At 37.7% G+C, this 72,089-nt stretch overlaps 3 protein-coding genes across 4 annotated transcripts; 2 read left to right on the plus strand and 1 right to left on the minus strand.

Annotated features, from left to right (window-relative positions):
- Positions 1-4,962: 4,962 nt before the first annotated feature.
- Positions 4,963-5,934, plus strand: LOC147497949 (uncharacterized). Its single transcript, XM_086563064.1, has one exon. The coding sequence runs from the start codon at positions 4,963-4,965 to the stop codon at positions 5,932-5,934; it is 972 nt and encodes a 323-aa protein (XP_086419190.1).
- A 6,575-nt stretch (positions 5,935-12,509) lies between these two features.
- Positions 12,510-41,414, plus strand: LOC147497950 (ARM repeat superfamily protein). Of its 2 annotated transcripts, none has more exons than XM_086560195.1 (19): positions 12,510-12,656; positions 12,739-12,811; positions 12,913-13,035; positions 13,125-13,294; positions 14,031-14,180; positions 16,201-16,347; positions 18,383-18,443; positions 19,279-19,601; positions 20,541-20,672; positions 25,725-25,832; positions 26,339-26,425; positions 26,541-26,669; positions 27,089-27,221; positions 27,305-27,430; positions 31,980-32,114; positions 36,889-37,040; positions 37,580-37,720; positions 38,745-39,068; positions 40,910-41,414. In XM_086560195.1, exons 1-19 carry the CDS (start codon positions 12,585-12,587, stop codon positions 41,036-41,038), a joined length of 2,715 nt encoding a protein of 904 aa, XP_086416321.1. In that variant the 5' UTR covers positions 12,510-12,584; the 3' UTR covers positions 41,039-41,414. The 2 variants fall into 2 exon arrangements, with proteins under 2 accessions (XP_086416321.1, XP_086416322.1); XM_086560196.1 differs by having other exon boundaries at positions 26,339-26,416.
- Positions 41,415-62,803: 21,389 nt separating this feature from the next.
- On the minus strand, positions 62,804-63,403 carry LOC147497951 (uncharacterized). Its single transcript, XM_086563065.1, has one exon. The coding sequence runs from the start codon at positions 63,401-63,403 to the stop codon at positions 62,804-62,806; it is 600 nt and encodes a 199-aa protein (XP_086419191.1).
- Between the last annotated feature and the right edge of the window lie 8,686 nt (positions 63,404-72,089).

The following is a 72,089-nucleotide window of genomic DNA, read 5'->3' on the forward strand; positions in this document are numbered from 1 at the left end:
TCGCATGCTCACTGCTGATGGAAACGACCCATGAAAATCAGCACCGCCATGCATTTTTTCCCCACCTGGTTTCTCCGAGTCAGCGAGAGAAATCTCCCTCATACCACCCGAGCTCCCCACCTAGACAGGTTGAATCTTCAGGGGCCAAGGGGTGTTTGGTGATATCTCCTACTCCCGCAGGCTTGATGAGTGAGATGTTGGGGAGTACGCTTGCTGCACCCTCTACTGCTGGTTCTGCAGACAACGTAGCTAGGGAACGGATTGCTATGGCGACTGAAGGTCAAGCTAGGGTTTCTCCACTTTCAAGGGCAGGACATTCTAGTGCCCCAAGTGTGAGTCATCAAGAGCCTACAGTGTCAAAGCGAGATATATGAGAAGAGCTGATGGTGAGAGAACGTACCTGATTGAGACGAAACACAGCGTTCTAGAGCGGCAGTACTATGGAAGAGGACGAGCTTTCTGCGACTTCAAAACTTTTCTTGCCCACGTCTGTTGGATGAGCGTAATGGTTTTTTCTTGAATTGGGATATGCGGCACAGCACTTATATAAGATTTTGTTGAGCTGTTCTTCAGTACTGGTGGGATTCTTTGCTAATCCAACTTCATCCCTAATCTCAATTCTTATCTCCTCCACATTATTATCTCATCCGAACACTTTGAGTCCAATTAGTATTTAACTTTCTTTGATTACTATTATTACTATACTACCCCTACATTTAATTTCAAACGGTCTATTCCTAGTATCGCTATTCCTTGCACGCATCGTCGTAATCAACTTTCATATTGTTACGTGATGCGTTCGGTACAGTTTTCGGCCATCAGTTTATTTTGCAATTTTATTTCTGTGCATATTTTATTTTATTTTTTTTCAGTGCATTTTTCGGCCATCTTTTATTTAATTACGTTCCGTATATGTTAGTTTGACATTTTTTCGTTCCAGATAATTCACGATTTTTTTTTTCGACAATCAGTTTTCTTATCATTTCCTTTCGCACGACACTTCGTTATACATTCCGCTCATTTGTCTTCTCTTCTTTGCCATGTGAACTTTGTTCGCATGACAAAGAGGGGGCGGTGTTTCGACCCCCACCTACGTGGCAAACGTCCATTACTAGGGGTCTCTATTTTATTCATTTAATCGACAGGGCTAAAGCCCAATTTGCAATACCATGGATCAATATACAGGCCCATTAACTCATGTGTGGCTTGCCACTAATGTACATTGATTTATGTCCAGATTCATTTCTTATCAAAGAGATAATTATCAGTTGAAAGTTATAGTCTATCACAATTACTCAAGCTACAAGATTACTTGAGCTACAAGGACTCTCTACTCTACCTATATAAATACCAAACTATTTTTCATTCAGAACTACGTTCTTGAGACTTGATCTCACTGATAATTTGGGTACGTAGGCAACCGCAAGGTACAGTCTCATCATTCCCCCGATCACCATCATTTCTCTAATTACTTTTCTACGTTATTCGTCTTTTTATCAACACTTGGTGTTTTGATCATATTTGGTCGAAACAGTAGTCCCGCATCTAGCATCAACGCAGTAGATTATGACACCAGCTTGCACATCAACGAACTATCTCAGTGACTAGACAAATCGACAGAGAAGAAGGACAATGCCTACATTGTCTAGAAAATGCTCAATTCTTACAGAGCATCTCCTTTTGTAGCTGAAATCTAGGAAAAAATTTACTGATTTCATCCAACCCGCGACTTCATCCAATCAAAATTCCCCTTATACAATAAAAGTTCTTGTACAGGACAGCATATAGCTCGTTACATGCAGATTCTCACACGTTATAGTCATAAAGACTACGATTATCTTCTCAATCGATTGTTCCCAGCAAGTCTAGAAGACGGAGCGTTAGACTAGTTCGATCTACACACTAGAACCAGATTTAATCACTAGCTTTAGAAAGTTAACTGAGAAATTTTATGCAGAGTTCATTCATAATCGCAAGAAAAAGAGCGACTTTGATTCCTTATTTCAACTCAAACAATCAAAATCATGCCCTTTTCTTCATTATCCTCTCTTCAGGTAATACCATTTTGCTCATGTGGGAGATGTTATTACGTTTTTACCCTTATGTATATCTTCGAAAATTTGACTTCTCTCTCGATCTATTCTACTCATTACATTCTCTCTGCACTTAGAGACGGTGTCTACTCTAGGTTACTAACACCAATAATCTTTACTAGTAATCTGCCACGTGCTACACATGTTTTATTTTATGCATGAGATTTGATTATTTGATTTTGGGTGGGGACCAGGAGAGATAATTTTAGGAAAAATAAATAGTTTCATTTTTTTGGTTAGATGGGGCCCACAAATTAGGAACTTAAAAAAATATAGAAAGGACAAAATGTGTGGACACCATGACGACTTATTGGCTCACTCCTATGCGCCTCATTATTAAGTAGTAAAGATTTCACATGTATGAATGTAGCACAATATAAACAAACCAATATTGATACAAAATAGAACTCTAAAATAAACTAGGGTTGACAACATATATCGCTCATTTACTATATGCTGATGATTTACTATTTTTCACTTAAGTGTCCTTAAGTGAAGCAGGTGTTCTTAAAGATATTCTGCATGAGTACTGTTTGGCCTCTGGTCAAAATATCAATTTTGATAAATCTAGTATCTATTTTAGTAGGAAAATACATGTTAGACATAGATTTTTTTTTTTTGAGAAAATACTGGAATATGAGAGAATTTTCAAATAGAGATAAGTATATAGGGGTACCAATTTTACTCACTAACAGCAAGACAACTGATTTTGATTACTTGGTAGATATTGTACATAATAAAATAAAAGGGTTGGAGAGTCAGGCTCTTATCTTGAGCTGGCAGAACAATTTTGATCCAAGTTGTAGCTCAAGCTGCACCCCTTTATGTCATGACCTCCTATTCCGTCCATATATCTGTATGTGACAATATAGATAAAGTGTGTAGGGAGTTTTGGTGGCATGGACATGATGAATCAAAGAGTATCCACACTATTGAGTGGGATAAACTCTACAAGCCTAAACCCCTTGGATGACTGATAAGAGTCCAAAACTGTAGTTTTAACCCTTTAATAGTATACATTTAGGCCAATTATGTTTATAATAAATAAGAGTTAATAATTTTTACGTATTTTTGTGTATTTCAAGTCTTGGAATAAATTATATAAATAAATACGTCACTTTTGCAAGAGAAATGAGTCAAATTGATTGTTAGAGAAGTTCTATGATTAAAGCCCAAGTTTCAAGGAGAAAAAACATTTTTAAAGCCTAGTCAAAGCTGAAAAGTCAAAGTCTTTGTCTAAAAAAAAGGAGGTTTAAGCTATTTAGTTATTAAGAAAATGGGGACCGAGTTAAGGGCGACCAGTAGAGACTTAACTTAAGTTGCTTCTTGATCCTATGTCCCTTTTAGTTCCTCTATTAGCAAAAAATAGTAGGTAAAGATAGTTTTATCTTTCTCTTCCTCTTTTCTTTCCTATTTTCGGTTTAATCCTTCACTGGAGAACAGTGTGAGTTCGACTAGGAAAGGAAGCCTCTTGTTCCTTTGTTCTTGTTTTGTCCGTTAAGCTGGTTTTCCTTATTGCTACTCCTGGTTCTGCCATAAATAGTCCATCGGTTATGGGAGTACAGGGATCCTAGTGGTCTTTGTTTGTAGCTGAATCAAGTTCACGAAACACTGCTTTGAGAAGGTTTGAGACTCATCAGGTGGATGGGATAGCGGAAATCCCAGCAAACATTTTAGAGAAAGGTGTCTCTATGTGGAGTGATTATGTGGTTGGTTTTTTTGTTGAAAAACGACTACCTTTCCCTATGGTTAAAGCTTCTCTGGCTCAGCAGTGGAAGGTTAAAGGCAGCTACTCTATATCCACTGATTGAGAGCTATTCTATTTTAAGTTTAACCTGGACGAAGATAGAAAACAAGTATTGGAAGCAAATCTAATATTTATAGCAGGCAAACTCTTTGTTATTCGTCAATGGTCTCAGGAAGTAGAAGCTCAGAAGAGCAAGATAACAAGCATCCCAATTTGGGTAAAACTTATGGATTTTCCTAAGGAACTGTGGACAGATGAAGGGTTGGGATATATAGCTAGCTTAATTGGTGAACCCTTGCGAACTGATGAGGCAACCATTGAAAAAACTAGATTGACGTTTCCAAAGATATGTGTAGTAGTTCCTATAGACTACGAATGTAACAGTTCGATTCCAATTAAAATGGGGAATGAAATAGTTGATATAAAACTTGAATATCCCTGGGTGCCTATGTCATGCACAGGTGTAAAATGTTTGGGCATAAGTTTTCAAGTTGCCCAGCTCGGCCAAAACAAGTTTGGCGAGTTAAGACTGTAAACTGTGCAGTGAATCCACATGAGGTAGCTCAAGAGCAAGATGATGCAACTGATGGTGGTTCTAACTATGCAGAATGTGAGGACGAAGGGGCAGTGGAAGTGCAAGGAAATGGTTTGGTCATTTAACTATGTTCCACCTTCTGATGAAGGAACAGGCAGTCCTACGCAAGTGGCCCAGAAAAGAATTATGTATGATGCTCCTAGAAGGGAGAGTATGACTCCAGTCCAGGGGGGATTAGAAATTGCGATTCATACTCTAGTTGTTTCTTATCAACTCCACCAGATAAACTTGGAAGTAAGCCACAAGGAACAGTTTCTGAAGGAGCAAAATGCGTTTCAGGTTTTGGCGGACAGTGAAGAAGAGATTGCGGATGATATTTCTGAAGGAAATCCTGTAGAATTCTTCACAGATCATGAGCCGGTTAAGGAAATGGTGGTGAAAGCTAAAACAAGGGCACAAAAAAGAGCATAAATCAATGAGATAAACAATGAGGTTGGAAGTACAGTTCAGAGTAAGCAAGCTTAGGTCTCTGAGAGGAAGAAGAAAGGTAGACCAAAGGGGTCAGGTAGTAAGAAACATTAAGCATAATGATTAAGATTGGTACATGGAACATCAGGGGGCTAAATGAAATAAAAAAAGTGAAGGAAGTTAATAAATTCATTTTGAAGAATAATCTTTGCTTGCTGAGTCTTCTGGAAATGAAAGTTAAGGAGGATAAGAGGAAAAGCATTAGTGATATATGTGCTCCGAATTGGAATTTTGAGAGTAATTATAGTAGTAATCCTGAGGCTAGAATATGGATCCTTTGGAACCCAAATTTTGTGGATGTGAGTAAGATTCAAGAAACAGCTCAGTTTGTACACTACAGGGTGACTATTCTTCTTAACTCAGCTAGTTTTCTATCAACGCTTATCTATGCAAGTAATAATAGCCAGGAGAGATTAGGGCTGTGGCAGGATTTGCGGCAACTTCACAGTAGTTTTACAGGACCATGGTGTGTGCATGGAGACTTCAATAATGTCCTTTATTCTCATAAGAGGATAGGGGAGTTGGTCCATCCTAGAGAAACAGTTCCTTTTAGTGATTGCCTAGTCGATATAGGGTTGTTTGATTTGAAAGCTTCAGGGTGTTATTTTACGTGGACAAATTACGGAGTAGGAGCTAATAGGAAATGGTCAAAGATTGATAGGGTTCTTATCAATATCCTCTGGGCGTCTTTGTTTGTTCAGGCTACTGCTGATTTCCTTCTGCAAGGAATTTCGGACCATTCTCCCATGATAGTTTGCTTGGTCGATGCTGAGAAAGGGAGAGTTCCATTCCGGTTTTGTAATTCATGGGCCCTTCACAACAGTTTCAAAGAGGTGGTTCAGCAAGTGTGGGCTACAGAAGTGACGAGCAGTTGTCTATATATTCTGGTCCAAAAATTGAAGTTTCTTAAGACTAAACTGAGAGGTTGGGCAAGGGTGCATATGTCTGATATCCATATAAAAACTGAAGCAGCTAGGGAGGATCTTCACAGATTACAGAATGAGCTACAAAGTTCCCCTACTGATGTCTAGTTATGCGAAAAGGAAAGAGAAGCAAGAACTCTCCTGTGTAAACTGATCGAGATGGAGTATATGGAACTAAAGGCCAAAGCAAAAAATGATTGGCTTGACTATGGCGACAAAGGAAATGCATTCTTTCATCAAGCAATAAAAGAAAGGAGGAACCGTAACTTTGTGTGGTTTGTCTCAGATATGTATGGGGTAAAACATGAAGGTGTCACAGAAGTGTCTAACGCTTTCATCAGTTTCTTTCAGGAGCTTCTGGGAGTTGAGTCTCAGACGATGAGCATTGGGTTGTTGTTAGAGGAGATATCAGTTAGGGGTGTTGTGGATTCTGAACTAGCAGTAAAACTGGCAGAAGAGGTTACAAATGGGGAAATTACACAAGCATTGTTTGCTATGGATGATTTTAAATCCCCAGGGCCTGATGGCTATATAGCGTTCTTCTTCAAAAATTCATGGGATATTGTCGGTAAAAATTTCCTAAGAGCTGTTAAGGGAGTTTTCTGTCAAAACAAAATTCATAAAGGTACTAATGCAACATTTCTATGCCTAGTTCCTAAAAAACCTGTTGTGCCCCAGGTTGATGAATTTCGTCCGATTGCCTGGTGTAATATTAGTTACAAATGTATATCCAAGATTCTAAGTAACAGGATGAATCCTTACATGGACCAGTTGATCGCTCTTAACCAATCAGCATTCATTCCTAGAAGATGTATACAGGACAATCTTCTACTGGCTCATGAATGGCTCAGAGGATATAACAGAAAGCATGGGCCACAGAGATGTACTATCAAAGTTGATATCCAAAAAGCTTATGACACTGTCAGCTGGGACTCTCTACTGTCGGTACTCAAGAGATTCAAGTTCCCCGACAAGTTTACTGGTTGGCTAGCTATGTGTTTCTCATCTCCTTGTTATTCAGTCCTTGTCAATGGTAGTCTGTATGGCTTTTTTGAAGAGAAACGAGGGTTAAGGCAAGGTGACCCTTTGTCTTCGTATCTGTTCGTGCTGGTTATGGAACTGTTAGGTGGTCTGCTGAAGCAAGGTCTCTTAATGAAAAGCATCCAGCCTTATTCCAAATGTAAAAGACTTGAAATAACTCACTTGAGTTTCGCTGATGATGTGCTACTTTTCTGTAAATGGGAGGTTGGCTCTATTTTGGCTGTTAAGTAGGTCATTGATTATTTCTTTTCTCTCACGGAGCTGAAGATAAATACTCTGAAGACGTCTGTACTCACTGGCAGTATGACTAATGGTGATGGGCTTGCTCTTGTAGGCTTATTGGGGGTTCAACTAGTCACCCTTCCCATCAAATATCTGGGGTTGCCACTCACTACAGCTAGAATCAGTACCAAGGACTGCTTGCCACTGATTGAAAAAATCACTATGAGAATGTCCAACTGGAAGAACAAATCCTTATCTTATGCGGGCAGATTACAGCTCATACAGTCTATCCTATCATCTTTTCATATATATTGCGCAAAGACTTTTATCCTTCCAGTAGGTGTTTTGGACAAAGTTGCTAAATTCTGTAACAGATTTATGTGGTCTGGTGATTTTGTGCAAGTGAAGATGCATAAAGCTAGTCATGCAACTTTGAGGTTGCATAAAGAGGAAGGTGGACTGAGTATTATTGACCCTAGGGTTTGGAACAAAGCAGCATACTGTGGGTTGGTGTTCAAGGTTGCAGCTAAGGATGAAACTCTGTGGACGAAGTGGACTTGGGAGTACCACATTCGACAGAAACATTTCTGGACTATGAAGATTCCTTTGGATTGTTCGTGGGTTTGGAGGAGTATCCTGAAACATAGGAAGATTGCTCGGAAGTATATTAGATGCTTAATTGCTAACGGGGAAGGTACAAGTTTATGGCACAATCCTTGGATATCCTCTATGATGCTTATTCACAATGCACAAGATAGAAATTTCATTCATGAACCAGATGATGCTAAAGTGAGTGAACTGATCATGAACGGTACATGGAACGATAAGGTTCTCAACTTGCCAGATGGTGAGTTAAAATCAGAAATCTTGCAGACTTCCATCAACGTCAATATGGCTCAGGACTTGGTAGTGTGGACTGCTACAAGCTCAGGTAGGTTCTCCACAAAGTCAGCATATATGTCTATCAAGAAGATGAGAGAAAAGGTTGGGTGGTATAAATTGGTGTGGGGCAAATACAATGTTTTGAAACATTCTTTCATTACCTGGCAACTGTTTGCGGGATGCCTGGCAACCCAAGATTGGCTGATTCATAGGAAGATTCTCTCTTATTCAGAGTGTTGTTTGTGTAATGAGCAACTTCCAGAAAATTCGAATCGTCTTTTCTTCAATTGTGCTTTCACAAAAACGATTTGGGCAGTGGTAAAAGACAAATTGGGGCTGGGAGTGGTTCGCGAATCCTCTGTTGAGTGGCAGTTTCTATTGCGCATAACTAGATCGAACTTGATCTCGAGTGAGATAATCAAAGTAATGATTTGTGCTACTGTGTATGGGATTTGGAACGAGAGGAATAGCAGGAGGTTCAAGAACAAAGCTCACACTGCTGGTTCGATTAGCAGGTACATCATTGAAAAGATGAAAACGTACTTGCAGCGAGTTATCAAGACCACTGAGGACTCCTTTTCAGCGACAAGGAATTTGATTGCGAGACTTGGAATTGATATTAGCATAAAGCAGCGAGCGTATGAGCTAGTTAAGTGGACCAAACCACCATTTGGGTTCGTCAAAATTAATGTTGATGGATTAGTGACTGAAGATTGTGCAGGATATGGCGGTATATTGAGGAACCATGAGGGGTCTCCTATACTCTTATACAGGGGTAATGTTAACTTACGATCGGTGATTATCCAAGAGTTAAAAGGTATAGAGGCGGGTTTTCTGGTAGCTCTAAGTGTGAACTGTAATATGATTTTGGTTGAATCTGATTCTCTAAGAGCAGTCCAAGTGATCAACGCATTGAGGTAAGTCCTTGGTAATCGCCGACGATCTGATGGAAGCCATCTGGAGGCTCATGAACCAATTTGGTTCGGCTAGTGTGTCCCACGTGTATAGGGAAAAGAATAGAGCGGCAGATTTGTTGGCTAAGTCTAGTACTACTCGGGATAGAATTATAATTCAAGAAGTTACTTTTGTTAGTGTGCCTCCACTTACGTATGAGCTTAATGTAATAGTGGAGGAAGATGCTATTGGCAAGTTGTATCAAAGAGTTTGATCAATATAGGTTGGGGGCAGCGGCAGGGAAAATTGAGAAACACGAGGAGGCTTGTAGAGCTAACCAGCATTGTTTCATTCCTTTAAGTTTTGACACTTTTGGTTTCTTGGCCCAACAGTCTATTGAGCTCCTTAAGAGATTGCAGAAAGTTATGGACTGCAACGTAATGACAGCTGGTTCCAACGAGTTTGTATTTAGGAGAATAAGATTTGTCATTCAGAAAGGACTTGCTGCGCAGCTTGTTGCACGTTTGTCCTAATTATTTATAAAACTCGTTATCTTTATCAATAAAATTTCCACTTAAAAAAAAAAAAAAAAAAAAAAAAAAAAAAAAAACACAGGCAGAAAAAGAATATAAAAGTTAATAGAACTTCAATAGGCCGTATCTTTGGACTCAGACCTCTGAATTGGGCCTATTATATGTCAAACCGAATAGCTCGGAAATAGATTTCTTATGGTCCAAGCCTCAACCCAATCAAAGTAGTAAAAGTGGACAAAATAGGTGTTACAGTAAATTCCAATAGAGATACCCTTTTTAGACTTAAGTAATTAGGTTTTAGGCTTGATTTAGTGGCCTAAAACACAACTCCAAAACCCATGTACGAAATTATAAACCTAACTCTCTCATATATAAAAAGGATTAAGGTAAAACTCTATTATCTCTCTCTCCCATTAGTTAAAATAATTTAGGGCTCTCCACTCCTAGCTTCCCTTTTTTTAGTTTAGTATAGTTTAAGTAATTAGGGTTTATAATTATAGCCTCCATAAAACCTCTATTAAAATACCTTCAAGTTATTATTATTCAATTCAATTGATTCTCTTTCTATTATGTATTCTTTTAGTTCCTTTATTCATGATAGTCCCATGAATCAAAGTTAAACCTCCATTAGAGGGGATTGATTGAAGCTTTGATGAGGACTTGATTTGTTAGTATAGAATTATTGGTTAGAACTTCAAGTTTAGGTTTTCTTGACTTAGTAATAAAAAGAGTTTAATCTAAACTAGGGAATAGTGAGTTTTGCCATGAGAATAGAAAACAAACTTTCTCTTATGCTAATTAGTTATAACTAGAGATACCATAATTGATTAGGGACCATTAAAGACCTAACCTTTATGTTTGAACCTTGTGTTTAAACGTAAAGATTAGGGTTTTGCAACAACTCTATGCTAGCATGTTAAGTATTAATTAAAGTGGATTTCAATCTTTTTCTATTCTTCTCCATATTTTATTCAAGTCATATTTAATTACTTTAATTAAACTAGTATAAGTTAAATTCATATATTTAGTTTCTTAGTATAAATTCACATCCATAAATATTGCTCTCACCATTGTTTTATTGTGTTTGATTAGTTGAATTCGTTTAAGTCTAGAGAATTAAGAGTAGAACGATTCCGCACTCTATATATTGTATTAATATATATGTGAGAGTAGGAAATAAATAATTGATAACGTAAGAATAAGTTAGAGAATATAGTATTGTTTTTACGTTTATCAATGGCTAGGTTTCATGAAATTTTCTAATAAGAACAAAGATTTATTAGCCAAATAGAGCTGGAGAGCTTTAAAGGGTAAGAATTCCATATGGTTAAAAACTTTTCATGTTGCTTATGAAAAAAACGGGTACGGGGACAAAATAGAAGTTACCATCTAATGCCTCTTATATTTTTGGAGAGGGGCCAATAAAAGTTTTGATATGGTGCATAAAGGGTATGGACCATTGGGGATGGTGCTCATACCTCTGTTTTTAATGATTTTTGGCTTATACTGATAAAAGATTTGCACCCACCAATAGGGATCCAGAAAATACTGGAAAGTGAAAAATCTCATGAATCAGGAAGGTTTAACATGGAATGATTAGCTTATTAATGAAGTTTTCGACCCTATATAGTAGTAGGGCTTATCAAGGGAACACACATCAAACCACAAGATGGAGTGGAGAATGAGTTAACCTGGTGGCATGCTACTAAAGAAAAATTATTTGTCAAATATGCTTTTCATATGCTCAAAGCAAAGGATTGGAGAGGGCTGTGACTCTACTTTTCAAACAAAAACTATACAAAAAGTTTGAAGAGCTAGGGTGGTAGTTAGGGAACAAGTTTTTATGTGGGAATTATACATGGACATACTGTCAACTGGAGAAATGATACAAAAGAGGATTAGGAGCAATGATACTATGCGTGGCTTTTGCTTTAGGAATAAGGAAACGATTAGGGGAACACATCTTTTTTGAATGTGAGTGGGCAAAAACTTTATGGTTTGCATCACCACTGGGTTTAAGAACAGAGATCAATAGAAGATGTGCCATTAGAAAATGGGTGGATGAGATCATGGAATGGTGTGAAAACAAGGTCCATGACATAACAAATTTGGGTTTGTATGCATGCACCCTACTACAAACTATACGGGATAATAGGAATTTGGAGAAGTTTGACAAATGAGTAGCTGACAAGGGGTATGTACTAATAGCAACAAGGATTCAATATGAAAGAAGACTCAAAGCTTTTGACAGGGAGAATCTAAACCCTATTTTTTTTTTATTAACTCTAACACCACACTAAATAATATAAACACTAACCATAACACACATACTTCTACATCAACTAGTAATAATAATAATATATCTACTTTGCATCATCATAGAAGTAACCTCGCTCACATGCCTGATTATGTAAATGTTAGGTTTGATATTGCTTTTAATAAGAGATCTCTATCAGAAGCTGCTGTTATGGCTTGGAATGAAAAATGAGTTTTTCTTGCTGTTGTAGTGAGGAGATTCACAACAAAGTCAGTAGAGGATAGTGAACTTTTTGTAGCCGAGGTAGCAGTGTAGTTGGCAAAACACTTAGGAGAAGAAAATTTCTTTTTGAGGGTAAACAATTTGAGCTCCCATGAGTCCAATATTGCTTGGTATTTACAAAGCATTACTAAAGCAATTATCAGAACTATTAGTAAATTTAATTTTTCATGTTTCAGATGGTTCCGAAGATGTTTTAATGGTGAGGCTCGTGATCTAGCTAAATGGGCTTATAACTCTATCAAAATGTTGCTCATACTTTCAGTGTATCTCTTCAATTCTATAATCCGTGAGCCCGGCAGCGAACTCTTGGTTTGACTTTCCAAAATGGAACAAAAAAACCACTTCGTTGTTGTTGTCCTTATACCCAACTCTCTCTCTCTTTCTTCTCCACCCTCTGCGTTTTGTAGGAAAAAAAAAAAAAAAAAAAAAAAAAAAAAAAAAAAAGAAAGGGTTGACAACATCGATGCTAATGCGATCCTGGAGGTAGTTTAAATTGCAAGGCCAGCTACCAAATCCGCAAACCCATTGGGTTAGCCCAGCCCATTGGGCCCAAAGTAGGCCCAAAAAGTAAAAAGACAGCACTGAAAAAACTTGATATATTTTTCTTTATTTTCAGACGCACTCTCATTTTTCTCCGCAACACAACAATGGTTCGTCCAAAGGCAACTTCAAAAAAATCTCAGAAGAAAAAAGGTGGTGGTGGTGGTGTCGACTTCAAAGTAAGTATAACCACAGCACAAACAACACTCTTCTCTTTCAGTTACAATAAAGTCTACATTTTTATACATTATTACTTTGCAGAAATATAAGAGAAAGCTTGGTAGAAAACTTCCACCACCCAAGAATGCAACCAATACTGAAATTAAATCAAAGGGTAATTTTATTTTTACCATTTTAATTCATATTTAAGCAATGCTCATGTTGTTTATTTGTCCAAATATTTACACTTTGTGTATGGTTATGTTAAATATTTAGCTATTATACTTCCGGAACAAAGTATGGCATCAGAAAGAGAAGGTTTAGCTGTGAGTAAAAAGGGTTTAACTTTAAAAGAGTTACTTCAACAAACATCTCATCACAATGCCAAAGTTCGCCGAGGTATTTATAAGCTTGTTTTTAACGTTTTTTTTTGGTACCCTTTTGAAATATATACTAATGTAATGTTGTTTGTTTCGTTGGAAAAAAAGACGCGTTGATTGGTATTAAAGATTTGGCATCTAAATTTCCGGAGGAGTTAAAGTTGCATAAGCTTGCAATAATAGAGAAGTTGCGTGAACGGATCAGTGATGAAGATAGAGTTGTCCGTGAGACACTATATCAACTTCTGAAATCAACTATCTTTCCAGCGTATAAAGATGTAATTAACTTGTCTTTGACTCTTTTAATCATATTCAGTAGAAATACCATAATCGTGAATACTCCTACTTTTATTTTCCCTTGGAATATGTTTTACTACTGTTATCAAGTTGGTTGGTCTCTCATTTTGTCTGTATACATCTTTTGACCGTAAGTTTTGCCCAGTTTTGTCATGTTATAGGTCAATGAAGGTGATTATAGTTTCTGTACTGTACAGTATTTGAATACCATCTTACTCAGCAGAAAATAAAAGGGAGTGCAATTCCGTAAAATGGCACAATTATATAGATAATATACAAGGCTCCAGTATGGAAGTCTATCAAAATGTGTACCTCTAGGTACATCATACCGAGCACGCTTTTTAACCACTATCAAGGAAGTAATAGGTCGAGTTCTTAACACATTGTATACCTTTTAGACATTCCTAGATATTTGTATTTGGATGGAGTTGAACTGTGATTCAATTGACTCATGTCGGTATCTGGATTTGTATCGCTCTCATTTGTGCCTGCTAAGGTAGGAAGAGACGTGAGGGCCAATGATGAGTCAATAAGGGGTGCCTAACATCCTCTACAGAATACAGATGCATATTCACCCTCGCTGTTGCTGTGCACTATTCTTTGTTATCAACGGAATTTCACTTTATTATTTCTTTGAAAGTAGGAGAAATATGTTCTGTATATGCTACTGATTATTTATCACTCTACTTGTTTACAGTTTTTTTTATCTTCCTCCAGGAAACCCCAGGGCCTATCATTTCCTTGATAATGGCCTATATATTCAATGCAATGACACACTTGGCATTTGACATCCGGATGGTGGCATTCAAGTTTTTTGAGCTCGTTGTTCAACACTACCCATCTTCATTTCTATTGTATGCAGAAAAGGTATGCTGTTCTTAATATTAGGATTAGTTGGACAACAACTATAAAAATAAAAAAATAGTACTGATGTTGATGACAACGATGATTTCTTTTACGTGTAATTGTATCACTAATTACTGCAATAGTGTTGCAACTGTACCCTGGGATTCTCTCTTTCTTCAGAGAATCTGATTTGCATGAAGGTAATCAGATGACCCAAGTACATTCTGAAACTTCTGGTTCAGAGACAGCTTTAAAGTCACCTCAATTGCCAAGTTCTTGATATTAGATCCCCCAGTAGTCCTTCATGGTCTCTGGCGATATCTCTATAACCAATCCTGTAAAGTCCCTTAGCTCCATCTGTGTTTAACTTGATTGTTCCTGTTGGGTGAGGCTTACATCTGCTGTACGCTGGTTCCTTTGTCGTGTTCTATTAGTCTGAACACAGTGATTACACAGCTCTAAGTGCTTTCAAGATGCTGTGTCACCAGGAAACTGACACTCGTATTTGTGTCTACGTCATTTAGTTTGTAAATTTAAATGACTAATAATCACAAAAAGTTCATAATTCTGCTTGCTGAATAACGTATAAAAGTGAACTCCCTTGCTAAGGGGTCTTGGAAAATTCAAAATATAAATGTATTAAAAATCATACTAGTTTTGGATCTGTATCAGACGTATGGGTGCTCAATGTCTCATTTTTTCTTCCTTGGGCAAGCAAGGGTAGCAACTTGTTACTTGTTGCCACCCAAACATTAAGTAGACTACTGTAAGTACTGTGCTTGCACTACGCTCCATGCTTCTAGTTTTACTTTCAAAATAGACCAGATTTTTATTAAATAAGTAAACAATGTTATTTTACATAACGGTAGCAGTGACCTGTGGCTATCCTACGCAAGGTGCCTTAGGTATCGCTGAGTGCCCCTGTCTTGGCTGCAATCACTCATCAGTCGTCACACTTAAGTGCCTTTGACACCCCTCAATGTGCCCACAATGGTGATTCCTTTGGCTCGCGGCTCGCCTGCCTGCGAAGCGGCGAAGCATCGGTTATGTTAAGTATATTGTTCTTTTTGGAATTTGGTGTTCATAAGCGGGATTGAATGGTTTAGTTGAGAGCCTTCCAAGTTAAAAGCAGTATTAATTTCATACTTTAAGTACCAAAGATCCTCTCTTACGCCAACTGTGCACCTCTTCAAATTTTGAATTTAGTATTTTGTATCTTCTGACTATGCACTTTCAGTTGCTAGTTATTTACATACCATGCCATTCCATGTTAACCCAATACCGATCGCTAACGTGGAGTTGGAGATGATCTCCACCATTCTTTAACTTCACACATTTTCCATCCAAAGCGAACCTAATTTATCATACAGATAAAGTAGAAATATCCAGTTTTTAATTAGAAAAAAGAAAAGAAAAAAATCTAGCAAGGCTTTTTAACGAAGTAAGTTTGATAGGCACATTATAAGCGAGTGATACCATCTGATACCATTTTGGCAATCATAAATTACATTGTACGAAATGCCAGAATGAAATAGATTGTTTTTGTTTTGGGTAAAATTTGACTTGATGTTAGTGGAACTGAAATTGATGGTTTCAGCCATTTGTTTTGTAATTCTCTTGTACTTGTGAAGTAATTTTCTCTTTAAAGATAAACAACTCTAGGCTATTTTATTTTCTAGCCATTTAGATGTATTAAACCCAAAAGTGGCTCAAATAACGAAACTACTAGAAATTTGATAGCCGATTAACATACTTCCCCTTGAATGACGTTTAAAGCTGATGGGATCTAAGGTCAGCATTGTCAAAAGTAGTTGAACTTTAGAACACCATGGGTGTGGGCAGTTATGTTTAAAAAACAGAGGGTGGTTAATTGACTACCCTTGCACTGTTTTCAGTCTGTCATGGATGAACATTTTATTCGTGTTATTTTCATAATTACTAGTAGGTTCTCTCAGTATGAGGTTCTGCATAGGGTTACTCATGAAGTTTATCTTGTCATTAATTTAATTAATTATTTATGGGTCGTGCATGCATTTGACAGGTTCTCCAGAATTATGAGGATCTTCTGAAAAAGAACCGATTCACATCTGAAGACAAAAGCAAACTGAAGAATGCTCTTCTTGGGTTGGTCCGGTGCTTGTCTCTTTTTCCATCTACCATGGGAAAATCTAACCGATCGTTGGAGAAAGTACTTTATTCAACTTTCTTATATGGTTATCCTTATCAAACTTTATGTTGGCATTTTTACCATCTACAACCTGTTTTTGACATGTTTTATATGCAATTCCCTTCTATGATTTTGTTTTTGTTTTTAAAAGATGCTTAGGAGATGAAATTGGTTGCTTTGTGTTTTAAATGGAAACATGGAGTTTGTTCTTCTGTTTTCAAGGTTTTCTTCTGTTTTATTTTTGATCAGTAAAGCTATATACTATATTAAATAATCAACTACATGGATAGCGACAAGACTAAACAACATGCCCCATATACACCAATCAACTGACTTTATACATAATAGTCTCCCATCTTGCTACAAAGTACTCAATAGTAATGTTTCTCAAGTCCACAAATACTACACTCCAAAAATAAAGAAACCTCTTTATGGCTAGCATGACCTTCTGGATCTCCATAGCTGTGTCCTCAAAATGATGTCTGTTAATTTCCATCCAGATAGCCCACAATATTTCAAAAGGTACCATGTTCCAGATCCTGTGGCCTCTGGGGGAGAATGCCCCTGTTTTTGAGGATTTTGAATTCATTATACTGTGTACTCATTTAGAAGAAGGTAATTCATGGAGAAGATGTGATTATTCATGTTTTCATTCCTTTGCTTAAAAATACCTCTCAAGCTACTTTTGTACTTGCCGTTCTGCATATGTAATGGCTTGAACACATAAGTATATGCGTGTATGTGATTTTAGATTGTTGGCACTTCATGGACTGATTATCGAGTCTCGCGATTAAAATGCAATCATTATAATGCACCTCAGCGGGTGTGTCCAGGTTCAGTGAAGATGCTTCTAGCCTCTTGGAATTTTAAAAGTTCCCTCACGGAAGGGGAGAAGAATCTTAAGTATGGTACCTTTTGCCATTTTGTGGGGACTGTGGCTGGAGAGAAAAAAGACACTGAAGGAGTTGGGGTTTGGAGGAGGTATCTTCAAAAAAGGCCTTTAAGAGATTCTGTTTGAGCTTTTTGTGTGTAGGAAATCATTCATGTTCTGATTGGGGTTTCTGTTCTGATTGGGACTTGGGAGGTGTTTTACCGATGACCTTTCGTTGTTTTTCTTTTTTTTTTTAGATTTTCTTATTTGTGTCGGTTATTGTAGGATCTGGAGGCAATACACCCCTACAGAGATATCCCTTCTGTTTTTCTGTTTTCCTTTTTGTTTCTTGTATTTGTAGGATATCTCATCCTTCATCCTTGGTGTATTGTGTATTTGTTTATTTGTATGTGTTCTTTTAATCTTTTCATTATTAATAAATGCAAAGTTTGAAGGATGAGATATTATTAAAGAAGGATCGCAACCCTTTCTTTCAAAATTGCCACTCCTTATGGTTGTAAACATTGCTTTAATTTCAAAATTATACTTTTTATAATTTTAGAGTTCCTATTAACTTGTGAAAACAAATTATCACTAAAGAAAATACAGTGGTATTATATTGCCTGTGTTGCATGGGTACGGGACGGAGTGTCTGGTTTGGACACGGGTACGACGATTTGGACACGGCGAGATCTGAGAATTAGGGTCTGTTTTGCTTGTGTCCAGGTGTCCGTGTCCGTGTCCGTACCAGTGTCAGCAGGACACGGGTACGCGATACAGAGGAAATTAGGGCATACCCATGCAACAGAGTATATTGCTCTTTCTTGATTCACCTCCGGTTATTCGGATACCATTAACACTCCCATTCAATCCCATGTAGAACTTGTTTAGGATCAGATCCACATCCAGTTCAAGTCAGGTTTATCCAAGTTACCGCAGTTCATCAATTAGATAGTCGGTTTTAACACACAATATGCATGACTATGTATACACTAAAGTACCATGTTACTGTTCAGCCTAATTAATATGACATAGAATTCATTTTGCATATCAAATGATATTAAAAGCTGCTTTTAAAGAAAATGTCGAGAACACTTTTTACCTTGGACAGCTTTCTTACATGTCAATATGTTATATGGTTATTTACTTATTTAGTTGTTAATACTGTTTATTTTCCTTTATCAGAATACAGATGCACAAGGCACCCTGCATGCTTTTGAACCTGAAGTCCCTCAAGATTATGCTGGTAAAACCAAGATAATTTTGCATTACCCTGTTTCTTCCTTTGTCAGAGCACAGATACAAAAAGGAACAAATGAATGAATTTAAAATTGAGGATCCTTAAGAGCACACTGGTAACTAAAATTAGTTATGCACCCTTGTCTGTAGGTTATTATGTATGATTGTTTCCCGTAGTAGGCGAGGGCAAGCAAATAATGGAATCTAGTCAAATTTAAGTCCTTGTTCCTTAATTTTTTCGATTTTGGGTTGTCCCAGTATCCACGTGTCACGATTATGTAAAACATGTTTTATTTGTTATTTTGTGCCATCTTCATCAGAAGTGTTTTTCAAATCTAGGGTGTAAGAATACTACTGTCTGTACAGTATTATTTAGATTCATTCCCTCCAAAGTCCCGCTTTAAAATACCTCATTTTTTATTATTTTATTATATTTTTTATTATTTGCCTTTTAATTGCCTTCAATTGTATGCTCCTTGAAGGTGCTCTTGATTGTCTCCATTGACTTTATTTCTTTCCTGCGATTTTGGTCTTCTTAGTTCTGCCACTCGTTTCAGGCTCTTAACTTCCTAACCTTGGTTACAGTCAACTTTTGAACCATGTCTTTACTCAAGCAATATGATAATGCAAAACGTCTTTACAGTATCTCTACCATACTCTTTTAGTATATGGTTTTGAAAAAAACTTAGCGTTTTATTGGTCTGGGGGGAGAGGTGGAATAATTTAGCTAGAATATGGGACAACATCATTAGCTTGTGATAATTTTGCCTTTCTACATATTAATTTCAGGTTGAGATATTGATGAAATTATGTTTTATTGAGTCCATTGTTTCTTTGTGCAGACATCTCATCTGTTGTTATTAGAATGGAAGGCCTGATGCCTATTTTAGTCAACTACTTCCAAGAACTCACTCCATCTGTTCTGGTGATGCCAGTAGTTGATTCACAGTCATTTGAGTGTATGTTATGTGTCCTTCAGAGCATAGATCTTGCACTCAAGTATTTCATCTATGGGACCAGTATGCTGCAAACAGATTTTGAAGTTTCAGTATCTTGTACATACGGCGGATATGATGTGACTGTATGGGGAGCGACTTTACCTGTACTATTTAAGAAGTTGTTGAAAGTGTTTCCCCTAATCCCAAATCATCACCCTACAGAAAAGGTAGATCTTTTCGCACGCCACTGTATCCACATCCATCTTCATGCTTTGCTTCTGCATGCCATCTTACCATTCTGAACTGTGCCAAGCTATTACTGAATAGTTGATTCCCGATGTATGCTTGAGCTGAAATTTTATACTCTAAGTGGACAGAAATTACTCATTTAGAATGTATCTATGTTTGTTTTTAGTGATAAGTTTGTCTGATTGTGTTTCCTCTCTACTGCCCCATGTCCAGATAAGAAGTATATGATAACACTGATAGTTCCCGAGAAACCTGATTCATGTAGAATGTTTAATTGTGAGGGACATTTACCGCATTTTGGAATTTTAAAGACTAAATTGTTGATTCGCTTCATTCCAAGTCATTTTGGGAAATTGAAGATTGAGCAGGTTTTTAGGAAGTTATGGTTTCTTATTATTGCTTTACAGATCATGTTGTTAACAAAAACATGGACTATAATTTAAACAGACGGATCATCTGGCACATGTAGGATATGGTAGGAGACTTCAACCTAGATGAGATGGGATCTCAAGCTGTTATTCCTTTTTAATGTTAATTTCCATAGTCAGTGATATGCTTATTGAAGTAGGGTTGGTGCATAATGTGATCTAGGATTTTCTTCATGGTAGAATAATGAAGAATAAACTGTCTACAATATTGCGATTAGTGAAATCTTTCTTTTCATGCAACATGTGCACTTCTCGTTTGGGAAAAATATGCTGTATAAGCTATATAGTTTTTTTCCCCCCTGATGCACAGTAGTCCACACACTGTATTAGCTCCACTTACTGGTGTAGATGTTGCTTTATTTAGCTTTATTATTTTTCTCATGGCAGAATGATGAGAGATACTACATATTGAATGTCCACACACTGTATTAGCTCCACTTACTGGTGTAGATGTTGCTCTATTTAGCTTTATTATTTTTCTCATGCCAGAATGATGAGAGATACTACATATTGAATGTCGCAATTGCTGAAATCTTCCTGCACCTTAATGAATGGATTGACACTTCTTCAATTTTGATGGAAAAGATCCTAGACTTTGTAGAAAATGCGTTCTCTGGTAAGGTATGCTTGTATCTTTATTTTAAGAGCTCAAGTACTATCCCTGATGAGTTTTTAAGAATTCCAGTACTCTATTTCCAGGACTATATGTATTTGGTTGTTGAAGGTTGTTATTTTAATTTCTTTATCGAATTACTATTTTTTAAGATTATGGTTCTAGCCTTGTAGGTCATCATGACCCTGCCACTTCTTACTTCATGACTACTCTCTAACTTCTGTTCTTAACTTAAATCAACTCTGACCTATGTAGAGTAGTTGTTGTATTCTGTAAAGTCTTACGTGTTTAGAAAGTTGTGTTATGCATTGTGGGATATTTAAGCATGCTGCTAAGGAGAGGAGGTTAAAAAACATGTCCAGGAAGTTATTTGGTTTTTTTTTTCTTTTTTTTGTGGGGGGGGGGGGAGGGGAGGGGGAGATTAGTGGGTATGAGGGGGTAGGGGCTGGTCTTGGAATTGTAAGTGGAACAATCCTAGGACGAGAGGTAGCCATCAATAGGGAGGATTCGTTAATGAAGGTGAAACAAGCTAGGTTTGGATGAGGAAATGAGGCTATTAAATTTCGGGAAGCATTGGTTTACTGTAAACAGTAGCAAAGGCAAAATATTGTATTTGGTGGTTGGTGGATGATAGAGAAGAAAGGGAGGAGTATGAAAGGGTGTGTGTGTGGGGGTGGGGGGGAGTAAGGTGTTGTACAGACTATGAAAACGAAGAAGGCATGAAAGCTGGCTTTGATGACTTTGAGTATTCTGGAGAAGAGGTGGGTGGGCCAGATGATGATTGATGAAATCCCACAACAAGTACAGGAGACATAGATGGTGTGAGAAGGGGTTTTATTTGGATGGGTGGCAGATCGAATGATCTGGGCATGGTGCCACTTTTGGGCTGTTGCGTTTGGTTCGTTTTTGCCTTTTCTGCTTTTATTTATCAGATGGTGCTTGTGTTTAGCTTTCTGTACTAGGGGATATATTAGGCAGGGTAGGGTGGGTTTCTTGGTCCTGGAAATTTAGCTTCGCCTAGTTTATGGGTGTTGATGTAATTCAATAAGTCTATTAATTATATGAATTCAATGTCATTTATCGATCTAAACAAAAATAATTCCTGGGCAGTGGCCGGTCAAATACAATCTAGGCTGTTTCTGTTTGTTTGTTCTGATGCCTTTCTGCACTCGTACAAACTCTGATAGGGAAAAGGTAATAAATATCAAAGTTTGATTTACGTCTAAATTCCATTCTCTTAAAAGGGGGGAATCTCTGAAAGATTCAGTCTCTTGCTAATGACTTAATGGTGTGTAATACTTTTTGGTTGTATCACTATATTACTTTTTACCTATCAGAAAAGAGAGAGTGATCCCTGAAAAAGTTTTCTTGTTGTGCTCTTTTGTTTTGCTTTCGTTGTATGTGTCTATGGCTTTGACCTAGTCTGTAGTTTGTTTCTAATAAGGTATTATTTTTATACCGAGCAAAAAAAAGAAGGTATTATTTTCATAGATAATGTATTATGGAAAACCTTCTGTTCAAGAATGTGTCAAACATTGGAACAAATGCACAAAATGGGAGAAAATATGGTGAGCGAAAATAGGGAAATGCGTTGGAAACTTTGTGTAAGAGCATTCCGAATGCAAGGTAACTAAAGTCACCTCAGTATCTGTGTGGACACCGAGACAAATTCCTGCGTCACCATTACTTAGATTTTGGATAAGGGAAGCATTCTAGGGACATGTAACTAAAACATGTAAACAAACTCATGATCGTTAGGGCATTTCTAACCTGTAGATTAGGCTAAATATTTGTAGATAGGATCTTCCAACTACTTTAAACATTTTCCAAAAAATTATCCAAATCGGAAACTTCTACCGCCGTCAAATGTAGTCAAGAAATTAAGAAATGTGGACTGTATTCAAGGTTAGATTTATGAATATTCTAATTTCCGGTGACATTGTTTAAAATAGTTAGGAGATCGTATGCACAAAAAGTTAGTCTAATCTAAAACTTAGAAATGCCCTAACAATCAAACGAAAGAATAAAGAAATGCCCTAACGATCACAAGTTTGTTTACGTGTTAGTTATAGATGTTCTAGAACCCTTCCCTTTGGATACTATCACACTAATCTACATCACTTCAAGTGATTTTCAACAATTTAATGATTTTTCGGCAAATTTTAGTTATGGTGACAATAAACCTGAAGCATATGAGAACAAATGAAGCACATACTGTGTGAGTGATGATTTTTTAAAGTACTTTGAATGGTAGTACCTGAGTGATGATCTGAGCATGCTTCTATGTTGTCCTTTTTTGTGGCCGGTTTTGTCTCATTTTATTCTAGAGTCTGGGGTTTGTTGGGGTTGTCTGTGTTTGGTGATGAAGTTATTAATCTCATGGAACTTGAGAGTCCATTCTCAGAAGGGACACTGTCTTCGGAGCATCCTACTTTTTGTGGTTATATGCGGTATATGATTGAATAGGAATAAGAGACACTTTGAAGGCGTATTAATGCATATGGAGAAAGTTGTTTTGGCCATCCAATCCCTTTTTTTGTAGAAAGAGCACATTGACACCCAAGACACCTTTTGAGCATTTGTGTGTAGGATATCTCATCCTAGTTTCTGCTTGTTTGGATATATACAACTATACCTTGCCAATATAAGCACTATCTTTTTTTTTTTTTTGCTCGGTAAAGATGAAATCTCATTCAATATGAAAAGAAAGTAGGCCGAGAAAGCCTACTATTACAAAGAAACAACATAAAACTAAAAACATAGCCACAGGAGGCCAACCCGAGAACTACAAATTATTCTACTTCTAAATACAAAAGTCTATCCCATCTCACCACAAAATACTCAAAAGGGATACTCTTAAACTCTTTAAAAATCTTAGACCACTGAAATAATAGAGCCTTAATAGATATGATAATCTCCTGCTTATCTTGCGAAACGCGCTTGAAGTGTCGACGATTTCGCTCAATCCAAATACCCCACAGAATAGCAAATGGTAATAAGCTCCAAAGACGATTGCTTGATGAGGTAAAAGGACCATGACCCCAACCCTTCAACAAATCCACCACTTGCCCAGGACTCACCCAATAAATACAGGACTCTAAATGGAAAGAAGACCAAATGTTCCAAGAAAAAGGACACCCCAACAAAACATGATTTACAGATTCACAGATTCACCATCTTTCCTACACAATTGACAATAGTTAACAATAATTTTTTTACGCTTTCGAAGATTATCAATGGTAAGAATACGCTCTAAGGAGACTGTCCAAGCAAAGAAAGAAATCTTGGTGGGGACTTTAGCTCCCCATATGACTAGACTGGGAAAAGAGGGAATAGGAGCACAACGATTATGAGAATTTGACCAAGTAGGAATGCTGAAATAAAAAGACTTCACTGAGAAAGTACCTTTCTTGCTCGGGTACCACACTCTCTTATCACAATTTTGCGTCACAGAAGGTAGCGCATCAAGCCTAGCCATAAGGGAAGCTAACGCATCGATCTCCCAGTCATTCAGAGCTCTGTGAAGACCTAGATTCCACGATATGCCAACCTCAGTTCTGACCATGCACTCTGTAACCGGTTTACCTTTGAAGCTAGACAAACCAAACAACAAGGGATAACTGTTAGCAAGTGAACCTCCCTCTAACCAACTATCTTCCCAAAACAGAATCTTGTCACCAAGTCCTAACTTATACCGGACACCTTTCAGAAATATAGGAAAAACATTAAAGATTCCTCTCCAAACCCCACAACCATAGGAGATACGAACAGAACCACCATCCCATCCGAAATGAGTTTCCCCAAAGCGGGACGCAATCACTCTTCTCCACAAGCTCTGACGTTCCTCTCCAAATCGCCACAACCACTTTCCCAGCAAAGCTTGATTAAAACTATTCATGTCTCGAAGACCTAAACCCCCGTTCTTCTTAGCCAAACAACACAACTCCCACCTTACCAAGTGATAGTGATGTTGCTTGTCCAAATCATCCCAAAGAAAGTTCCTCATAATACCTTCAATCTTATTCGCCACACTTTTGGGAATGACGAAAAGAGACATAAAATAGACAGGGAGACTAGCCAGGGTGCTTTTAATGAGGACTAACTGCCCCCCTTTTGATAAATATCTACACTTCCAACTTGCCAATTTCTTCTGAACTCTTTCAATGACCGGGTCCCAAATGAATTTAGACCGTGAATTTGCTCCAAGAGGCAACCCCAAGTACGTACAAGGGAAAGAATCAGCTTGACATCCCAAGACCGTGGCTAAATCACCAAGACCAGAAACATTGCCTACACCATAAATCTTACTCTTAGACAAGTTCACTGCAGCCCCGACCCAGCCTCAAAAACAACAAAGGATGCCTCTCAACCATCTAATATGATCCACCTGAGGTCCCAAGAAAACTAAAGTATCATCAACAAACTGGAGGTGAGAGATGCGAACCCTGTCATGCCCAACACGAAAGCCATCAATAACCCCCAAGGAATTTGCTCTAGAAATCATCCTACCTAAGACTTCCACAACCAAGATAAAAAGAAGAGGGGAAATCGGATCTCCCTGCCTGATCCCTTTAAAACTCTTAAAAAAGCCAGCCTGGGGAACTATCTTTCCTGAAGCTACGCGAATTAACTCTTTATTCATGCCAAGAAGTTGAAGTTTCTTACTGACTATCCACTAGCATGAATGCAAATATTAGGAATTTTAGATGGCTGATAATTCTATGGTTATGAAATGTCTTGAGGTTGTAATTGCTGTTCTGCTTCTTTGTACTGCAAAGCAAAATGAAAATCTTTGAAGGAGATTTACTCCCAAGAGAGCAATGCATCAGAGCTCTATGACTTGTAAAGCTTTGTTTAATCCCAAGGAAGGAGAGACGGATGTCTTTGTTAGTATCATAATAGTATGAAAGGTTTTTGGGAAGAACCATAACCTTATCGCCTGCTTACTGCTTAATATGAAAAAACATACACATATTTGAAATATATAAAATTTGAAAACGGGGAAATACCATGTTATGACTGTACGCTCATTGTTTGCACTATTTTAATACCTTTTGCAGATTTGCAGTAATAAAGCGGTTCGTGAAAAGCATTTAGTCCCGTTGCTTCCATTTATTACGAAACTTGTCTCACAAAATGTGAGCAGTTGGAAGTATCGCCTTCTGCAGGTTTGATTCTACACTTCCAAATAATTTTTTTTCGACTGTTAAGGTTGTGCTTGTTGTAGATGTGGACTTTGACATGCTTCTGTTCAAGACTGTTACTTCCTTTAAGTGCATGTTGGTGCTATTTTTCTAATTGATAAGAAAAAGTGCCCTAGTCTGGTTTCCTGCCCAGTGTTCTTATGCAAATTATTTGTGTATGTAAATGTTTTGAGTAATTATTACAAGCATAGTACAATAGGCTTATAGAGATGGGGTGACCAAGCATCTCCATGGACTAAGATTCCCAACCATCTATTAGGCCACTTAACATTTGCCATCCCAAAGTGTGTGTGTGTTTTTTTTGGGGGGGGGGAGCGGGGTTTGATGGGTTTAACTGGGCTGTGATCCTCGATCTTCAGCCTTGGCTGTTGATCTTCGTATTGATGTAATTCTTCTTTTATGTCATTGTGATATCTTTTACTGTTAAAAAGAGAGAAGAAGTTAAGAGTTAACATCAACTTTGAATGCAGGCATTTACGGAGGCATTTAAAGGTTGCAATCCAGAGTCCTCCATAAAATTGGCATTTTTATGTGCAATAGAAGAAATGGTACTTCCTGTAAGCTCATGCTTCACTACTTTCTCGGTTTCTCCTGAAAATTCTTTGTAATGGGATTATTGATACACATACTGCTTCAGTTGAAGTCTTAACCCTCCCTCCCCTTTCTCTCAAGTCAAACAGGTATGGTACGCAGTTTATAGATGCAAGTGATTCAGAGATAGTGTCCTTCCAGATTGCATGGATGCGAGAGCTTCCCACTTTACTCGTCCAGTTAGGTGATAGACATCCTTCTTCATCTAAGGTATGCATTTTTCGTCAATTGTCTGATATTCGAAACACCAATTAGGTGCTCTGTGAAACCCGAGATCATTTTTTCTATAGTGAAGAGATAAAGTCCGCCGGCTAGTAGGCATACTAAAGCCTAGCTTAGCAAATAAATGCGGATCCATTCTGACTCCGAATCTGACTGTTTTTGACTAGCATATTCTTCTGCAATGTCTGAAAATGCCTTTTAAGCTTCAAGGCAAGCCTCAAAGGCATATTAGGTGTAAGCCTCCATTTGAAAACAAATAGAAAAGGTGTTTGGAAAACCCTAAACAAGTTAAATCAAGAAATTAATAAACATCATGTCATATAAAGAAATTAGTAGTCAAATTACTTACGCAATCACAAAAGTTATTTAGACGCAAAGTTTTACTTAATGAATGGCACTCTGAGCAGATTGTTTTGCGTCTTCTACTTCGCTTGGGACAACATGCTCCAGTTGGTTCTTCCCTTGCCCAGGAGTATGATAACATGCAGTACCCATTAATAGAGTTTTACTGTACATTTCGAGAAGACAGTAATGATCAAGGTAATAACTGCCTTTTAATTTCCAAGATATAATACTATGCTGTATGCCTATCTTTTTTCTTTGTCATTCCCATCCTTTTGCAGGAGGTGTACAGTATGGACCTTTCATAATGCTCCCCAGAGATTGTCAGGACCTTGCCATTTGTTCCTTGTATTACTTCTCCAGATGGGACTCACTGCTACTCAAGTCATTGACTTACTCTTGCCTGTGTGAGTTCTCCAACTCTTTTATTTTTTATTTTCCCATGTAATCTTTGTAGGCTCTTTTGACTTATTCCAGCTCTCGTTTGAAAGCATGAAACTCAATGGTATTTAAAGTGGTAATTTGAGAAAATAAATCTAATGTGCTACCTTGAGAAAATGTTGTGGTTTTCTAAATTTGAGATGTATTCACGTATCTTATATTATGTCCAATGAGAACTTGACTACATATTACTAGAGATGCATATGTTTCTAGCTGTACCATATTCAAGAAGCAATTTTATTAATAGAAAAACTCCTTTACAAATTAAAATCATATAAGAACCTTGTTTTTGTCGTTGAAGTGCTTGTAGTGGAGCCTACTTTTCCCTTATTTTTCTTATTTTCTCTTTGGTTTTTCATGTTGCTTTGTTAAGTCAGTCTGTCAAAGTTCTGATGTCTACATGAATTTTTCTTATTAGATTTAGTGCAGGTTGTTAAGTTTGGACTTCTCATTGTCCTGGACATAATAGTGTCTATTCGTACTTGTTATTCTTTCTAAGGTGAGGTCTATTGTGATGACATAAGTTTGTGTGAATTTAAAGAGAATACTGCGTCAGGTGGGATGGCAAAAATGAGTGGGCCGGTCTTAGTTCCATATGATCCCAGTAATAACCTCCTTTTCTTACCGAGCCAAAAAAAAAAAAAAAAAACCTCTTTTTCTTATGTTGTACTCTTATGTTGATATACCATTTTATTGTTAAAAACACGAAAAAGGAAAAGAAAATATACCATTTTTTTTTGGTGAATACTACTCACTTGCTAGTAGTGTTACCATAAGCTGCCAGGTGAATACAACCAGTGAGTAGTGCGATTCCCTTCCGGTTATTTTGGAATTTTTACTTTATTAGGAAGAAAAAAGTGTAACTTGGGCTTACCGGATATGGGCACTTTCAATATGATATGCACACTCTCAATATGAGGCGTGCCTTTGGAGATTTTGGGAAGGCAGAGCTTGTTGAGGAGTCATTTTTCTCTCATTGCTTTCTTTGTTTGGTTTGGAACTTTAGAGCGTATTCTTACTGTTGATAATCTCTGGAATAAAAATTTTAGGGGTCAAACTCTAGATTTCTGTCCCTTGTGCTCGATGTTGAGGAATCAGTTAATCATGTGTTTTTGCATTGTTCTTTTTCTTGGAGGGTTTGGTCTTGCTTTCATTGGGAGTCTGCTATGGTTTGGGTCAGTCCTAGTCGGGTGGTGGATCTCCTTACTCAGTGGTACACATGACCCTTTTCATCTAGAGGGCAGAGAATATGGAACATGTTACTTTTTGCAATTATGTGGGGTATTTAATTGGAACAGAATAGACGTATTTTTTAGGGCAAAGCTATGGTGATTCAAAAAGTCGTACTAGACATTAAAGGGCTCTTTTGTTATTGAAGTAAAATTTTTGTGGACCTAAGAAACATTCGTTTTTGAACAATTTGTAGCTAGATGGGAAGATATTATGTATAGAATCTTGAGTAGGGTGGCTGGTTTACTTTTGGGTTGTTTTATATGTCCTTTGTAAGTGTAGGTTATCTCGACCTACGTTTCCTTTGATATAATACAATTTAACTTTTACCGAGCAAAAAAAAAAAATCTCTCATTTCAGGAAAGACACTTTTGTTAGGACAATAGTCAGGATCCAGACTTTGTACATTGTGGTGTGTAAAGACCAATATTGAATTTTCTTACTTTGTTCAAAGTAGCCTAAAAATTATAGAAGTTTCAAGAAAAACAAAACAACTTATGTAAAATTGATATTGCTAAAGTTTATGATCATGTGAATTGGGATTTTTCTGATTATGTTATAATGTGTATGGGTTTTGGGGTTAAGTGGAGAGGTTGGATCAGATGATGTTTCTTGTCGGCCTCTTTTTCCATTCATCAATGCTTCACCAACAGGATTTTTTTAGAGTTCTCGATATATATATATATATATATATATATATATATATATATATATATATATATATATATATATATATATTATTATTTTTTATTATTATTATTTTTTTTTGGCAAGTCTATTTTAAATGAGATCAGTAATTCTTTGATGCTGGCGGGGTTCGATCCCCAGACTTTTGGTATCATCACCCAAAGGTTTTACCGACTTAGCTAGTCGGCACCTACAAAAAATGTGTGGGCAAGCCTGTTTTAAAAGAGATCAGTAACTTAATTGTGTGTAGCGGGGTTCGAACCCCAGACCTCTGGTATCATCACCCAAAGGTTTTACCAACTAAGCTAGAAGGCACTTACAGTTCTCGATACATAAGGCACATGGATCCTTTATCCCTGCTTATTTTCCTCATGTTTGTGCAGGTTAGGGATTTTAGAAGGTTTTAGAGTGGGTAAGGATCAGATTTTTTATCTCTCATCTTCAGCTCGTGGATGATACAATGGTTTTTATTAGGCATACTCACAGCAGTTGAGGTGTTTGAGGTGCATCCTCTGTTACTTTAAGGCAGTATTGGGTTTTAAGATGAACATGGCAAATAGTAGTACCTTTGGGGTGAGTACTAGGATAATCTGGATAGTTTGGCTTCCTTCGTAGGTTGTAATACTGGTACCATAGTAGAAATTCTCACGAAACATTTTGTTTTTCTAGGTTATCGAAATGAAAAACGTGTGAATTACAGTTGACAATGGATTGTTTTCTGTTCATCTCGTCGAAAAATGGCGAGAAATCACAAAATATACAAGATATTATGAGATAGTGCGAGATATTCAATTTCTCAATACCAAAAAACCTATGTTACATGGACACCATATTTAAAAAATAATCTGGGTTGGATACGTGTCTGTTTCGGACACAGACACATTGTATGTGATATACCTCAATTTTGGATATTTCGCCGTGTCCGTGTCAATGTAACTTAGCAAAAAACAGATCTTGAACTTTCATCTTTTTCTTCTTTTCCCATTATCCCATCTCTAATTTTTTTTCTTTCTCCCAAAATCAAGCAACTAAGTATGCAATTGGGAATCTAGAGATTCTTGCACAATTGAGAAGGAAACAACATTCATGTTTGCCAAATTTATACTTAATAGAACAAATGTGTAGGTGGGGCAGTTTGGTTGTCTATACGTGAGGGTTGGTCGGGGAATCTTTTTTTTTCGTCATCTTGTAATCAGGGCCGGCTCAAGACAATTTGGGGCCCTAGGAGGAACTATAAAAGTGGCCCCTTCTACTCGTTAGGTTGATGTACAACTGTCTCTTTTCGGATGGATTTTGGTTTACAAAATTCAGCTATGAAAATCCAGAATTTTTACTAACATCAAGAGGGATAATTGCTGCAACAAATTTTGTATGTGTGTGTGACGATAGAACAAAAAGAGGAAGTGAGAGAGAGAGAGAGGGGGAGAGATATGCAGATAAATAAGAGTTTAGTGGAGATCGAAGGGTTTTAGTTTAATGAGCTTTATGATTCATTAAGTGATCAACTAATGAATTACCGTAGTCATAAAAAATGGATTGGGCCTGTGGAAGACAATGCTGGACATAAGCGGATGAAAAACAAAATGAAAAATACCCAAACAGTAATTGGAGTTGGACTATAAAACTTCACGCCCCCCACCATTGTGAGGCCCTAACCAGAGCCGGCCCTGCTTGTAATTGTATCTTTTTCGACTTGTGTTGCTTATTAATGATATTTCTACAAGCACATACCACTTGCTTGTAAGTGAGCAACAATAAATCTATTGTTTTCTTTGAAACAATTATTTAACTGGGTGTGGAAGTCTTTTGGATGTTTTTTAAAGAATCTTTATCAAGTATAAAATTTAGAGTATGATTTGGTTTAGCCTGCGTATTATTTGCAATTACCGTTCAGTTTGCAAGCGTTTCTGACATTTACTTTGTCACTGCCTACGACCACCATGCTCTGGCCTTAATTCTACAACAACCTCTTTACTGACAAAAATGGTTTTTTATTGTTCATTTTCACCAGTACCGAATTTACATAGAATGGTACTTTATCTTATCTCAAAAAGTAACTGTTGACTTTCTTATGAGTGCTTCTTTATCTTTTTCAAATGCAAACATAGATAATGTTAATATGTTTCCCTTGCCTGTCACATGACAAATAAGAAAGAGGTTCAAGGAATTTCTTTTACTAAAGAAAAAAAATGCAAATCCAATAATTGTGTCTGATGTAATATATACTTTGTCAGTTGTCTCTTCATGACATATGTAAGATAGAACAACATTTCTGCGTTTGTTTGCTTTTGCATCATATAAACCTGTGTAATGTCCTGTGTTTTAGAATTGGTTTAGTGACTTTAGTCAGCTAGTTAACTCTACTATGGAAGTCTCTTACACATAGTTTTTTATTAATTTGTATTTTGGAGATCTGTAACTAATATTTCCTGCATTGTGGATAACATACTGATTTTCAGCATCATGGCCGTTTCTATTCCTTTCTATTTGACTGGTTCAACTTTATTCCTTGGCATTTGTTTTGCTTTCATTCTTTTATTATATGATGCTAGTGAATGAAACTTTGTTTTCTAATTACCTTTCTCTACTTGAATGCAGGTCATAGTTTGGAACCATTTGTAATATTTAGAGTTATAGAGGTTCTTCAGTCGTCCTATAAAGCTGGGAATATTCAGATTGCTGACCAAATAAGTTTCCTAGTCACTTTGCTCGCACGCTTTAAGGCTTCTCATGGTATTCTTATCACTGTCATTATCCTTGTCACTGTCATTATCAGTATCATTATTCTTAAACTTTAGGAACATCCAACTCAAAACCAAGTGGTGATGCGTGGAGATGCCCATGAACTTTCATTCTATATCCAAGGCTTTAAACATCCTGTGTGAAATTATATTGAACATCTCAATATGCCTCACGTGGTGTTACTTGAGCCTAACACGTGGACAACATACTTGGGTGACGCGGAGTAAGCAGGCCCGTTGGGCCAAACACAATTAGGAGCTTTCCAACTCAAACCAATTGGTAATGAGTGGAGAGGCCCATGAACTTTTATACTATATTGCAAGGTTTTAAACCTAAGTATTTTTTTTTTGGATAATCCGCTGGTTTCCGCTGATTGTATTAATCAGAAGATAATGTCTTTACATTCACAGCAACAAGCTGAAAACAAGAAAAACAAGGATGAAATCAGTACAAATGAATCAAACAAAAGCACTCATATCCGGTATTCTTGACATGAACTCCACCAGCTTCAAGCACCCAACAACAGCAACAAAACCACATTGGAAACCCCATCTTCTTCCCTAGACCAGCTTCAAACTTGCTCGTACATCCACCGTGGTGGATCTCCCAAAGAAAAGACTCGGAAGTCTTCAAATCGTACAACATAACACTCCACGATAAAAGCGGCAGATTAGCAATTCCAAACTGGAACGCCCCACCAAATACCCAATAAATGAGTGGTGGCCTGACCAAGATACCCAAACCAACAATCTGGAGAGGGGGTAGTTTTAGGGAGAGAGCCATGGCTTTGAACGATGCCACACCAATTAGATCCAACTTGAAACAAACACCACCAGCAGAACACCACCAAAAACAACCTAGATCTGACTTATTCCAGGTCTTCCAACAAGAAGGAATCTGTAAAATTGGGGTAGGTGGCTTCACCAAAGGAGACAATCCCAAAACCCACAACCAGATCCCAAGAAGATGAAGACCAAGACCACTGTCGATATTCCGATGGGTTAGAGACTTAGAGCAACCCCTACATACAAACAGAAAAGAAGAAAAAAAGAGAGATTTTTTCTTTTTCTTCTTCTTCATCACTGCTTAGAGTGAGATCTACTTGAATCTAAGTAGTTTGGGTTGTGGAGGGGATGAGAAGAGTGAGATTTGGGTAGTGGGAGGCTAGGGTTTGAAGATCTGGGTTGGTACGCCTTGTTTTTTCTCACGCGGAACGAGGAGAACCCTATCGCCCGCAGGAGTGGCTAAGAGTGTCATATGGGCACTTCATATTCTTCAAAAAATTCGTGTCGGACACATGGACACGTGCATACGATTTCTAGGGTTTCTTCTATACCCTAAAAAGGCTTACAAATAATTATAATCATTTGACATAGTTACGCCTCCATGATATGCTACTTTCATAATTATTTATTGGTAAGAAGGCATTTTGTAAGGTCTTGAGCCCAGCAGTTAGTTGTGTTTGTTATTTATTTGTAAGTAGGGCAAGGAATGGGTCTGGTTCGGGTCGGATATGGCTATATCCAAATCCGAATAGTTTTACAATATCCGAACCCGAATCAAACCGAAATCTTCTATCTGAACCCGACCTAAACGGATAACACTAAAAATTCAAAAAAATATATCCGACCCCAACCCGAATAAATAAACGGATATGAAACCCGACCCGAACCCGACCCAAACGGATAACACTAAAAATTCAAAAAAATATATCCGAACCCGACCCGAATAAATAAATGGATATGAAACCCGACTCGAACCTGAACTATTCGGATTCGGGTCGGGTTTGGGTCAAATCCGACCCGATTCCCTGCCCTATTTGTAAGGAGGTGCATTTTAAGGTCTTGAGCCCAACAATTAGTTGTGTAACTAAAGAATAGTTTTTTTTTTAAGTAGCTGTGTAGCCGTACTTATATAGGTCAACGTGACTTAGTTTTAAAACTTCCCATGTGGGGGGAGTATACTGAACATCTCACAAAATTAATTAGTTTTGATCCTCCCCATTTCCCATATGCCCTTGATATTTTGCTATTGAAGCTCGATATTTATATGTCGATTGATCAAATCTCGGCAGACATCTGTTCTATGATTTTAGTGATTATTTCTCAATAAGAAGCAATGGTCCAGCGTATTGGTTTAAGAGAAGGGAATCTATGAAATCAGGAGAACCTGATTATCATTCCATTATAATGTTTGAGTTTATTTTTGTATGTATGTACAATAAAAGCTAAGATCCTTCCAAAGGCGGGAATCACTTATTTGATTACCGCAATAGCATCAACCGATATGTAGGGCTGGTCATCGAGTCGAGCTGTTCGTGAATAACTCGAGCTCGGCTCGACTCAAAATCGCTCATTCAATAATATGAGTTGAGTTTGAGCACATTTTAAAACTCGAGCTTGAACTCGTGATGCTCGCGAGTTACTCCCAATTTGCACTTTATATAGTTATGTTAACACTTATTTGGGATAATTATTTATGTTAGTGTGTTGGATTATAATTACTCAACACATATTGATTGTATTTATAATGTGCACACCTTGAAATAGTTGTTTGATAGTGGTTATTGTGGTATTAGTGAATTGTAGTTGCATTTTAATATATTTATTTAGTTGATTTTAGCAAGTTATTTTGGTCTTGAGGTAAAATTTAGAGTCTATTTGTGCTCAATTATCTCTAGTTTGTGGTTGAAGTCGAGCTTATACATAATACAAATCAAATCAAACTCTAGAGTCTATGATCGAATTCAACTTTGTAGTCTAGAAGAATAGGAATCTAGACTCATTGAGCTACTCGAATACTCGATGAGTCGAGCTTGAGCACGAAATAAAACTCGAACAAAATTTGAGCTCGACTCGAGAGATACATGAGCCGAGCTTGAGCACCCTAGTACTCGACACGAGTAGCTCGATGACCTGCCCTACCCATATGCACCCCCTCGGTCTTTGAGTCACTATACTTCGTTGGAGGAACCATTTTTTGCTTCCATCAATCCATGATATGCGATGAAAAAAAAATTCATATTAAATGTTTGAACTCGTTTCCGGTAACTTCTGAATTTTGTAGAACACTAGAACCTACAAAATTTGTTTTTTGAATTTGGGCAAACCTCCAAATTAGCATAGGAAAACTAAGATTGTACATTGTTGACTAACCATTCACTGATTTTGATTCACAATAATTGAAGAAAGGAATGCTTATAGAAGAACTCTTTGGCCCATACATGTGGTTGGGACAAGTTTTTGAAGGGTACGCCCTTTCCCCCCGGTACCCGTGATACTCTTTCGTTCTATGATTATGTCCTGTGATTATGTTCGGGTATGGAAAATTCCACTCTAAGCAGAATTCGGGTAGGAATGTAGGATTATAACGTGGAGCAGAATAAATTAGCAAGACTTTTGGAGTATACAGGAAGAGGTATGCTTGGGGTGAAACTGAATTTGGCTCTTAGAAGAGGACTTAATGGTCTGAGATATTGAGAGCCATGGGATGTTTTTTTTCCTTGATCTATCAAAATAGCTATAATTTCAATTCCTTTCAAGGTGGATTTCTTTGGTTGGACGGCTTACTTGGGAGAATCAAAACCATTGACAATGTGAATATGAGCATACAAAATCTTTGTACGCTTTGCAAGACGATGGAGGAAAGTGTGGATCATCTTCTAGTTACTTTTCTATTGACCTATGATGGGCCTACCTTATTGTTTTGCTCATCTTTTCACAAACCTTTGGTGCGTATTAGAGAGGTGTTGGCTAATATTTCTATTGGGGCACCACTTTCTAGTCATGCTCAGTAGTTAGTGGAGCACCTCCCCATCACAATTGCTTGGACTCTATGGAAGGAAAGAAATTTAAGGATATTTGAGCAAAAGGAAAGGGTCCTCATAAGATAGTGAAGGTAAAGGAGACCTTTTTTTTATTTGGAAGGAGACTATTTGATTGTGCATGTGTATCCCCTATCTTTCTGGAAGCAATTTTCGTGGACTTCATGTGTGATTGTAGCGTCAGGAGTCTTTGGCATTGGCCTTTCAGCATCTTCCTACTAATAGCTGTAATTTGGCCAGGATTAATGAATGAACTGAATTTTACAGACTAAAAAAAATAGGGTTAACTAGTATTACCCCCCCACTAGATGAGCCAATTAGGATTTCCACTAGATGGGAAATTAGGGTCTCCCCCCTAAATACACACAAAAAAAAAAGTCAAAGTGGGTTGACCGAAATTTTTTGTGTGTATTTAGGGGAGACCCTAATTCCCATCTAGTGGAATCCTAATTGGCTCATCTAGTGACCCAAAAAAATATGTATGTAGGAAAAAGGCACTCTTTTAACCCAATGAAAGACTTTTTCCTTTAAAACCATCTATCTCATGCCACACAGAACCAGTTCTCGAATTTTCTGGGAAATTTATCAAAAACAAAGTACAGAAAATGCACTCAGTAATTTGGTAGGTCATTGTTCCTAGATAGTTCATGTCTTACCTTTTCTTGTTTAAGCTTTTCTTTATCAATATACTATGTACGACATTTGTAGTTTTGTCCTTTTCTCTTTAGCATGACAATTTCATGAACTTCTTGTAATTTTTTTTTAAATTTTTTTATCAGGAAAACAATGGATTATATTATATTTAATAATTGTGATGTAGTGTGAGAGATTCACTCTACAAGTGATACAAGCAACTTCTTGTCATTCTAATTCTCATGTACTATCCACACGTCATTAATCCATTATGAGTCATTAATCCATTATGAATTTTATCTTTTGCAGAAATGGGCGGGTGTGTAATTGAGGACAGTGAAAAAAAATCAAATCATCAAACGTTTAAGGCCATCACCAGTGCAGTTTGTTCTTGCCTGTTCCAGATGGGTGATAATGCTCTTGTTTTTCAGATCTTACACAAAACTGTACTTTATCAGATGGTGGGTTGTTTTAACTATTTCCATTCTCATATCTATATACCTGAATGTAAATATGCATGGATACACATTGTAGAAACTTTGTTAGCTATTTTATAGACGTTCTCATCCCAATTATGCTAGGATCCTGGTTAAGTAATAGATTTTCTGTTCCTTGACAACTTGGGTGTTCAAAGAATATTGGTCAGTTGCTTGACATTTGGTATCGGAGCCAACACCATGTCCGCGACCTAGAGGCTAGATTAAAATGCTTGGTATTAAAAATAAATGTGTCAAGTCATTGGATACGAATAGGTAAGTGGAGCCGCCAAAAAGAGAAAGGGTACCATTGGGTAAGTGTCGATAGAGTGGGCCGACAAGAACGTCGGAATTTGGAAGCAGTGTGGAATTTTAGGATCCTGGTTAAGTAATTGACTTTCTGTTCCTTGACAACTCGAGTTTACAAAGAATATTAGCAGTTGCTTAACAAATTACTTTTGAGTGTTTTGCAGGGGATTCCTGTAAAAGGCATGTAAATCTTACAATCTCCTTTTGACTTTCAGTCTCTCAATCCACCTACGCAAAATACATGTGCCATGCTCAGGATGCTTGCTTTGTTGGACTCTAGACCAACATTACTTTCAGAGGAGAATGTTATCAGTCTAGCCAACTTTGTTAAGCAATATTTGCTCGATACTGATTATGTAAGTGCATGCTCATCATCTCATAAGTTCTTGAATATGATTTCTGTATCGGAGATGATCAGTACTCCAAAAAGAAATACTGAAACATCACCATTTTTGTAGACAATTGGTTCAGTATAGGCTGTTACTTGCGAAATTACTTCATTCATTTTACATGGCATTGTTTTTACTAGGATTGTTTTGTAAAATATTTGTAGCAATAAGTTTTCTGGTGATTGTTTCTCACTTAATTAATTTGTATAGAGCATGCACTGAGTAACAGTGCCAGCATGCGTCTCCATGTTCATGAAAGAAGACAAACCGATCTGAATTGGTAAAATGTTTATATTTGTGAGTCCAGTCATACGTTAAGGTAAAAAAGAGTGAAAGTAGTACATAAAGGCAGTAGGTTTTGTTTTCTTAGATATATCCTATTGGGGCCCACATACTTTCACCACAATTAACACCTATTAACCAAACGCTGTACTATGACTAGTAGCAGTAAAGCTACAGAACAGAAGGGACAAAAGGATTCTTCCCTTGATAGAGGATTAAGTTTGATTTTCCACACTTCTTCCACCATTACCATCCTCCACTACAGAATATTGCACGCTTTCCATGTCACCGATCTGTCACCCACCCTAGAATTAAATATAAAAATCTCTATTGGTTGTGAAAATTTATTTTGTTGAGGCTGTCCTTGTTAGTTGCTGACTTCTTGTTGGAATCTAAATGTTACAAAAAACCGCCTCAAGGGCATTTAGTGCACAGAATAACCATATATCCAGCAGTAGTGTCCTTAGTGGAACCTTTGACTCATAAAGCATAGAGGTGCATTGGGAAGAACATTTTCTTTTAATGAACAATAAAATCTATCAACCTGTAAGTATTTGTGAATGTGTGCTGTTGGTGGCTTCTTTCTACAATGGATGCAATTAGTCACAGCATTTAACCTATGCTGTCAGACCTTTATGTTGTGTTAAACCTTGGCAGGAAGTAATATTTTAAAAATTGAAACTGATAAGTCTATCTGATTATGATGCAGTTTATTCCAGAAAATATTCACGAGTCTGCCAACTCTGACCAGATGCGCTTCTGCAAATATTACATTGTACCGTGTTTTGTCTTGTTTGATAAAAGTGCTAAACTTCTGAATCTTGTCTTGCATCTGATGGTATCATCAATTGCTGAGATTAGAACAACATTTCCTTCTCATCATGGCAGCCTATCAGCACTTGACCGGTCAAATAGAATTAGTGCAATTGCTTATATCCTTCTTGTCATGCATAAAGATGTGAAGATGCAGCACAGACTTTCTTCCTTTAAGGATGAAATCAGACATATTTTGGTGGAACTGACCCGTTTTCAGGTAATTATTCATATAGTTATAAATTCCTCTGCATGTTTAACTGGCCTGAAGAGAATGCAAATAGTTGTCCATCTTTTCGTTTTTTGTTAATATGAAGATGTTCATAAGCATATTCTATATTAATATGTATGCTTTCGGTAAGTGGCACTACATGCAGGTAAAAGAACTTTTGTTGTCATAACTGTACTTTGAATTTCAGTATATGGTTCCTTTTTTGATTGGTAAATGGATATGTGTTATATTGATAATATAAAAAGTTTAAGGATGAGGTATCATATTATGTACATGAAGAGAAAAAGAAAAGAAAAACAAACAACATAAAAAGTAACGGGGCACATCAATTGTCCACATGACAGCGCCCCAAAAGAGAGTTCCCGTTTAATCACAAAACCACCACAAGGAGTGATGCAGGAGATGTATATTAAATTAGCATAGTGCTTACTAAGTTAAATTAGTAATAGGTTATTAGAGTTTCCTATTTGTTTTGGAAGTAGGATAATTAGTTAGGTTTATATGTTGGAGTTAACTAGAATTAGGAATATGTTTTATAGATAAAGGCATCTAGGCCTTCATTGTTGGATTGATTTTTATTGAATATTTATTCTAAGAGAATTGTTCTTCAATTTGAAGGTTTATATCATAGTTTTAGGTGTTTCTTTCGTTATAATTAATTGATGTTTATTGATTATTGAAGCTTCTGCCAACAAGATACATCAAAGGAGTATCCCTCGCTCCTCCCAAATCAAATCCCAGTGAGCCACCAAACCTTTGATCGAAATGACTATCGGCTCTACTGTTAAGGCTTTGTTCTCAAATTGTCTTATGTTCCTCTCCAGCCCAGACCCCACATAATCGCAAAGGGTAGTATGTTCCATAGGTTGCACCCCTTTGAAGAATATACCCTCAAAACCCAAGATGCTAAGAGATCTTTCACCGATCAGGGAGCAACTCAATTAACCCTAGATTGATGGACAAAGTAACACCAGACCTTCCAAGAGTAAGCACAGTGAATGGGAAGGTGATTGACCAACTCCCACTATTTGGTTCCATTAATGACTTTTTGGGACTGCTGCATTATCCTGTCATGTTGGAAGTTCAGTCACTTGTCACTGAAGAAATAACATACTAAATTTTGGGAGTAGCAATATAGCTATTTGTGAACCTTTACACATTGCCATATATAAATTTCTGCACAAAAAGGTTACAATAATTGGATGAACTACATCCTTCAAATTTGAGGGCCTTTAGCAATTATGTGGTGTCTATCAGGAATCGCTAATGAGGATAGATACTAACGTCTTTATCTGAACTGACTAGCAAAAATTCTTAGAGCCTTGTCTGATGCATTTAGGTGCAAAATATGTTCTTGGATCTGACTTAGTTCATAACTGATACATATATATACAACCCATTTCTAGGTATTTCACCAATGTTTCATTGCTGGGGCCGCCTCTACATATCTGCCCTCTGCCCTCTGCACAACTCGTCATCAAATAACAAACAACTTGTCCAAAACTTGCTTATATCTAAACTATAGTTTGGCACTAACATTGTCCAAGGACTTCATTGTCTAGAAATAGCAATTAAACCTAATTGGGAATTCCCTAGGATTCCCAGTAGACATGTGGGTCAATTTGAATCTAAGTGAGGGTTTTGGAACCTGAAAAGTGCATGATTGTCTTTCTGATATTCCTAGAAGAGACATGTGGGTGAATATGAATCTGATTTGGGTTTTTTGTAAACAGCTTATCTGTGTCTGGAGCACTGTATGTATATATTGTAAGTCTCTAAAGAATAGTCAACAAGATCATTCACTAATTTCGTCTATATTGTTGATGCAGTCTTCATATGCAAGCAATTTAAGTCTTGAAGAAAGGCACAGAATACAGATTGTGTGCGGTGAACTGAAGACAGTGACAGGTAAAGTACACTGCTGGAATTCTGATGATCTCAATAATTATCTGAAGTAAAGCCAAACTTGCTTAAGTCATCATGAGTATTTGGAAGGAGGGCAACCTAGCCGCAGATTAAGCTGCTAGACTAGATACTGAAGAGAGATTGATATAGGTAGGTAGATAGACCTTCCTGGTTACATAGGTAGGAAGTGCCTGAGTTTTGGTAATAATAGATTTACACAAGCTAATTTAGCTTGTGTATGCCGTTGTTGTAAAGAAGAGTACTACCCTTACAAAAAGTAGTCTTCAAGTGCTGCAAATGTGTTGCAACTTATTTTGTGCATCGTACTTTCTCTTCATTGGCTAATTGTATCAAGCTTTTGTATAGGGATGCGTTTGAAAGCCCTAATGGTTTTCAGTTAAGTTAGTGAAGATGCATTAAAAGCTTAAACTGTTTTATTAATTTATTTCTTTCTTCATATTTTTTAGCGATGGTTTTGAAATATATAGAATAGGTGTTTCAAAGAGATGATGATACCTACCGAATTCTTGACCAGAAGATGCAAATACTAAGAAACCTCCATCTCCCACATTTGCACCTGTTTCACCCAAATAATCTTCTTTCCTCTCCTCTTCAATTTCTGGTTCTTCTATCATTAGGTCACTATCATTTAGTTACAAATTAACCACAATTTGGGTGGATCCTTCCGTCAGTGTGGAGTTTGTACCAGGGAATTCATTGTGAGTATCTCTGCCACGGCTACCATCATCCATCAAACCTCTCTCTTCTATGTGCCCACCTGTTTGACCATAATCATATTCCTTGCTCTATTTTGTTTCAATCAGCTCAAGGTATTTTTTCCAAAGTCACACATTCTCAGCTCGGGGCTTTACCATTTTTCTCCTCCATATCTCTAATGTAGTCTCAGTCTCTTTCGGTTCATACAATCGGGTTAGAAGGATTTGTTCATCATCGGTGATATTTCTGAGCTCCTTACTAACTTTCAAGAGAATTTTAGCCTGAAAGGACACTTAAATTCAATTAAGAAGTTCAAATTACATACTCCACAACTATATCCCATTATTTATCATGACTAACATATAATTCATAATTTTATTGGTATAAATGCCATATTATTGGTATAATAATTTATGTTGCGACTGATCGCAGAAACGAGCAACTATAACTAGATCAACTACCAAAGGAGTGATCTTTCACACAAGACAAAAGTTCCAACAAATAACTCAAGCATTAAACCCAATCAACAATATTACAAACAAGCTTAAACTAGTGTAGAGACTATGTAAAGAACCCACTCACACAATAGGAGGATTAATCATAGTTTGGCAATGTGCCTATATCCACACAGCGAGATCAATGATTTAATAGATGAACAAGATAGATGATTACAAAGAGGAGCTCTCACTTCACTCACTTGGAATGATCTCTCTCACTCATAAAAAATGCTCTCACAAATCTCTCTTTTGTTCTCTCTCAAGGAAACCCTAGAAAAGTTTACTCTAACTTTCTCACATAGAAAAAGTTATTTCACTCTCTCTATTTATCCCTTATATAGTGTGTGGGTTAGAAAACTAACTTACAATTTACAATTTAAGTTATTAACTTACATGCTTATCTTTAGGTGCTAACTTATCAAATACAAAACTTACCTTTGCTTTACTCTTTTTGTCCAGCCCCTCACCTACTACTTGTGGGAACTTGTGATTGAGCACACTCAGATCCTACTTTGTGCACCTAGGGTATTGCGTTTCATAATCCTTGACCGGTGAGATGAAGTCCACCGTATGCTCGCAGAACCAGTACTATCATTGAAAAAAATGAAATAAAAAAAAACACAGTTATTATTCAATCACTCAATAATAAAACCTATAATACCACTAAAGTGGGTTAAATACTTACAAGTAGTTGTACCACACATGTAGTAGTGCTCATTGGGCATTTAGCACTGTGTTTTATAATCTGCTTCATCATGTGGGAGGAGATTGTTGCTGCCTGACACCTTATTCATTTCTTCGAAACTGTAGATGTAGATGTAGTACACGTATGCTGAAGCCAGACTAAAATTTGATTTTGTGAAGAAGACGGAGTTGAGCATAAACAACACCATCAACTTGGCAAAGTCGGCTATCGACTCCTTATCTTCTTTCTTCCCAACTCCTTCTAGTGCACTCCGAATTTCAAAAGTGGTGATGATGCTAGCGTTGAAGTATTTCACTTTAAAATCAAGTGCATCCCCACTCAACAACTTCTTGTCTCGTTTACTTACTGCTTCAACAATATTCTCGCCATGCTTTGGTAGCCCAAAAGTCAGGCTCACATCCTCTAGAGTTAGTCGCACACTAACTCCGTGTATTACGAAACACCCCTCCTCTGCGTTGAATGCTTCAATGATAGTCTTGATGACTTGACTAGACTTCAAAACCATCTTTTCGGTCAGCTTCGAATCATAGCAACATTTGAACAGTGGGAAGAAAAGGGTTTTCTTCATCTCTTCCAAGTGACACTCTTTGATTGCACTTTTAAAAGAGTGTTCACCCATAAGCTTCACTAAAGACGGCATTCCACTCCAGAATGGAGTTACCTTTCTCTTTTTGTTCCTCACTACCTCTTGCTCTTGCTCTTGCTAATTTGCTTTGTCTTTCCCTCTAGATTTGTCCTTTCTCAGTTCCTGATATAAGATATTTGTTGTGAATAATGTAATGGAAGACATAACTACATAAGACATGGGATAGTTTTGTAAAAACACTGTATACTACATAAGATAATATATACGGTGCATCATCCGTCATACATCATATAACAAATCGATGACAAAAAAAAAACAAATAAAATCTTACAAGCGTGTTGCATTTAACACAACTCATGCTTGCTCTGTGACATACACAACATATAAAGATGCAACATAAAATAATCAAATGCCAATAAGAATGCATGAAACCAATACTAAAATCAAACGGATGCAAAGACAAAAGAAAGACGGGAATAAAATCCTAATATAAACAAACTAAGTATAATAGAAACTTACAATCGCAAAATAATTATAACAGGATATCGGTGTAGAATGTTGGGACACACAGTAAATAAACAGTGTAACGCAAGGAGTCAACTGTATGACATTTAAAGGTCACGGAAGATGCTCTTTAGGTAGCACTCGAAAGCAAAATCTTCATGGCTGCTAAGTCCATTAATAGAAGGCGAGACGTATAATTGTTACTGGTTTGTGAGAAGTGACTACTGCGTGACAATTTGCCCCAGAATTGCAAATTGTATTTTCCGTTTGTCAATTAAGTTTGAGTGCCTATGAACCTTCCTTTCAAAAGGAAGATCGACACAAAAAGGGAGAGTGATCAAAATCATGCACACCCAGTTGCTGGATGCCCTTCAAGGGAGTTCAATGTACTTCTACATTCTGCATTGAGTGTGTCAAATAAGTGACCTAAATTCTCTATATATTCAAAAGGAAGCCCATAGCCCCATTGGCAATCCCGGAAGGTCAACTAAGTAGCATAGTGGAGTAGTCCAATCAAAATTTTTTATCTGGAACCACCTTTTGGATGTGCTGTGAAATGTTAAGAAAATAACGCAAGGGTCTAACACTCTAATATATGCTATTTGATTCCTTTGCGCAGACCAAACACACATATATATCTTTCCATAACATGGCATTTCAAGTTGGATTTTGTGAAATTTATATAAAATTTCAACCCATATATGCAACAAAATCTTCAAAGTTTTAAAAAACAACCCATATATGTAACAAAATCTTCAAAGTTTAAAAAAACAAGTTTATAAGAGATTTTACCTGTGACCGATGAGATGATTTTGGAGATTTATAAGTGGGTGGTTTGGTTGATTTAGAAGCAGATGGTTTCTGTAATTTATCTACTTTAGGACACATCTTCATCCTCACGTTTGGATTTCTCTCCACGACACCCTTTCCCATCTCCAAAGTTGCACTTGCTCTTTTGTTTTTACCCATTTCTGTTCAAGAATTTAATTTGATTGAATGGAAGTTTTGTTTTTGAATATTGCAACCTTCTAACTGGTTTCAGAAGATGGAACGCGGGAAAATATGAAGCTATTTGGAAAACATGAACGTGGAATATATAGTGTGAGTTTTGTAGTGGGGTTGGACTAAATAGAAGCGTGTCCCATAAGATTTTGGTTTAAACCGGGGGGCGGGGGCAAAATACCCGTGCAATGCACATGCTATGGCAGTTTTCGATTTGTTACATTTCATAAGGAAACTCTTAAAATTTTCTATTTTTGCTTTTTTTTGTGCTCTTTTTTTTTCGGTGATAACCCTTCCATATTTTCGACTAGTATATGCCCCGTGCGTGAAAGGCACTCATCTCTTTGGTTTAGTGATTTGCCCACAATAGATAGTATTTAAAATGTCTAAGAATTAATTGAGATAAAATTCACTTAGCATGATGGTTATGGGTCAGTAGATAGTGCTACCAAGCGAGTGCAGTGTGTGTTCTCCTAGATCCGACTCACAACGTGAACCATATTCTTTAGTTGTTTTTAACTTATTAAATTTGATAATATTGATGAGAACAAAAAATAAATAAATTAAACTTGATAATAATGATGAGAACGAAATGAAAAATAAATAAATAAAAGAAAATGCTTGCAGCAAGTATCAAACCCGCGACCATACAATCCGACGGAACACGGCCACCGATGTAACCCGATTCGCGAACACTGCTAATGCGATATAAAACTAACTTAACTAATTAAAAACAGCTGAAACACGTATCTCGAGGTTTATCATCACATTTCAACCATCCAATTGTGCCAAAAATCGATCTGGACCGTTGTTTGTCTTAGGCTAAATATAATTTTGTCCTGTAGTGCGGAAAAAATCCCTAGCTTATTATATAGATATATAAACCAAGGCCCAAAATACCGTCGAGATTTCGAAAAATATTGTCGATATATATATCTTTTTTTGAGTACACGAGATGTAAATATTCGATATATCTCCACCGAATATAGATTTTTTTTACCCGATATATATCACAATTTCTGATATATTGATATATATTGACCAATATAACACCATAATAGGATATTTGCAACATGATAAGCACCCAAAACTGTATTATAAAAACCTGTAGAGACATAACATTTCGGTCAATTTTGTGCTTAATAATCATGAAATAATCGCATTTTCGTGCTTTTGCGGGTTAGAGCAACTAATGTAAAATTATGATAAAGCCAAAGATTTAAGCACGGAATAGGGAGTATACACATGCCTTCCGATCAAGCCCATGTGAAGCCCAACAAATTCGGACTAAAGCCCAAAGACTCAAACGAGATGAATCCAATCGAAACGGGATTACGCGGCATAATGAAGCATCAAACTTCCGCTCATATCTCTTGAACCGGGACTCGAATCGCGACGAGTGAGCTGCTCCGACGATCGGTCAGCGATGAACTCTACAAATAGGCGGAAGTTGTAAAATGCCAAAAGACCGGACTGCCACTGGACACTGTACGTGGACCCACTAGGCGGGCCCATAAGATTTGATGAGTCATCATGCAAGTCAAGACAAAGGTGCAAATAATTGGTGCAATTTTGACACCTTGCATGAAGTTAATGAGTTAGTTGGATTTAGGTGATGATTATCTAAAAAAATGAAAGGTGTCAAATGGGAGTTAGTTGTGGATAAGTGAGAAATAAATGAGAGGAGAGTGTTTCACGTGGGAGAAGAGAAAAAGGCTCTCTTATGTAAAGGGGGGCTGATTTTGGGAGTTGGAAGCTTTTACTTCTTTGACTTTTACTTTTTCATTTACATCCATGTCTTTAATTTTGTTTTTTTAGTTCTTAGTTTTTAGAGAAAAGCTTGTAACTTGTTAATGGGGGAACTCTCTCTAGTTTTTAATAAACTCTTCTTCATTTAGGTAAACAGGTTGTAGTTTTCTTGTTTCATTCTCTTTCTTTTTCATTTCACATATCTTCTTGTAGTTTAATTCAATCCTAGGATCATGAGCTAAAACTCTCCCCAAGGGGAGGGTTAATGATGCTCATGTGAGGATCATGCTACAAATTTAGGATTCCAAAATCACTACTTAAAATACTTAGGTTCTATTTTTCATCCCGTCCCAAAATGACCAGGAGATTGACAATTATCCGATCAATTGTTGTAAAGTAGAACTAGGAGTTGGAATGATATTTTAGAGATGAAATATCATTTCAATTCTACATGCTAGCATGATATGTTTAGAGATAGGTATATTATGTTAGGGATTTGAGATGGTAGTGACTGTTTCTAAAAGACTTGTAGCTAGGCCTTGCATGAGTAGGATTAATCCTTCCCCTATCTCTCTCTCTTTTCATTTAACTATAAACAAACTTACAAATTTTAGATAACTTGTGTAAAAATCTATCTATAAAATCCTTCTCACTTAGTTCTCCAAAGTGTAGATTCGGTTGTGATCATTTAAATTCTTGTCTTAGAAGTTGGAACGAAATCCCTACTCGAACTAGGGGATCGACATTCTCAAAAAAAAAATAGTGAGTAAGGAATTATTGAGTTTTAGCACGTAGTAAGTCAACTTCTAAAAACATTGAAAAGTGCAAAGATCAAATGGTACGCCAAGCCATTCTAAAGACCCAAGGACTGTGGTTAGCACCAAACTGGAATTGCTCCAAGGGGAAACCCCCACGCTCATCCTTTCATATATTTCTTTTTTTCTTATGTTTTCTTAGCTTTTTTAAATTTCCGCATTTTTTGCTCTTGATAAACATTCGGTTTTGGTTGAACCGACAGGTTCCAAATGCTAGGACACGGAAACTAGGCTACAAGAATCACTAAGCTTACTTGTGAAACATTTGGTCAATGTGTTGCGTTTCTTTTATTTGGTGGACTTATGGGAAGCTTGCGGGTTCCAAATTTTAAATATTTTTGCATGCTTCACATGTATGTAGTTATTGTGTTATAGTTAATGGACTATATTTTATGTATTAGGTTAGTAATATGCATGAATCATGAATGAATTTGTGAGTATATATATATATATTAATCGGTCATGAATTACATATTAATGTATATATACATAAAAATAGAACCGCTTCATGGTTATCTATATATATATATATATATATATCTAAGTCACATGTTTAGCATATATATTACTAAGTGAGTGATTATTTGCATGTTAGCATCTATAACTTAGGAGTTATACATAATAATTAGGATGTGTTTTGGTATTTTGGCCATAACTTTGGCTACAGTTCTCTGAATAATGCGTGTGAGCTCAATTCGGAAAGATCTCGACGGCGCGCATGCTGTTTCCACCGAGCTTTTAGAAAATGGTGTTGTTTAATAAGTCGATTTTGTCATGAAAGAGGAGAACATTCCAACGAGGGTTAAAATCTGAGTTGGGTAAGTTGTTTCTAAACCCTAAGGGGTGAAGCTGCTCTCTATATGACATTTGCAATCTCAATGAGTATTGACGAAATCGAATTATTATGTAATACAAAAGTCGTATTTTAGTCTACGTAAAATACATTGCCTGTTTAGTTTACGTTTTCACATTTTAGTATATATATGCGTACGTATAATATTTTCACATGCTACCATATCTAAATACGTATGAGTAATTCAAATTTGCACATGAATCGTAGATATCTGACTCACTAATATCGATTTACAAATTAGCGTACATATACGTATTACTGATGTATATTTGCCTGTACGTATAGAAATATTTATCGATGATACAACCGTGCCTATTCGTATAGCTATACGTATGAGTATAGTATCTTCACATGCTACTGCATCTAGTATAGTATGAGTAGATTGTATTTGTATGTTTGTATTTTCACCCTTGCATAAATCGTAAAAAAAAAATAATAATAAAATAAAAATAATAAAAAATAAAATAAAAATAAAAATAAAAATAATAATAATAATAATAAAAAAAAATAATAAAAATAATTAAAATTAAAAAAAAAAAAAAAAAAAAAAAAAAAAACCGACCTTGCATAAATTTTAATTCCATAACTCTTAATCATATTCCAACGGTGTCTAGGAAACTTGACAGATTGAGGTTACTTAATTAGAACCGTGCTTGCACGGAAAGCCTCCCTCATATCTCTCTTGTGACTGGTTGTTGGTTTATGTACACGTATTCCTAGTTTCACTTTCTTCGTTAGCGAAACTTAGGCCTACGTTGTTCAACTCTAATGATTGAACATAATTATAAAATTCAAGAAATAATAAGTTCCTTACATCAATTAGATCTAAGTTTATGTTTGCATGAGATTAAGGTCTGGTTCTACTAAAGAATTTGAACATACTTATCGTAGGAGAAAATACAATAAGCAGTTGCGTAAGTTCTCACCTTCACAAAGTTCTTCATCTATTAATCAACAAGATTCCTTGTCACATTTTCCGTCATTCATTATGGCTGACGAAAATCCAGCAGCTGAGAAGCCCCTTTCGGACTTCTATACAGCCTTACAGGAAGGACCTTCTTCCTGCATCAAACTTGAGGACATTGTCGGTGATTTTCGAATTCTGCCAAACGTTTTTAGTTTGTTACCTATGTATCATGGTTTGGATCATGAAAAACCGCATAAATCATCTTCGTAGGCTACAACAAGTAGCCACAACATTTCACCATCCAAATCCCTCTAAGGAACAACTCTTGCTTCGGTTTGTTTCCATTCACTTTAGCGGATAAAGCGTCAATTTGGCTAGCAGGACAACAGCCACAATCCATAGACACATGGAATAAACTTGTTCAAGCTTTCATGCTTCAATTTTACACTCAGAAGAAAACTACTAAAATGCTTCAGAAAATTCAATTCTTTCGTCAAAATCCTCATGAATCCTTTTACGGAAGCATGGAGTCGCTTTCTCGATCTTCTTTTTAGAATGTCCTCATCACCAACTAGACAAAGCTGTCCTTGTTCGTTTATTCTTTAATGGACTTTCTGATCATCAAAAAGAAACTCTTGATATAATGAACGGCGGTTGCTTCATGGACAAAGGAGCTACTGAAGCATATACTTTTCTTGACAAACAAGCGAAAAAAAGGTACACATTGGGGTAACACTGATTCTTCTAGGTCATCTAAGGATAATGTTACAAAAAGCTACGCCTATTTTTTGAGAGGTAAAACCGATCGAAGTTGAAAAAAGCTGATAGAAACCCTCACTAAAAAAGTAGATGCTCTTGTAGTTCAAGTAAACGATCAACTTCCACAACAGGCCATGAACGTTAACACTTCCCCATGTGTTCTATGTCTTAGTCCAGACCATCTTGATGCTTATTGTCCCTTGTTACATGCTACCCCTAACCAAACACCGGAGGAGGCATGTGCATTCAACATTCCTAATGCACCATGGAGACAACATCCTAATTTCTTGGCCAGATAACCAACAAATGGCCCCTCCAGGTTTCGCAAATCCACCTGTTCGACCAATCAACAATTTTATTCCATACCGCCAAGGAAATAATCAGCAATACCAACAAAGTCAAAATCAATTTCAAAGTAATTCAAATGCTAACTATCAAAACAACCGCAGCCTTGTTCCGGCCTAATCCAAATTTCGCTATAATCAACAACTTCTTAGCAATAATCGTGAACTAGTAATTGTTGCACAACCTATGCCTCCTGCTCTTGATAGGACAAGTGAGATGTTCTTCGCCTTACATGAACCAACAATCACAAATCCTAACGTCTATCCAACAATCAATTCAACAATTAGCGCCAAGACAAGAGCGAGAAAGGAAAGTTTCACGCCAAGCGGTTCGAACCCTAAGCCAGCAAACACGCCTTTGAACTCACTAATATACCGGGTACAAGTACTCCAACCCAAGGTGAGGTGAATGCAATCACTACTCTTCGATCTAGAAAACCGTTGATAATCAAATCCGTATGCGGATGATAAAACAAACGATACGGGAGGTTCCAAGGAATCTGTTTCGGATAATGAACCTCAAATGGACACACCAAGTTCAACGTCACAATCTAAAAATTGGGAAACAAACAGGTGGACCCTTATGCCAAATTCATACCCTAAGGCACCATTTCCTGCCGTTTGGCAAAGAATAAACCGGATGAAAACTTTGATGAAATTAGGGAAACCTTTAAAAATTTGACAATAAACTTACCTTTTCTCGATGCCCTAAAGCAATTACCAAAACATGCAAAATTTTTTGAAAGACATGTGCACCACAAAAAGAAGAACAAATGTGCCTCAACAGGCTTTCCTTCTTGAATGGTTTCCTTCCATCAATCAATACAATGGTATAGTAAAATACAAGGACCCCCCGGTAGACCAACAGTTCCATGCACATTAGGTGATAAGTATACGGCTCGGCATTACTAGACCTAGGAGCTAGTGTGAACTTACTTCCTTATTACTTATTCAAACAACTAGGTCTACATGAGCTTAAACCTACCACGATGACTTTACAATTAGCCGATCGATCCATTAAGCATCCGAAAGGCATTGTGGAAAATGTCCTTGTAAAAGTCCAAGATTTTTTATCCCAGATTTTGTCATTTTGGATACGAAGTTGTGCTATGACTCCATTCCTATCATATTAGGGCGTTCATTCCTCGCGAATCGCTAATGCGCTCATAAACTGTAGGGATGGGTCCATGACCATGTCTTCGGAAATCTTTCTGTCGAGGTTAATGTGTTCAAGTTGATGAAACAAATTCCAGAGAATGATATTGATGGTGAGATTAACATGATTGACACCCTCGTACAAGAATATTTAACAAACTCTTTTCCTGAAGATGAAGTACACCAATTCCATTCTTTTGGCGGTTCTGAATTTGATGTTGATGATTATTCAAAGGAGGTACATGAGTTTTTAGAATCAATACCACCAATTGACTCTACTACCATCCTATCAAGCGACTTGGATGAACATAAATCTGTTTTCTCTGTGGAAGACGACTTTCCTCAAGAATCTTTAATACCCACTCCTCCCACCCCTGACTTAAAGCCTATTCCTTCGGACTTAAAATACGTACAATTAGATCCAGATGGTAGTCACCCAATTATCATATCATCACAATTGACTGCTGATCAGGAATCACGGTTAATTAAGGTCATTCAAGAACACCGTTCTGCTATTGGATGGTCTCTCGATGACATTAAAGGCATTGACCCTACTGTGTGCACTCATCGCATACATCTTGAAGACAATGCCAAGACATCACGTGAACCACAACGTCGTCTAAATCCAACCATGAAGGATGTGGTACGGGAAGAAATTTTAAGGTTACTTGATGCAGGTATTATTTACCCCATCTCAGATAGTGTTTGGGTAAGTCCAAATTGTTGTTGTTCCCAAGAAGTCCGAATTACAATTGTGCGAAATGATAAAGATGAATGCATATCCACTCGCATTCCAAAGGAAGTGGCGAATATGCATTGACTATCGAAAACTTAATGCGATCACTTTCGTAGGATCATTTTCCACTCCCATTCATTGATCGGATGCTTGAACGGTTAGTGGTCATGCATTTTACTATTTTCTTGATGGCTTTTTCAGATATTTTCAAATTGTCATAGATCCTGGCTGACCAAGAAAAACAACGCGTTCACACGCCCTTTTGGTACTTTTGCATATAAACGAATGCCATTTGGCCTTTGCAATGCATCCTTACATTCCAACGCCAGTATGCTTCATATCTTCATGATATGGTTGAACGCGTTTATGGAAGTCTTCATGGAGGATTTCTCATTATATGGTAATTCTTTTGATAACTATTTATCAAATCTTGAAAAGGTTTTAGTATGTTGTGAAGAGAAAAATCTCATTCTTAATTGGGAAAAAATGCCATTTTATGGTTACAAAAGGAATAGTACTAGGTCATATTGTTTTTGAAGGATTTGAATCGAAGTCGATAAAGCAAAGATTGAAAAATTGCTTCCTTGCCTATACCAACTTCAGTTAAAAATAATCGTGCATTTTAGGACACGCAGGGTTCTATAGGAGATTTATTCAAGATTTCTCAAAGGTTGCCCGACCTTTAACAAATCTCTTACTTAAAGATGTCGTATTTGACTTCACTTTCGATTGCAAACAAGCTTTTGAGACCTTAAAGTCTGCCCCGACTATAACTCGATAATTCAACCACCGATTGGTCTAAACCTTTTGAATTAATGTGTGACGCGAGTGACTACGCTTATTGGAGTTGTCTTAGGGCAACGCCGAGAACAACAAGCCAATTGTCATTTACTATGCTAGTAAAACTCTTAATGACGCTCAACGTAACTATACCACCACCGAAAAAGAATTTCTAGCAGGTTGTATATGCCCCGGATAAATTTCGTCCTTACCTAGTTGGTTCTTCCACAATAGTCTACACCGACCATGCGGCGGTGCGTTATCTATTAGCAAAGAAAGATGCCAAATGAGGTTGATCCGATGGATCCTCTTTTTTGCAAGAGTTTACTCTAGAAATTAGAGATAAAAAAGGTTGCGAGAACATGGTAGCGCACCATTTATCACGCGACTTGTTAATGATGTCAATAATGAGGGGTCGAACCAATCTGCGATTCATTTCGGATGAACATTTGTATTCCATTTTTTCATCTCCTTGGTATCTTTGATATAGTAAACTACCTATTTACCGAGGAGGTCCCTTCATCTTGGACTCGAATGGACCGAAAGAAGTTCTTATCCATCGCGGAAATTTTATTTTTGGGATGATCCCTACCTCTTTAAGTATTGTTCCAACGACCAACCGATATCCCGTTGCATTCCCGACCGGGAACATAATGACGTGTTATCCTTTTGCCATGAACAATCTTGTGGTGGTTATTTCAGTGGTAAGAAAACTGCAGCCAAGGTCCTACAATATGGATTTTATTGGCCAACGCTGTTTAAAGATGCACACGAGCATTGCAAAGCATGCAACCGCCATTGCCGGCAGAGCTAGGGCGCATTACTCAACGCAATATGATGCCCTTAAATCCAATTTTAATTGTAGAAATTTTTTGATAAATGGGGGATCGACTTTATGGGTCCTTTTCCAAATAGTCATGGCATCCTATACATACTAGTAGCTGTTGACTATGTGTCAAAATGGATTGAAGCGTTGGCATGTCGTGGTGAATGATCATAAAAGGTCGTTTTTTCAGAAAGGAACATATTTTCTCTCGATTTGGCGTTCCCAAAGCTATAATTAGTGATGGGGAAAACATTTACGTAATAAAATTTTTGAATCATTAGTAAAGAAATATGGATTTACTCACAAAGTGTCAACTCCAGATCATCCTCGGACTAGTGGCCAAGTAGAAGTCTCTAATAGAGATTGAATCAATTTTAGAAAAGACAGGTTAATCCATCTAGAAAAAGACCGGTCTTTTCGATTATCGATGCCTTGTGGGCATATATAACAGCTTTTAAGACACCTATAGGCATGTCCCCTTACTGCCTCGTTTTTGGTAAACCTTGTTATCTTCCAGTTGAACTCGAGCATCGTACTCTATGGGCTATCAAAAGCCTAAATTATAATATCGATGTGGCAGGCGAGAAGAGAAAATTGCAGTTAAATGAGCTTGAAGAGATTCGGAGCGATGCCTATGATCTCTCGAAATCCTATAAAACCAACATGAAAAGAGTGCATGATAAGCACATATTAAGAAAAAATAATTTAAAATTGGTCAAAAAAGTTTTGTTGTACAACTCGAGATTACACATTTTTCTAGGAAAACTAAAACTTCGATGGTCCGGGTCCTTTCATCGTCTCTTTGTCACCCCCTTATGGGGCTATCTCTTTGAAAAATGTAAACGATGACAAATTTTCAAGTAAATGGCTAATGCCTTAAACATTATCATGAGTTGCGTTCTCCGGATGTCGAAAAAGACTCTTCTCAAAGATCCAAATTCTATAAAGACTAAAGATTCACTGGTGTATTTTTTCCGTGTTTAAAACAAGGAAAGTACACCATTAGGGTAGCCGGGTCCTCTTCTATTTTCTTCTCTCAAATCTCCTAGAGTGTGTGGTTGTTGCAAGCGCTAACCTTAGTCCATAAAAACTTTATTTCAACCGAAAGTATAAATGTCTTCGTTCATCGAAAGCAAACGTGCCTTCCGGTAAACAATGGGTACCAAAAATTTCCCAGCCTTCCTTCTCTTCTCTTTTCTATTCTCTTCATCGCTAACTCCAGCTCATCATTTGGTGTAAATCTCACCCATCTCGAATAGGTAATGGTCGTAGTACTTTTTACTTTCGAAAAGCGGTGCTGAAGGATGGGGTGGTGTATGAATTGTCAAACACCTTTCTGTCCAGTCTTGATTTACTATCCGATATGAGCGGTATAAGGTATATTATTGTCGACACCAGCTCAGATAAACTTTGTCGTCGTCGTCCGCTACTCCCACCCCGGCGTTAAAAGACTGGGATTCGGATCTTAAAAGAGGATTAGACGTTAAAAAGACTCCACATGTATATACTCGTGTCTTTTATTTTCACCTTGCATTGTGCACAAAGAGAGTCGTGATGAACAACATCGGATAGTCCCATGTTCGCACATGCAATGGATTTCACCAACCAACCCCGAATAGTTTTCTATTTGATGACAGTTCGGGGTGGTTTGAGGCTATACCATATGTACTAAGGGTAATATTATTATTAGACCATTGCACATTGGTCAGGGATGGTACCGTCCTGAACCCTAGGCCCCCAAAACATAAATGTTAAGCCACAGTTTGGCTGGATTAGGTTCGCCCCAGAGCCGACATGACAGTTGCCTGATTTTACTGTAATGATTTTCTTCTTGTAGTTCGGTGTTGTTGTCACGTTCTTTTGTATAATGACACATACATCTTCCCTTGTACATTTCCACGTTCATCTCCACTTGTACATTTGTATATAAAAAATAAAAAAAAAAAAAAAAAAAAAAGGGTTGAAGGTGCCTTCTTCATATTCCATTGGATGACATTTTTAATGCCGATCATTTTAGCATTCGATTCGTTTAATTTGGAATTGAAACGAATCGAAATTCCACGTTTGAAATTTTGGGACATAAGGGAAATTTTCGGAATTCATTTGGGCTTGGACCAAAAATTAGAACCGACCCAAATCACGTGTCTGGTCACAAAACCCAAATATTATCTCCATCGTAATTATTAAAAAAAAACAAGGCACAAACGGTCGATATCCAAAACGGTCGATTTTTGCCTATAAATTCGACACTCCTCATCACCCTTCACACTCACCTCATTCTCTCACTATCCAAAGCTTAATCTTCACATATTATCTTTTCATTCAAAACAATGGATCCGATCGAAAGGATTGGAAAAGGAGCAACGCGAAATGGGTCATCCGCAAGATTCGTGATAACAAAAGATTTTGTCATTATTCTCTCTTGTCGATCATGCATAACTTCATCCGAATATCTAGATCTATGTAACCTCAATATCTCTTTCCCTTTTTCACTTTGTATATTATTATGGTGTGTTAAATAATTCTCAACCATTTGTACGGGTTACGTATTAAATGGAGGAGCATCCTATTTAATAAATTGTGTATATTAGTTGTATTTTTACCTTATCATAAACATAAAATAGTTATCAAAACCATAACAAATAAGAAAAATCAATAACGCAATAAAATAAATCAAACTCAACTTATTGTTTTCAGAGAAGATCGCGCACGCTACATGGTACGCCTAACACTTGTCACGCACGCAGCTCGATTATTCTATCCATCTTCTATTATTGAGGTATGATCATAAATTTTAAAATTACGTGTAGGTCTAACTACCCTGTGAAACTTTCCTCCATATTTTCTATCATTTTAAGACCTCATTAATTGTTTTGGACACCGACATGAAAAGACATACTATGGATACCCATAGTTGCTGTACATAATTAGGGATACCAACATCACATGTTTCACTTGTAAGTCGAGATCTAGATGCACTTGGCATCCTGATTCATACCAGATCCTATATTTGCTATAAATCTCTTCCTTTCAACCATTCTCATTTCACGGTTTCTACACTATCCTTCCATCAATTATCCTTCCAAATGGATCAACCAAGAAAGATAGTACCCGAGAAGAACTACCTGAAATTTTTTGATGATGGCCGATTTTCTCCTTTTTATGACCCAGAAATTGTACGTCGAGGATGGATGCCTCTTCTATATCATGCATAAGCAGCCTATTCCAGAGATTTGGTCTTGATGTTCTACCATTTTAGCGGACCTGAAAATGGAAAATTCTGTTTCCATGCCTATGGACAACGTTTTGAATTAACTAAGGAAATTATCTCCGACATACTTCAAATTCCAATGAATGACTCGGGGTTCGATCTTTCAGAGTCCTTATTTAATTCCGTCAAAAAGTTACTACGGGCCACCGTATCTCATGGCGAAGTCGGAAATAAAAATCACGTTGTTCTTCAACGTTATTTGAAACAGAATCAATGAGCTGTGCTCCACTGGTTGGGACACAATGTGGTGGGTATGTCACACCAATCTGAAGTCACCAAGCCTCAACTACACCTACTTTGGATTATGCAGAATCAAAGAGGTGATTTTCGTATAATCCAACACCTCTGGAACGCAATCACCAGAAGAACAAAAGGTTAAGCCCTCTACTTTTAGTCACGAAAATTATGATGCATTGGGGTTATCCAAAGTTTCTTCCGTAAATACCTCTTCAAAGAGCATTTGTTACTATACTTCACAAAGATCGTGCCGGTGGTTCTTGGGCCTTGCCGATACTCGCCGAATGAAATGGATGGCCAAAACTCAAAGTCTGCACATTTTTCTTTGATGAAAATGTCATGCATAACATTTTTAATCCCATGGAAGGTATTCAATTTCTTCATCAAGGAATGAGGGAACTACACACACGTCAGGAAATCATCATCAAAAGTGTTATGGATTTCCAAGAACGTCAAGCGATGCATGATGTTGATCAAGAGGCAATATTGGAAACTCACTCTCAATCATTAGAAAATCACACTCTTCTAATAGAGAATCAAACTATGATCTCTGGCAACCAGGGGACCCTTCAAATCCAGCTTAGCCAACAAATTGATGAACTGAACAGTGTTGTCCACGATCTGCATTCCTATCACCATCCTTATCATCATTCTAATTGGCGCTAATAATTTTACAAAAACTCAACTTTCCCCAAAATAAATAAAATAAAATAATTATTATTAAGTGTTTCATGTGTGCTCCCTTAATTAAAATTTTTGTATCTTCTTTTGTAAGAAATGCCTACTAGGATTGTCATATTTCAAGTTGTGATAATAACAATTTTAACGTGTTCTTTTAAACTTGATTACAAGAGGTTTTATCTTCTTGCATACTCATTCCTCCATCCAGTCAAATTTTCTTGGACATATTTCTTCTCATATCTTTCCCCATCACTCCACTCCATCAAACATGGCATCTTCATCGAACGTAGCATCTTCATCAAACATGACACCTCCGAAACTCATCCCTGAGCAATGATTTCAGGCCATGATGGATTCCAATACTTATGGACTTCATTTCCGTGATTGCATTACTAACATCGGGTGGTCTTCCCTTGTTATTCGCCTTGACCAAACTTATTCTCCAAGTTTGGCGGCCTACTTTTATGCTAATATGGAAGATACACCAAAGATTCAACGCCGCTCATGGCTTTTCTTAGACGGATTCACAATCAAATTTGGTGGCACAAACCATGTCTTTTCAGAGGCAACACTTGCCCTGACTTTGGATCTTCCATATCACGAGCCGGCAACAACATGGCCATACATTTATCACAACTCTACTCGTTGCTTTTCATGGCTTGCTTTTCGCGCAGCATACGGTGACGGTCTTGAAATTAAAGATGAAGGAACTAAACTTGGCAGATGGCCAGACATCACCATTTCCTTAGCCAGCATGACCATGAACATGGGAAATGCGATGTTGTTTGTCCTTCTTAACATCATGGGAGATTGGTATTTTTCTACCGCCAATGATGCTGCATGTGTAGTCTTCAATGCGCTTGCTCGAGGTCATACATTCTTTGATATCTTAAACTGTGTTATCTCCAATTTGAAACGAGCTCGTACTTTTCGGGATCAGTATATACTTTTACTTGTAAACTACTTGCTGAATTATGAAGACACATTTCCCACAGTTTTTAGCTACTTTTCATGACTGGGTCAAAGTAGATTCTATGTGCCCAGCAAACAAGATAATTCGTTCATTAAGGTTTAGGCAATGGAAACGTCCTGCACGATACTTGAGACATGTTCGTTGTTATCCAAACGATGATAAGATGATGAAACATTTGAACGAATCTGGTGAACAAGAATGAGCCACCATTTGGGAATACGTTATCTTTTGGCGCGATACTAAGGAAATGCATTTCACTGAAGAAGATGCCAGACCTTCACCACATCCTGGATGGTAAACTTGAGTAGGGAATTGTACATATATCTAACTGTATATAGTTGTATATAGTGTGCTACTGTTTTTTCTTTTTTGTTTTTTTGTTTGTTTGTTTGTTTGTTTGTTTTTTTTTTTTTTTTTTTTTTAATATATTATGTTACCACAACTTTCTGTTCCAGCAATCCAGCTCTAATTTTGTTCACGGTTATCAGGTAATTCCTTTCTTTATCTATTTCTATTTCAAAGACTAATCATCACTCTGTTTGGGAGTGATTTAATCCAAAAAAAAAAAAATATATTAGGCAACTTGTAGTCTGTATATAGTTTCTATTTTCTTGTTAGTAAATGTAATTAGTGAGAAGGTCTTGTTTCTTTTTCAATGATGAAAATTATCTAGAAGTCTCACATTAGCATTCGAATTATGATTCGTTTTTAAGAAACTTGAGCTAATACGTACGCAATAGTTTTTACATCTTTTCATGAATATTCAGGCACTGAGTATCATTGATTGTACATGACAGTAAGTTTCTGGAACCCACGGTTAGTCTACTTAAACTATCAATCCTGTGAGAATCTAACTAAAAGCCTTGATATGAGTGATTTGTGAGTAATGACACAGAGGAGTAGATTTTTCGAATAGAGAAAATCACGCATCGACTTACTTGATCACCATCCGAACCCTAGGCGAGAATTTAGGCATTCTTTGGATCGACATAGCTATAAATTATTACTTGTTACAAATTTTACCGCTAGTCACTCCACTGAACCTTTCATCAAACCTTTCACTTTCACCAAAAATTCCTTACCCATATATTAACCCCAAATAACATAACCTACCTAAGTGATGAGTATGAGAAATAGGACGAAATGTAGAAAAATAAAAGAAGACTAGTTCCAAATAAAAGTTAGTTACCTACTTAAAAAAAAATAAATAAATAAACAGAATCATGTTTCTTAAGCCTTGAAAAAAATAAAAATAAAAAAATGAAATAAGTACAAAGGCTTAAGAGCAAGGTAGGAAAACTCAGGTAGGAGCAGGAAAAGAAAACAAGGATTTCTCGAGTGCAAATATCTTGAAGACCTTATTCTCTCATACTTATCATTTTTTATCTTCCACTTCCATTTCTTTCTACACTATCACCTAAGCCCCATAATACCTAATAAAGACCTCTAGCTCAATTAGGAGTAGGATGGTGTGATAATAAGTAGTAGATGTGATTGATTGACCTCGGCTCTTCTAACTGTCATCGAGTATGTGAGGAAAAGTGTGCCCACTGCACACTAGAGTTAACGAAACCTGAGTGGGAAAATTATGAGCGAATTTGTGTTTCGACACATACATGTGAGAACCCATTTAGGTACGCTCTCCAAAGGATCCAGAAACAGCCCTGCTTGTGCAATTCAATGTAAATTCACTGTATGCATGCTCATATGTAGATGTTTTAATTATTGTATGCATATTAACTTGAGTTTCGAAAGAATTAATCTTCATTCCCCGCTAAGGAGATGTATAGATATCTGAGATTAATTTAGGAAACAAACTTTTGTTACTGAGTCGTTGTAGTATAAATGAAGTTTGTGAGTATCTTCTCTGGAAAACTCTCACGAGGCTATAACTTGTCCACTAGGGAATTCCTAGTAGTTTAAGGCCTTGTTGCATATGGTCAATGCAACCACACTCTGCGAAATGAGACTTAGCTTAGAATGCACAGTTTTGGCCACTTATCTGCTTTAATGTCTCTTCTTTGCTTGAGGACAAGCAAAATGCTGTTTGGGAGTGGTGTGATAAGCACCCAAAACTGTATTATAAAAACCCGTAGAGACATAACATTTCGGTCAATTTTGTGCTTAATAATCATAAAATAATCGCATCTTCGTGCTTTTTGCAGGTTGGAGCAACTAATGTAAAAATTATGATAAAGCCAGCATTTAAGCACGGAATAGGGAGTATGCACATGCCTTCCGATCAAGCCCATGTGAAGCCCAACAAATCTGGAATAAAGCCCAAAGACTTAAATAGTACAGAATCCAGTAAGAAACGGGATTACATGCACAGAAGCGTCAAACTTTTGAAGCTCATATCTCTTGAACTAGGATTCCGAATGCGACAAGTGAGCTGCTCCAACGATCAGTGCGACAAACTCTATGCATAGGTGTGAAGTTGTAAAAATGCCAAAAGACCGGACTGCCACTGGACACTGCATGTGGACCCACTAGGCAGGCCCATAAGATTTGATGAGTTATCATGCAAGTCAAGACAAAGGTGCAAATAATTAGTGCAAATTTGACACCTTGCATGAAGTTAATGAGTTGGCTGGATTTAGGTGATGATTATCTAAAAAAATGAAAGGTGTCAAATGGGGGGTTTGTTGTGGATAAGTGAAAAATAAATGAGAGGAGAGTGTTTCATGGGGGAAGAGAAAAAGGCTCTCTTATGTAAAGGGGGGCTGATTTTGGGAGTTAGCTAGCTTTTACTTCCTTGACTTTTACTTTACTTTTAGTTTTTAGTATTTAGTTTTAAGAAAAAAAGCTTGTAACTTGTTAATGGAGGACTACACCTTCTAGTTCTTGAATAAAAACTTCTGTTTTCCTTAGGTAATTAGTTGGCTTTATATTCATTTCTTATTTCTATCTCTTTTTACTTATCTTACTTGTAGTTTTAATCAAATCCTAGGATCATGAGCTAAAACTCTCCCAAGGGGAGGGTTAATGATGCTCATGTGAGGATCAGACTACAAATTTAGGATTCCAGAATCATTACTTAAAAGACTTATGTTCTATTTTTCATCCTCTCCCAAAATGACAGAGATTGACAAATATCTGATCAACTGTTGTAAAGTAGAACTAGGAGTTGGAATGATATTTCAGAGATGAAATATCATTTCAATTCCACATGCTAGCATGATATATTTAGAGATAAGTATATTATGTTAGGGATTTGAGATGGTAGTGACCTGTTTCTAAAAGACTTGTAGCTAGGCCTTACATGAGTAGGATTAATCCTTCCCTATCTCTCTCTCTCTTTCATTTAACTATAAAACAAACTTACAAATTTTAGATAACTTGTGTAAAAAAAAATCTATCTATCAAATCCTTCTCACTTAGTTCTCCAAGGTGTAGATTTCAGTTGTGATCATTTAGATTCTTGTCTTAGAAGTTGGAACGAAATCCCTACTCGAACTAGATTGGCATTCTAAAAGCAAAAACAGTGAGTAAGGAATTATTGAGTTTTAGCACGTAGTAAGTAAATTTCTAAAAACACTGAAAAGTGCTAAGATCATCAACCTTCCAATGACCTGGCTGTTTGCAAAAACTGCACTCATCACTACCAACCCTCCAATTTTGCCTATTTTGTGAATGAGGTGGCTGAAAAGGAACTGCCATAATTGATGGTGTATGCACTTGTAGACTACTATTTCTAGCTTGTGACTTAAGACGCACCTCCTAGGCCAAAAGTTCACTAACTATACAATCAACACTAGGGCATGGGTTACGATAAAGTATGGATCCACGAAGCCCTTCAAAGTCAGGACGAAGTGCCAGCAAGAACTGAACTAGGCGCTGCGACTCTCGACGAGCAATGTATGGGGGAAATGCCTGAAGCTCAGTTGACTCTGTGAGAGCTAGATGGTCCCAAATGCCACTCATAACGGAGTAAAACTCCTGAATACTCATAGTACCCTGCACAACCTCTCGGACTTGTGATCCCAATTGATATTCCATAGAAAAATTAGCTTGTGTGAATAATTTTGCTAAGTGGTCCCAAACCTCTTTGGCGTTTTCATACTTAGCCAATTGAATACCAATAGAGTGCTCAACGGAATTGTTGATCCAAGTTATAATTTTAGAATTATCAACTTCCCAAGTCTCCAAGTTTTCTATATACTTTGCATCGGTCAGGTCGGAGGGCTTAACATAATTGCTACTAATGTAGCTCCACATCCTCTTGCACTTCAAAAGATTTCTCATAACATAGCTCCAATATGAGTAGTTGTTGCCATCCAACTCCACACTGATAGATTGAAGTGAATCTTCTCTTGCCATTCTTAACATATACCAAATGAAAGCAAAAAACTGTACTATTCTGCCGAACTCAACATTCAACAATTGAAATGCCAATATTGCAATATGGAACCAAGGATGTAAAGCTATTGTACGTATGCTTCCAAAGAAAAAAAATATGAAGAACAACCTAACTCAACAGAGTACAAAGGTATAACCTTTATTGACCAGAAGATGTTGCCCAAAGCAAACTCAAAGAGACAAACTTTGATACCAAACTCAACCAATTACGAGATATTCGACGGGTTTCATTATCAATGAATGAGAAATAAGAAACTCCCACATCAACCTGTATTCTCCGATACCATGATAACATATTACTTATTACAATACAAACAAGTGAACCTACGAAGGAGAAAGCTAAGGCTTCTCTCAAAATCCAGAATAAAAAACAGAGAACAGTTTAGATGTGGCTTATATAGCCTTACAGGTGAAATACCTAGACTACCCTTAGTTGGTATTAGCTAAACATGCTACATACTCTAATACATATATGTACAAGGTTTCAGGTTTTACCATTAGATATACTTTCATTGTCTTGTTGTCCACGATACATTTCAAAGAGAATATTGTGGCCTGGTATTCATCAGTTCTTGGTAACGCCATTTTATACCGCAGCAGTGACCATTGAGTGTTCTCAATTGCCCACCAGGTGTAAAACTCATCAAGTTTCAAGTATTTCATACATTGCATTTTGGGCAGTCTAGGATCCTTTGCACATGTACTTATACATCCTGTGATTTCCAGAGTAGAGACGTGACAATCTTTTGTCGAACTAAGTTTCAAATGCCATATCCATAATTTTTTAAGTAAGCTCATTCTCATCTTCTTCCCTACACAAATAATCAATAACTCTAGAGAGCATGTACATGCATGCTGTCCCACTGACCACTGTCAATATCTTTTAATGCATGTACATGCTATCCAAGAGAGCATACTTTTGAATCAAATAGGACCATTAATAAAATGAGAATAGAATGATGCTTGATTAATTTCTACAGATTATACAATGATATATATAGATTTTACAAGTTCCTAAATCTATCAATCCATATATATTGTTACTATACACGTGAGCAAAAATCCAGAAACAAATAAGAAACAATCTGTACAAACTGTGGATACGGTCCATTGAATGGGAAGAGGCGTGTGCCCTCTTACTTCTATTACTCCCCCTCAAGTTGGAGAGTGAATGTCAAGAACTCCCAACTTGTGAATTAATATTAGGAAGTTGTCCTTGCCGAGAGGTTTAGTGAATGTGTCAGTAACTTGATGTGAGGATGGAACGAACTTAGGATATAATAATCTAGCTTGTATCATTTCGCGTAAGAAATGACAGTCCAATTTGATGTGCTTCATTCGTTCATGAAAAATTGGATTCTGAGAGATATGAAGGGCTGCTTGATTTTCGCAGAACATGGTTGTAAGGGGAATTTCCTATTACTGAACAGAAGACACATGTATGGGAAATAATCTAAGACTATAGATGTCCAAAATGAGACGAGGACCATCGGATCAGTTCTGTGAATAAGTAATCTCATGCGTAGCACGAGTGTTTAGTGGACATGTGCCAGGCACATGATTGACCGCCTTTCAACATAGCAATTACCCAGTCATTAGGAACTGATGTAGATAGTTCCTAAACATAAAGGAACTGAAGATGGCGATCTTTGATGAAAAGGAAGGGAATCGTGAAGACATATCTTAGGAGTTACCTTTCATATATAATCTTCCCATACAAGATGGGACATTATAATCAGTAAGGAAACTTACCTCTCATAAAGATATGGTCTAGATTCAGACGTCCATAAAGAGGGAATTCTTAATAGGAAGATAGAGTCCAAAGATGGAAGAGAACTCACAAGCGGTGAAGACAGCCCTAACCCTAGGACTCTCGAAGCTCTTCCTATATAAACCATAGGGATTTTGCTCTTAGGAACTATGCAAAGATAGGGTTTGATTCTCCATAATAAACAAGGAGATGCGTAGGCAGCCGTCAGACGGTTCAACCCTGAACTTACAATCATCTCAACCCATCTCCATTCATTCAAAGGTTACAAGATCACAAGGCACAGAGGAAGATCAGGGAGAACTCGAAAAATCTCCTACATCTAGTGGCACCGTTTGTGGGGACGAAAACAGGTAAATATTAATTTCAGACAATTGATTTAGCTTAAAAACTCTTACTGTTATAATGGCATGAGCAAAGAAAACAAAGGGTGGTGCTACCACACGCAGTGTTGCTATGAGAGAAGAAGAGCATGAGACACCTGAAGGGGGGGGACAACGCTGGTCACCTTGACGTGAACGAGAAGTATAGCTGCTGAGGCATTTGTATCAATCTAACATAGCGAAGGAGCCACTCATCGATCTCGATGATGACGACCTTCCAGAAGGTGGTCGTGCAAAGAACCCAATGCGTGGGGGTCCAGCTCGACACGAGACATCTAAGTCGGAATACAGTAACTCAGATGAGGACTTGGATACAGCATCTGAACCAGAGTCAACCGACCAGGATCGTGATGTCGACCCTCGACACAGAAAAAGAGCTCAGATCAAGAAGCATTCTACCAAAGAAGCTGCATGGGAAACTAAGAAGAATGACCTGATCCGACAGATGCATCGGATGACAGGCAAGGGGAGAAAAATGCAAGACTCCCTTGTTCAATCCGCCATAATGGGGGCAGGCATATCTCCTTCTCATCACGGGTGATGAGGAAACCATATCCCCGTTCGAAGTTCAGTATCTTTAGTGGCAAGTAAGATCCGGTGGATCACGTATTCAGATATCGTGCCACCATGGGACAATATGAGAGATATGACCATGTCATGTGTTAGGAATTCAAAGCCTCCTTGTTTGGATCTACACTTCAGTGGTACCACAGATTACCTGAGCGTCAGATCAGGTCCTCAGAAGAACTATTTAAGATCTTCATAGACAAGTACTCATGCAACAAACATCAACCTAAATAGATCAATGCACTGCTCAACATCAAGAAAAAGGATGGAGAGACATTGAGATCCTACATGCAACGGTTCATGGAAATTTCAATCCAAATAGAGTCTTGTGATGAACAGACTGCTATAATAGCTTTTAAACAAGGGTTGGATGAAAACAATGCCTTATTCGGATCTTTCTCCAAGAAACCACCCCGTGATTTAGAGGAACTCCTTGACAGGGTTGAAACTCATGCGGGGTGGGAAGAAGATGTCCTGAACAGATGTCAAGAAGTGAAGAAAACTAGTCAGACAGTTCCTAGAGTTCCTCAAGAAGGGAATGGAAATTCTTCCCCTCAAAAATCAAAGAGAGACCGTAATCGTGGTCGCCAAAGGGCCGAATCCCCATCAAAGGGACGAATGCCTAGAGGGCAATACCAAAATATAGCTAGTAGTGCAAATGGAAAGCAACAGAAGAGGCCACGTGTAGAAGGAGATGGAGAAGCTCTTCCCTCAATGGATAGAAACTTTGCCCCTCTGAACAAAATGCCATATGAGGTTCTAGACTCGATAAAAAATCAGAGTTACCTCAAATGGCCAGCTCCGCTTAAGCCAGGTTCCTTGGGTACTAGAGACCAAATAACCTACTGCAAGTTCCATAAGAGTAAGGGTCACAGCACCAGAACCTGCAGGACCCTGAAAAATGAACTACAGGATCTGATTGAAAAGGGGTATTTAAAGTAATTTGTCGCACATGAACATGCAAATGCAGTACAACCTGAGGAGATCAGCACATCAGTTCAGGACCCCCCAGGTACTGGACCGCTCAATGGCCGACTCCAGATAAATATGATTTCTGGTAAAGCAAGTAAACGAAGTGGATAGGTCATTGACAAGGGTGTGCGATATCAAATGCGCATCGCCAAACAGATGAGGATCATGAACAACGAGCTGACTATAGGAGCTCAGGTCAACACGGTACCCCAGAAAGATCCGCTCATTCTTTTCACTAAAGTTGACTGCCTTAACATCCAAAGTCCACATGAGGATGCACTGGTTCTTACACTCCCTTTTGGAGATTATGATTTGCATTGCATATTGGTAGACCCAGGCAGTTCAGCAGATGTACTCTACTATGATGCATTCAAAAAGTTACAAATCCTAGATGCGGAGATGGTTGCCACCAGCTCCAACTTGTATGGATTTAGTGGGGACAAAGCCCTCACAGTTGGGGAGATCCAGTTACCTATAGCCACTGGTCTGGTCACTCTTATCATAAATTTTGTTGTGGTAAAAGCTAACACACCATATCACATGATTTTAGGCAGGACCTAGCTACACAGACTCAGAACCGTTCCCAACACCTATCACCAATGTCTTAAATTCCCACATCATGGGAAAATTAAGACAATCAGAGGAGATCATGTGGCTGCCAAGCCGTGCTATGCTTTGGCAACAAAGCAGTCCCCACTCCCTTTTGAACCAATAGAGGTGGGGCCACCCATCAAATAGCAATTACAATTGGACCCCCCCTCTCCCAGACCTGGTCCTAAGAGAGAGGGAGGATCCCCCCTCACTGGAGTCATTGGAAGAAGTGGATATTGGGGGAGGCAGCTCGCCAAAAACCACTTTCATCGGCACCATGTTGAGTTCTGAAGAGCGCATGGCTCTGATATAGTTCCTCCAAGAGTACAAGGATGTGTTGTTTGCTTGGTCGTTTGAAGAAATGCCAAGAATTGATCCCCATGTGGCATGCCACCGACTCAATGTCCGCAGTGATGTAGTAGTAGTCAAGCAGAAACCAAGGAAAATAGGTGCTGACAGATCCAAAGTTGTAAAAGCCGAAGTTGAAAAGCTAAAGGCAGCTAAATTTGTCAAAGAAATCAATTTTCCCACTTGGATTTCTAATATTGTCCCAGTAAGAAAGAAGAATGGGTCATGGAGAATCTATATCGACTTTACGGATCTGAACCGTGCGTGTATGAAGGACAGCTACCCTCTGCCATGAATTGATAAATTGGTGGATGCAACGGCTGTACATGAACTATTGTCTTTCACAGATGGGTCTTCTGGTTACAACCAAATCCCCTTGCATGAAGAGGACCACAAGCATGCCAGTTTCATAACCGATGATGGCATGTACTGCTATCAAGTCATGCCATTCAGACTGAAAAATACAGGGGCTACATACCAGTGATTGGTTAACAAGATGTTCAAAGGATTAATAGGTGACATTGTGGAGGTGTATGTAGACGATCTTTTGATCAAAATCCTAAGACGAGGAGATCATCTCTCCTACCTGAAGTGTGCATTCGACATTCTCAGGGAGTATCGCATGAAGCTCAACCCTACAAAGTGTGCTTTCGCTGTCTCATCAGGGAAGTTTTTGGGGTATCTAGTTACTAAAAGAGGAATCTAGGCAAACCTAGATCAAATCCGGGCACTCCTAGATATGCCCTCACCTAAAAACATGAAAGAGGTTCAAAAGGTTATAGGCAGGTTAGCAGCTCTGAACAGGTTCATCTCCAAGAGTTCAGATAAGTGCAAACCTCTCTTTCAGTTATTACAAAAGAATACCTCATTTGCATGGAAGAAAGAATGCCAGAAAGCATTTAATCAACTCAAAACATACATGGGGGCACCACCAATCCTCCCCAAGCTAGTTGAGGGAGAAGTCTTGGGTCTTTATCTCTGTTCATCGGACTACGAAATTAGTTCTGTACTAATACACATGGATGAAAAGAAGGTTAAAAAGCCTGTCTATTTCTTGAGCCGCACGCTTCTTCCAGCAGAAACAAGGTACCCAAAACTCGAAAGAGTCGCTCTAGCACTTGTTTTTGCAGTAGAGAAGTTGCGACCATATTTCTAGTCCTACACTATCAGAGTAATCACAGAGTACCAATTGCGATCAGTTCTAGAAAGACCAAATAGGTCAGGGAGGCTAGCAAAATGGTATGTGCAACTGTCAGAATATGATATTATTTACGTCCCCAGAATCTCAGAAAAGGGTCAGGCACTAGCAGAATTCTTGGGAGATTTCCCAATGACCTACACTGGGTACGACTCAACTAACCCCAGCTCAGATGATCGCATCTAACCTGAATCTCCAGAAAACCATCTAGATCCCTGGGAGCCAAGCTTCGGGTGGCGGTTGTTTGTGGATGGATCTTCGAATGACAAAGGCACACGAATTGGAGCCGTGTTAGTCACTCCTGACAACATGCGATTGGAGAAATCCATCCGGTTAGGTTGGAATGCTTCTAATAACGAGGCAGAATATGAAGCCACTCTTGCTGGCCTCACAATGGCTCTCGATCTGGGCCTGACACACCTCACAATTTTTAGTGACTTACAGCTAGTTGTTTTTCAAGTTGATGGTGGGTATGAAACCAGGGATTAACGAATGACAAAATACTTGGAACTAGTAAGGGGCCTTCAGAGCAAGTTTGAGAACATTCAGTTCTATCAGCTGCCTCAGTCAGCCAATAGACACGCAGATGCTTTGGTATATGTTGCCTCAATGTTGGGAAACAGCGAGTCTCGTTCAATCCCTATCGAGTTCTAGGAGAAATCTAGCATTCAGGTCCCAGTTACAACAGTTTGTGTGTTCTAGCCATTACTCAAACTTGGATGGATCCATATAAGTCCTACCTCAAAGAAGGGACACTCCCTAAAGATAAGAGTATAGCAAGGCGTCTGCTTGCAAAGATACATAGATTCACCCTTGTTGGAGACGATCTGTACAAGAAGTCCTTTCTGGGACCTCATCTCAGATGTCTCTCCCCAGATCTCGCTAAACATGTTATACGAGAAGTTCATGAAGGAATTTGTGACAACCATGCTAGGGGCAGAACTCTAGCTCTCAAGATCCTAAGGCAATGATACTTTTGGTCTTATATGTAAAAGGATGCACAAGTTTTTGCCCACAAGTGTGAAAAGTGTCAACGATTCGCTCAACTTATCCATGCTCCAGCAACAGAACTGCACCCATTGGCCAGATCATGTGGCCATTCAAACAGTGGGGCACTGACATTGTAGGACCCCTACCACCCGTGCCTGGCAATGTTAGATTCTTGCTGGTCGTAACGGATTACTTCAGCAAGTGGATAGAAGCAGTTCCTCTTGTCTTCATTCGAGAACAGGACGTCAGAAAGTTATTTGGAACAACATCGTCTGCAGGTTTGGCATACCCAAATTTATCATTTCAGATAATGGGCAACAGTTCGCTGGAGGACTGGTTGCTGAATTGTGTGAGGAGTTTCACATCATCCATCTGTTCTCAACTCTAAGGTATCCACAAGGCAATGGCCAGGTTGAAGCCTCTAATAGGGTCATCTTGGATAACATGAAACGAAAATTAGATGACGCAAAAAGTTTATGGGTCGAAGAACTGCCTAAGGTTCTATGGGCGTACCGAATTACACCCAGGCGGTCAACTGGTGAGTCTCTATTTTCACTGACCTACAGAACTGAAGCTGTCATACCTCCAGAACTGGTAGCTCCCACTCAAAAGTCAAATGTTGTGCACACTCTGGACAACGAGGAGATGTTATGTAGAGAAATGGATCTCCTGGATGAAAAGCGAGAAGGTGCCACACTTCACTTAGCTGCTAACCAACAGACTTTGAAGAGATCATACGACAAGAGAGTCCATATTCAATCTTTCAAAACTGGCGATTTGGTTCTCCGTGAGATCCCAGAACCTAACAACAAACTTGGACCTAACTGGGAAGGACCATACATCATCGACAAGGTTGGTCGAACTGGTTTTTACTACCTATGCACTGTTGAAGGTGACGTTCTTGTCAAACCATGGAACGAACAACACCTTCGCAGTACTATCAGTAAATTGTTATTTCATGCTTTGTTATGCATATTTTACCATCAATAAAGTTCTTCACCTTGCAATTGAATATATTCCTTGCACGTTCTTTATTATCCTCAATGGACTAAGCCTTTAGGGAATTATTTGCTCACTATCTGTTCAAGAATATTGTATGCCAATTTGCTTTGGAACCAGTGATACTGAGTAAGGGTAAGTCGAACTGTCAGTTCCTTTCTCAGCCCCATGCAGCTAGAACTGTATGCCAGTTCTTTTAAACTGCAAATATCCTCGATGGGTTAAACCTTTAGGGAATATAACCACGTTAATTGTTCAGTAAACTGTATGCCGGTTTGACTTGGAACAAGAGATAGTGTTCTTGCAAGCCTGAACTATATGCCAATTTTGGGCGCTCTCAAAACATCAAACCCAGGGGTTGCTAGGAAGATCTGGGTGGGATCCAGATCCTAGCACACCATCATTGGCCTGGAACGTCGGCATGATGGTGCTGAGGAAGACTCCTCCACTGCTGTTCAGGTGATACCCTTTTTATTTTTTTAAAAATAAATTGGACCTATCGTTATTAAACACAGTGTTGTGCTCATGGCACCAAGTTACTTTCGCAAAGGCATATGCCTCTATGCGATCGAACTCTCAGTTATAGTTAAGTTGAAATGGCTCCCATGACATCTTGATCAGATTTTGGTTATGCCTCATCTTAATATGTTTAGCCTACTAGGGTCACCTATTGTTGTTCCAAATGAACTTTGGGGGCAACAGGGGTAGAGTATGCACAGTAATATATGTAATATAACATAAAATACTTCGAAAGCATACATAAAATAGAAGAGTTGTAGAGCTCAATAAATAAAAAGCATGCATAAAATAGAAGAGCTACAGAGCTCAGTA

Source organism: Coptis chinensis, chromosome 5, assembly GCF_015680905.1.
Source record: "Coptis chinensis isolate HL-2020 chromosome 5, ASM1568090v1, whole genome shotgun sequence".
NCBI classification, from domain to species: Eukaryota; Viridiplantae; Streptophyta; class Magnoliopsida; order Ranunculales; family Ranunculaceae; genus Coptis; species Coptis chinensis.

What these genes read in the sequence shown, in the direction of transcription:
- LOC147497949 (XM_086563064.1), top strand. Translation starts at nt 4,963, where the DNA reads ATGATTAAGATTGGTACATGGAACATCAGGGGGCTAAATGAAATAAAA.
- LOC147497951 (XM_086563065.1), bottom strand. Translation starts at nt 63,403, where the DNA reads ATGGCAAGAGAAGATTCACTTCAATCTATCAGTGTGGAGTTGGATGGC.
- LOC147497950 (XM_086560195.1), top strand. Translation starts at nt 12,585, where the DNA reads ATGGTTCGTCCAAAGGCAACTTCAAAAAAATCTCAGAAGAAAAAAGGT. An exon ending in CAATGCCAAAGTTCGCCGAG is followed by an intron (nt 13,036 to 13,124) that starts GTATTTATAAGC and finishes TTGGAAAAAAAG; the next exon opens with ACGCGTTGATTGGTATTAAA. An exon ending in TTCTATTGTATGCAGAAAAG is followed by an intron (nt 14,181 to 16,200) that starts GTATGCTGTTCT and finishes TGCATTTGACAG; the next exon opens with GTTCTCCAGAATTATGAGGA.